Consider the following 69,329-nt stretch of genomic DNA (forward strand, 5'->3'; position numbering starts at 1 on the left):
ACTGATGGGACGTGTGACCACGCGAGCCATCGCGCCCGCACGGCCACGGGGACAGCCTGGGGACAGCACTGGGGCTGTGCTCCCCCACTTTGGCATAAGGGGGGTAAGGGACGTCCCCCGGGAGGACACTGTGCTGGTCCTAAGTGCTGTCGAATTTCCCACCTGGGTTTGGCTGCTCCCAGCCCCTGGCCCTCCTTCTGCCTGCCCCCGGTGTTTGTAATCCCCCACGCGCACCGTGCAAGCTGTTGGCATGTCCCTGTCATTTGTGGGGTGCCACTCTGTCCCTGCAGCTGACACTAGCAGGCTGCACGCTGCCGACTTGTCTCAGCATCCCCCGAATGCCTGGCCCCGATCTGCTGCAGAAATTACAGAACATGGGCTGTCTTTTTGTGCCCTGCCTGGAGGCTCTCCCAGGCACTCCTCTTCAGCTGAATTTCCCCTACCAGCTCGGGTCCAGTGAGGGGCTCAGCACCCCTGGATTATGGGGCTGTGTAACCCCTCCCCAGGTGCTGGGTACCCGCAGAGGGTCCCGTTCCCTGTCCCACCGCCCTGCCCAGCTCGGGTGCCCCCGGGGACCCGCTGCCCACCCGGTTCCCTTCAGCCTGCTGGGAGGTCCCTGAAGTGTCCCATCGGGTCTCACTGCAGCCCCTCCAACCCTCCTCTCGGGGTCTGTGTGCCTCGGGACGGGTTTGCTGCCCCTAACCACATGCTGGGTCCAGAGGGTTTCCTCCTCTTTCCCTGGCACAAATCCCGGGGAGGAAGCAGCAGTGGGAACGTGCACCAGGGTGGGCCTGAAGAGGGGCAGGAGGGGGAGACGCACACCACGAGCTCTCCTGGGACAAGCTCCTTTATTTGTAACAGCAGTGGGGAAGGGAAGGGAGAGGATGAGCAGACTGCAGGTAGCATCATGTGGCAGCCAGTCCTGCAGCCAGGGAGGTCTCAGAGCATGGCCAAGGAGCTGTCCCCGTCCCCAGCAGGACAGTCCTTCCCAGGGTGCGAGCGGATGGCTGTCACCAGAGGTGGCATGGGGATGCGGAGAAGCCCCTCGGTCTGTGCCGGGACCTCACGCTGGAGAAAGGGAGAGAGACAGAGCGAGGGGTTGGGGCTGGCGCTCAGAGCACCTGGGCCACCCCCAGCCCTGAAAGCCACGGCCACCTCCCTGCCCAGAGCCACGGCCACCGCGGCCCCTGGTGCCTCGCAGGTGGCTCTGAGGGGACGGTACCGTGGGACGCGGGGACGTCGGGCGGGCGCGAGAGGCATCTCGTCCCGCAAGGGCCCTGGCAGCACTTCTGGTGGCGGGGGCACTGCCGGCTGCTGTCACACGCATTCGGCGGGTTGGGCCTGGCGCAGGTGATGCGGACGTGCGGGCAGGACCAGGCGGTGCCTGCAAGATGAGGGGGCTGCAGCCCAGAAGGGTCCCCAGAGGGCTTTGTCCCCTCCTGATGCTCAGGCCGGGTGCCACCCCGTCCCCTTGGACACCTTTCCTCCCTCCTAAGGTGTTTATTACCTGCTGGCAGCTCCATCCAGGCAATGAGCATCCCCACGAGGAGGAGGGCAGCCACGGACCTCATGCTACCGCGTTCCCCCGGGAGATGTGTGCGGTCACTGGGGGATGCTGGCACTTAAATTCCTGGGGGGAGGATGGGGGTGGGAAGCAGGCTGGGGGGTGCCGACGTCTGTGCCTTTTTCCCCTGTGTTTTCCGGAAGCCTTTTGCACAAGACATGAATGGGATGGCGCCGTTGCTCAAAAGGCTGGTACTGCCTTGCACAACTGCCCTGTGTGGCTGCACCTGGGGCCGGGGGGCAAAACGAGGGGAACTGGTCCTGGGGGTGTCTGCCTGCTCCTGCACAGGCACAGTGCTCCGGGAGAAGCCTTCATGGGGCCCCTGCCCTGCTCTCTTCTGGCGGTTTGCTGGGGAGAGGCAAAGATCCCCTGCACAAGGAGTTTTCACCCCTGCCCCAGGCAAAGCTGTTTTCTGCGGGTGCTCTTGGGCAACGGGCAGTTGCTCCACTTCCCACCAGCGGGCTAACGTCCCGCTCACCTTGTGCAACGCTTCCCGAAGCCCTTCCTTGGGATCCTTGTTGCAGGCAGAGCCCAGAGCTGTGCTGGAAGCAGGCGCAGGGGATGTCCTGGGGGAAAGGCACCCCCCCCCCCCCCCCCCCAAGCCACACACACAGCAGGGCAAGGACACGGAAAAGCAGAAGCATCACCCCTCTGTGCCCAGTGTGGTCCCTGCCATTGCCCTGTCCCCCAGAGCCCCGGGGCTCTGCAGGCATCTCGCCATGCCCTTCCCCGCTCTGATGTCCCTTATCGCGTCTCCATGTGCCCTGGTAACTGGCCTTTAACTCACCGATAGCTGTTAATTATTGCCCAGCTGCCCTAATGATTCTGTAGCTACATTTAGCTCTTTGTAAAGTAATTTGTTAAACAACTGGGGAAGGATTCAGCCAACCCAAACAGGCTTTCTGGGCTGTGCACCAATAGTTGAACAGTAGCGATGGGAAATAGAAGCACTGGAGCAATTTTGGAGCAATCTTTAGGAGTTCAGCTGCTACTGGGGGAGGGAGAGGACGGTGTGGGGCCGGACAGGGTCTGGCCAAGGCGGTGCTTGGAGCTGCAACTCTGTGAGGAGAAAACACCAAGGAGCAGAGGGGGATCCGGCAGCTGAAAAGCTGGGTGGAAAAAAAAAAAAATCCCTCTGGGGAAGCTGATAGTGCCTTGTCCATAGGGGAAATGTCTAAAAGCTGCTTCTATTGCAGCCCCTATGGAAGGACCCAGAGTGTGGCAGCGTGAACATGGGACAGACGCAGTGTGGCACCCCTTGTCCCACCACCCTGCACCGCAGGGACAGGTCCCACGGAGCCGTCCCCGGCACACCCCCTGACTGCGCCACGTGGAAAGGGCTTGGGCTGAGCGGTGTTCAGGGTGCTGCAGGCTGGTGCTTCCATTTCCCCGCTCCCTGGTTTGTTTTTCCCAGGGACAGCAGGGGGAAGGCCAGTGGCATCCTTCTGCCTCGGCTCAGGGTTTGAGTATGGCCAAGCTCCCTCTTTATCAGGGTGCACAAAGGGACACAGGGACAGCTTGTGCCCTGAGGACCAGCCCTTGTCCCTGTCACACAGCAGCTCGGGGAGATGCAGTGCTTTTTCCCTGGCCCTCCCTCCCTCCATCCATCCTTCCCCAGCTCCCCGCAGAGGACACCCCGCTCGCCTCGGGGTCCCCAGGGGCAGGGTGCCCTAACCCAGAGCACCTTGCTTAGCGCTGGTGTCTGGTGCCACCTAGTGAGAAGCCACCACGGGTGCTCCGCAGGACAGGGCCCTAATGGGGTTTTGCTCTGTCCTGGGATGCGCTCCCAAAAAATCCCAGCTGGGTGAGAGCCGGCTGGTGCCCAGCTCCTGCTGCTCTCCCTCCCACGCTCCCCTCATCCCGTTGTGCCCCTCGCTGCCCCCACAGCCTCCTTGTGCTGGCCACTTCCCATCCCTGAACACTGGCGCAGGACCCCCAGCACTCACAGAGCCCCAAGGTCTCGCCGTGAGCCCTTCTGCAGCCTGCCTTACACACTGCCAACGTGCCAGCAGTCCAACCGAGGCTTAATACAAACTCTCAGTGTGCGCCATTATCTGCTCTAATCAAGCCTGTTATTAAATCCTAGACTAAGTGTTGTGTTTTTTCTTTTCCCTTTTAATTTTCACTGTGTGTTTTTCAGGGAGCTGCACGCTGAGCAGGGAGGTCCCATCACCAGCAGCAGGGCTGCAGCGCCCTGGTGGGATTAGGCTCACGTCTCTGCCTCGATTTGTGAGCCCCGTCCTTGTCCCCACCAGGGACCCACTTGGGGTGCTCAAGAAGCAAGGATTTTCCCAAAGGATTTTCAGAGCCTGAGGGCATGGGGCCTTTGCAAAAGCCAGAGGGCCCCTGCTCGGACACAGACACTTCCACGGCCCCGCAGCCCAGCAAAAAGGAGAGAGCAACGTCCTACAAATCTCCAGGGTGTTTATTGTCAAGATAGAAATTTCCATATATAAAATAAGTGTTTAAAAATAGCACTACCCTGCTCTCAACATGAAATATATATGTACACACACATAGATATTTATAGAAAGAATTATTACCATTTTGCTATGTGATATAAAAAAACAACAAACAAAAACACAAGATAATGACCAATTCCCAAACAACCTTGCCAAAACAGGGATGAGGGGATCCTGATGCCCGCTCTCACATGGGCGCACGCTGGGGCTGTGTCCCCATGGCCAAGGGGCTTATGCCCTGTCTAGCCCTGCGCTGCCGGCAGCTTAGGCTCACCCTGCCGGCAGCAGCTCTCCGGGTGCTGTCACCGCCGCGTTTTTCTCTCACAAAGCCCCTTGGTGAGCACTGGGGCTGGGGCCAGGTGCTGTAGGAGCTGCGCCACGTCTCCTCTTCCAGCGCCCAGCCTACCCAGCTCACCCCAGCTTGGAGGAACGAGGCAACTGCAAAGGCTGAACCCATTCTCTTCGTGGCAGGGCTTGTGCTCAAGTTCTTTTTTTTTTTCCTTTTTTTTTTTTTTTTTTTTAAATATACTCCACGTCCCCTCGGGATTTTGTGATACAAGAACAAACAACGATGCTTTACACATAATCTAGCAATAACAGCTCCACGTAGCTACCGGAGGTCCCCGTGCCCCACCTGAGCACCGCGGCTCTCCGCAAGGATCACTTCTTGCGGGCAATCTGCTTCTCCAAGGCTTCCAGTCTGGCTGTCATCTGAGCAAGTGAGCATGCTAAGGAAACCGTGAGCTGGGCAAAGAGCGAGAAACGTGCCCCAAACGAGCATGGATTGTGCCTTACCTGTGCCTGCTGGCACCCACGGACCCTCCCTTGGGAGACCGTGGATGGGACCAAGCTCCCATGCCATGAGATGTCACAGTGCTGCCTTTTTCTCTTGAAAGGTCGGACAGTTTTCACTGGCCAGCACAGACTGCCCTGGCCGTCGCCACCTCCCATCCCTGCTGCCAGCCCCTGTGCCTCCCCCAGCAGGAGTTTGGATGCAGCCCCCTAGAGCTGCGGGCTGCTCTGCACCCCGGCGCGCCCATGCAGCACCCAAAGGATATTCCTCTCGGTCAGGCTCTGCAGGATGGCCACGGTGTTCGTCTGGAACTGCACCAGCGCCTCGCACTCGCACGGGCTCCGGATCTCCGTCTCCCCTCTGCCCTCCTCTGCGTCAGTGGGATTTGGGAGTGCTCAGAGCACAGTGCCACGGCCGGCTCTGCTCATATCCCCCCCAGTGCAGCACCAGCCCCTCGTCTTTCCAGCCCTTTTTCATTAAACCCCTCGCCCCCAGCTTTTCCTCTTCTGAATAATCCCTCCCTGAGATCCACCCCTCTATTGTCAACAGCAAGAGGAGATCAGGAGAGGGGCACCCTAGGGTTACAGCAGCCCTGGGGCTCAGTTTAGGGGCTCTGCCTGCCCCTGCCAGGCTGCCACAAGCATCACGGGTGATGATGGTGATGATGGGTGAGCCGCGGGGTGGCAGGGGCACGAGTCACCCTGTGGGCTCCTCGGGGAGAGGAGGGCTCGTGGCTGGGCACTCACCTGGGCAGATGTTCAGCTTGAAGTTCTCCACCAGGTGGGTCATGGTGGTGAAGTCTGCCGAGTAGGAGAAGTGCTGCTCCACTGGCTCGGAGGCGATGGCCCGCAGCTCCTCTTCCACCGCCTTGCCGACACCCACGGCGAACATGACGATGCCTGCAGGGTGAGGCCGGACCCTGAGCGACCCACGGCAGGCGATTCCCAAACCCAGAGTGAGTAAAGCTGAGTACTTCCCCACCCTGGGGCTTCCCCCATGCGTGGCATGGATTTGGGAAGGACAGGCAGGAACGGGCAGGGGCACGGCAGCATCAGCACAGTGCATGCTGCGGCATTAATGGTGCTGTTCAGAGCATCCTGACACTGCAGTGAAAGCATGGCTGGGATATGGGAGATGAAGCACAAGCCTGGGTGCTGTGGGCAGGCTAACCCCCACTCATGAGAGCCAACCATCCCAAGGAACCATCGTGGGATGGTTCCCAGCCCCCTGCCCCTCTCACCTGACTCTTTTGCTCTCCTGGCCCACTCAGAGATGTCATCCTGGGAGCGCCCATCCGTGAAGACGAGCCCGATTCTGGGTATGTTGTGGGAGAGGGGCCTGGCCCCTTCCAGCTCGGAGAAGCTGTGCTCTACCATGTGTTTGAGGGCAAGGCCAGTCATGGTGCCTTTCTCCATGTACTCCACCTTCATCACGGCTGCCTTGATCTCGTCCGCACTGTGGTACTTGTTGAGGGGGAACTCGGTGCGGACGCGGCTCGAATACTGCACCAGCCCCACCCGCGTGCCCTGCGGGGACACCTCCAGCAGGTCCACGATGCGGTTCACAAACTGCTTCACCAGCTCGAAGTTCTGTGGCCGGACGCTCTTGGAGCCGTCGATCACCATCACCAGGTCAACGTGCCCAGTCCCGCACCCTGTGGGCACACAGTGGGGTGAGAAGGGACCGGCGGGACACTGCTTGGGCCCCTGGGCTGGGGTGAGGCTGGGAAGTGGGGCAAGAATTCCTGGGGACCTCCATCCAGACTGCTCCACTGCCACCCCAGGGTCCCCTGGACGTCCCTCCTAGGTCTCCCTCTTCCTGAAACTTTCCCCAAATTCTTGTCGCACCCTCTGGGCTCTGTCTCTGCAGATGCAAGCCCTCATCCATCCATGCAGAGCGCCTCGCATCTGCCCACGTGAGTGAAGCCCTCGCTGGGAGCTGGGTGCACTGTAGCCCTGCACTGCATCCCAGAGGGTGAGCTGCACCCCAGTACTCAGTGCTGCACCCCCGTACTCACGGCTGCACCCCTTCCCGTCAGCCTGGAGCTGCTGCCCCTCGGGGCACACGCAGCGGTACGAGCCCTCGCTGGTCACACACTTGAACTCGCAGCCGTGATCCACTCCGTTGCAGAGGTCGGTGGCTGGGGACAAGGCAAGTGCATGGGGTTATCCCCGTGCATGCAGGGGACCCCAGCACCCCTGCTGCATCCCGCAGGACTCACCCCTGCAGGAGCTGCCGTCGGGCTGCAGCGTGAAGCCGCGGTGGCAGCGGCAGCGGTGCCCGCTGGGGATGCTCACGCACTCGTGCTGGCAGCTGTGGTTCCCAAAGCTGCAATAATCGATCACTGGGGAGAGAAGAAAGCAGGGGGAGGTTGGCAGGGGGCTCTGCAGGTCCCAGTGCGGCGTGGGGCAGGACCAGGACCCTGCTTGTGGCAGCAGAGTAAAGCTGGGGAGACGCTGAGCCCTTGTTTCCAACACGAGCAAGGGCAGGGGATGTTAGCAAGGGAAGGGATGACATACTGAGGGACAAGGGGAGGATGAGCAAGAAGCAAACAAAGAAGAAAGGGAAGAAGCAGCAATGGGGGGAGATGGACACGTACTGGTGCAGGTCCTCTTGTCCTGGCTGAGGTAGTAACCCGGGCGGCAGCGGCACGAGTAAGACCCACGACCGCTGACGCACTGGTGCTCGCAGCCGTGCCTCCCGTTGGCACACGCGTCGATGGCTGCAGGGGAAGCAGACACCTGTCACCCTCCTGCCTCGGTGTCCCTGGGGCAGTTCCCCAGGCGCAGCACCACAAGGCAAGAAGGAAAGGTGGTGGCCAGAAGCAGCCAACACTGCTCTGCCCTCTGGTAGGGCAAATACTGGGAGCACCCAGCTGCTGCTGGCTTTGCTGGGCCCTCTGCTGCATTTCAGCTCCCCTCCAAAAGACCTGCACCTGCCAGTCGTTTGTGAGAGTTAGAATAAAGAAAGGTTTTTACGGGAGCAGGTCTTTCCATCTGCGTTGAGCCGGTAGCTAGGGTTGCATTCGCAGTAGAAGGAGCCGGGGGTGCTCACGCAGCTGTGTTGGCAGCCGTGGTCACGCTCCACACACATGTCCACCCCTGGAAGACAGAGAGGGGTCAGAGCAACCCACGGGCTCCTGTACAGCTCTCCTGCATGCTCCCTGTCCCCGCGGGGTGACCCATAGGGCTGATTTCCCGTGCACAGGCACAGGAACACCTTGTGCTGTTTAGGTTTCTGAACGGCTTTGGCGTTTGGGTCTGCCCAAGCACTAAATAGATGCTCAGTATTAATTGATACTGTTGACAGCCAGAGCTCAGCTGTTCTTCATGAAGGAGCCCAGGCAGCTATGTCTGCACGTCCACGTGAGCAGAGATGGCTGGGAAATGGGCACTGGGGCAGGGAGGCAGCAGGCAAAGGCATTGCTAGAAGGGCAGCGCGCCCCAGGGCATATCTCAGCCCCTGCGCAAGGCACAGCTCCTGCTGGCCGAGGCTGCGCGCTGCCACCCCAAACACCCCCTGAGGGCCATCTTCTACCCTGCTCTTGGTACAGGGCGAGGAGCAGGCACTGGGACCCCCATCACCACCCCGCTGCCGCGGCTCTCACCCACCGCACAGCTTGTCCTGGAACTGCTTCCCGAACTGCCGGATGAGCTCGAAGGACTCCACGAGGAAGACGTGCTCCTCCAGCGGCGGCGACGCCATGGCCCGCAGCGAGGTCATGTCTGCCCGCTGGATGCCCACCGCGTATATCTCGATGCCGGCGTCCCGGGCCTGCGTGGCCACCTCGGTGACCCTGTCCTGGGGCCGCCCATCGGTCACCACGATGGCAATGCGGGGGATCTTCTTGTGCGGCGGGCGCGCGCCCTCCTGCACCGTGAAGGCCACGTTCATGGTGTACTGGATGGCCAGCCCCGTCATGGTGCCCTGGGCCAGCGGCACGATGCCGTTGATGGCCTTCTCCATGTCCTCCCGCGTGAAGAAGGTCTTGAGGGAGAAGATGTTCTGCACCTGGCTGGAGTACTGGATCACCCCCACGCGTGTGGCGTTGGGGCCCACGTCCAGGTTGCTGATGATGTCGATCATGAAGCGCCGCATGGTCTCGAACTCGAAGGGGCGCACGCTGCGGGAGCTGTCGATCACAAAGACGATGTCCAGGGGGCCCGTCCTGCACTTGAGGGCTGCAAGAGGGCAAGGAGGTGGTTTAGTCTGCAAGGAGCGGAGGTGTCCCCTTTGGGTGGCTGTAGGGGTGCTCATGGGGGAAGGAGAGGGCAGGTCGGGGCTCACCAGCACCTTCCCACTGCTAAATGAACCTATAGAGGGTGCCTGGTAGGGAGTGGGAACAAGAGGCAGGGGACACACGCCCTGACCATGGGGCTATAGGGAATGGCAGTGTCCTCTCATTCCCAAATCCTCCTGCTGCCCTGTTCCTGCACAAACACCTCTGTCTGTCCAGATCTGCCCTGGCAAGGCTCAGGCACAGTTTTAGGCAGTGGCGTGTTCATCTCTGCCGCAATTCCTCTGTCCCTCCTGCAGCTCCAGCCTCCTGTTTTTTACTGCATTTTTCCAGTTCCTGCCTAAAACCAGAGCTTTCTATTTTATTCTTTCTTTCTTTTTTTTTTGAGAGTAAAAAAAAAAAAGAGACAATGAAAAGCCTTGCTACAGACATGCACATCGAGACAGTCGAGCCAAACAGCCTCTCTTGGATACATGGGTGCAACTTCCAGTGCAAACTGGGCGGGTGTTTAGGAAGTGAAAAGCCAATGAACATATTTTGCTTGGCTTGTGTGCCCCTGAGCCTGGGAGAATTTGGCCGTAATGGTAAGCAAACTCTCCGAGCCCCCTTGGGACGATGCCCAGACTGGGGCTGTCATCCCAGCTGCTCCCAAGTGCCCAGAGGTTTCTGAGACATACTCAGCTCCTTTCTCCATATGGTGTTTTCATGGTTTTTGAAACTGGAACAGATTTGGCCACCTCTGCCTGGGGAGGACAGAGGCTGGTGCCCCTGTATTTGCTTCATCCCCCCACCAGGAGACCCACATGCATGGAGGGGTGCAGGTGGGGACCCTGCATCCTCCTGGGGATGCCCCAAAGCTTCAGATCCCCACCAAGCCTTCCTCCAAGAGCTTTGCTGCCCTCACACACTCACTTCTCTCCCCTCTAGGCAATTCGCAGCAGCCGGGGCTCACCTGCAGGTTTTGGTCTGGCTTCCAGCGTCGTTAGGACAAGCAGGAGGAGAGGAGCGACCCACAGGAGCTTCATCGTTGCTGCGGGCACTGCGGGGAGGAGATGTGCTGTCAGTGCTGACCCCCACGGCTCGCAGCTCCTGCTGGCAAACCCCATGGGCAGGAGGTGCCCCTGGCACTGCCAAATCCCCCAGACAGCAGCAGCAGTTGTGCCAGATCTGTCCCCACACCTCCCCAAAACCCAGGCGGGGACTGTTCCAAGCGAGGACGGGCAGCCTCAGCACCGCTACATTTCATTACAATAGCAACGATTTGCCAAGTGAAAAACGCGGTCTGATTTTCTGCTCTGGGTGGAGCTGGCCACCGGACAAGCCTTATTTTCACTTGCAAACCATGCGGCTGGGATGTTCAGCCAAGTGCTCCCTGCCTGGCGCTACGGCCGCTCGCTGCAGCCAGAAGACGAGGGGAGCTCTGTGCCCGGGGATGTGCGGCCACGGCCCCACCGCTCCCGGCATTGCAGGGCCACCAGCTCCGTGCTGGGAAGAGACACCCCGAAATTAAATGCCAGTCCAGGCAAAACCTGCTCAGAAGCCTCTCAGAGTCACTGGCAAAGACTGCTTTTCCAAGAAGCTCTGTGAATTTATTCTCTGCCTTTTTCCAGGCTGCCCTGGGAGAGCAGAAACCAAAGACGTCCGCATGCACAGGAGGTGATGGTGCCTGTGCAGATGGGTTTGTGAGACCTGAGTGAAGGATTTGGGCATTTGAGGTGGGATAGCTGAGGGAACAGATATTTAGATCAGCTACCCAAAACCTCAGTTTGTTGCTTGTCTCCCTCCCTGCCCATCTCTGTGTTTTCTTGCCTTGGCTTTGGCTGCCCTCGTCTGGCTCCTGTATTTCCATGGATTTATTTGGGGGGGGGGGGGCTATAAGGCAGGGACTGAGCAGGTGCCAGCCCTCCTGCTATGTCTGAGCCTAGTGAAAGAAATGGCAAACCTGGGGGCTGCAACAGCACAGCCTTGGTGCAATGAGAGCAAAGTCAGGAGGTGCCCAGGCACGGCTGGATAACGGTGATCACCAGGAGGGAGCCCAAAGCCCAGGCATCCAGAGCAGCCCCAGCACAGGTTGGAAACCCAGGGGGCAGCAGGGAAATGCCGCAGGCAGCACGGCTTCCCCAGGGAGATGGGGAGCAGGCGCTGGAACAGCACTTGTTGAAAAAGCACACTGGAAATTCGCTTTATCGGTGGTTATCGGCCGATATTTGCTTAGCCCCGTGAGGTCTCGGTTGTAATTCATCACCGGGGTTTCCACTTAATTGCTGAGAGATTGTGTGCAGCCCTGAACCCAATGTATTTGATGCTGATAACAGGTTGCACAGCTGCATCTTAAAATTGCCTCCAGTGTTCACACCTGAAAAACAACACTGGAGAACTCAGAAGGACAGAAAAGGTCTGCAAGAGGAAAGCGGGGTCCCGAATACCAGCCTCACAGCGCGAGACTTGCTGTTCACCTTTAACTTGGCCAAACTTTGATTTGTGCCCACTCACAGAGCCAGCTCCACGAGGAAGGTTTCTGGGAGCAGAAATCCATCAGGAGAGCCCTGGCAGCACCCAGCGGCTGGAAGCTGAAGGCAGAGAGGTGCAGAGGACAGACGAGATGCAGCCCCTCACTGGGGAGCACCATCAGCCCCAGCTGCTGCCCTGGGGCTGCAGCCTCACTGAGCCCCTCCTGCAATACTTTTTAATTTTTATTATTATTTATTTTTATAGGAGAAAGCGCTCACTAACCACCAAATTTTCTGGGGGCAGCCGTGCCACCTATTTCACTTCTGCAGGTCTCTGCTCTCCAAGCCTCCCTGCAGCGGCAGGCTGGCACGGAGCCTGCGTCTCGCAGCATCCAGAGAGCTTCAGAGCCAGCCCAGAGGGAGGAATGAGCTCGAGGGCCAGGAACCAAGGAGGAGAAAACCAGTTCACGACTGATCTATTTTTAACAGCATCCGAGTGTTGGATGAAGCCTTCACGCTCCCCGTGGCTGGAGGGGCTGGACCGGGCATGGCACGGCAGCTCAGCCGCGCATCCAGCTCCAAGAGGGTTGTTTTGGCTGTCCCCGATTTAATCAAGCACCCACCAGCAAGGCTGATGGGGATTGGGAAGCTGAGAAAACCCCCTGAGTATCCCTCCCACTACCCCATGCTGGGCAATTCCCACAGCTACCTGCTTTTCTTGCTCCCCGGGGGGAGTTCCCCCACCCCGAGGGGTGCCACACGCCCGAGCCCCCCACCACCAGGAGCAGGAGGGAGATGGGTGGGAAGCGGGCGGCTGGCAGGCAGGTGCTGCGAGGCAAGGCAAACAGCACCGGGGACCTTGAGATAACACCGAGCTATAAAGGAGAAAAGGGCCGGGGGGGTGAGCGCTGCGCAGGGCTGGCTCTGCCCCACGGGACGCCTCACACCAGTTCCCCACTTTTCAAGGCAACGCAAAGGGGGAAGCCAGCCCGTTGATTTTCCTCACTGAAGAAGATGGCCAACATGTGGGGCAGCAAAGGCATGAGCCACACGTATGGGCAGAAGGGCTGGCAATGAGCCCAGGCTCCTCTTGTGCCCTGGGACAAGGAGGACGCCAGGATGAACCCCCAGAGGCAGCCAGGTAAGGCACCCCCCCGGGGCGCTCGCCTCCCTCCCGTCCTGCTCCCTGCCAAGTGCTGAGCCTCAGGGAAAAAAGAGCCGCTTCAGGTTTCAGCCTGGCCTCCTTGGCAGCGCTCTGCTGGCTGCAGGTTGACAGAAGTGCTCTGAATATTCCCCTTCTGATTCAGCTGCAGGTTGGACCTGGGCGCATCCTCCCCTGGGCAAGCTGAAACAATATGGCTGGGGTGATGCAGCCAGCACGTGTCCTTGTGTAAAAACAGGGACTGGGCTTTATCTGCTGGTGTATAGGAGGAATGGAGAATATGGAGAAATAGGGGGTGAGAGGCTCAGATGGCCATGCATGCACAGACAGGACAAGCGCTGGCTATGGTGTCACGGGGAGAAAAGCAGACCCCTGTGTTTACATGGTCAGAGCCAGGTCTTAGACACAAACATATTTAACATGGGTGATGCGGAAGGGGTGCACGGCCCTGATGCCATGTGTGCTGTCACCCAATAGCACCTATTTCTGTGCTGGAGATCTTGGACAACATTAGAGCAGCTCCAGACAGGGTGTCCCCATGACCCCCATGCCTCTCTGCACACCCAGCTTTGTTCTGCACCCGACCACAGGGCTTTTCTTCGCAGAGACCCCACCAGGCAGTTTTGCAGGCCATAATTCACCTCCTGCCTGAGTATTATTGAATAAAGTGTCAAAGACGACCCAAAATGCACTCAGGAGCCTGGACACAGAGTCCTTGTGCTCAGGACAGCACCACAGAGCTGGCCTCAGGCTGGAAGATGGGGACACCAACGTGTGCCTGTGCCTGACAGGACAGCGAGCCATCCTTTGGGCCCTGCCCAAAAGAAATTCCGCCCAAAAAGTGCAGGTGGGACCAGGGGAGGACAACAGAAATGTGTGCTGCCCCAGGCATGAACAACAAGGAAGCCATGACTGCTGCCTGGAAAGACACAGGCAATCTGCATCAACCTGCAGACCCCTCCCGATGTTGGGTCTTGCTGCGCAACCCCCAGGGATGTTGTCTGGATGTTTGCAAGACTCAGGCAGTGTGAAAGGCTAAGGCTCCTGGAGCTGGAGCCACGCTCCCCTGGAGGGCTGCCCAAAGGGCCGTTTCTCTCTGTCGCTGGACTGAAGCCCAGTTTCAAAGTGGAACTGTTTCCCAGCTCCCCCTTTTTTGTGACACCTGTGCTCTTCTAGAGCTTGTAACCTGCATGACAGCAGGCACTCCAGAGCAGCAGAGCAGGGCCCAGCCCATTTCAATGGATGGTTGGGGCTGATGTGAGAGAGTTGAAGCCCAGCCCTGCCAGCACTTTGCAGAGGGGTGCTCAGAAACACCTAACCTCGGTGCCCACCCCCTGTGCAGAAGGCTTGTGCATCCCTTTCCAGCAGCAGGGCTCCTTCAGGTGGCAAAGAAACGCTGCCGAAACCCCAGCAAGCATAAACTCCCTGAGCTGAAATGAAGGAGGGAAAAGGCAAACCAAAACCAAACTAAAACACAACCAGAGCCTGCTCCAGGTCTCATGCACTCAGCTGCTCATTAGCACAGCAGAGGGGTGCTGATGCATCCCCTGGCACAGCAGCTCCCTTCCCAGCTTTCTGCACCCCAAGCATGAAGCTCCGGTCTCCTCAGACACCCTGGGTGCCTGCTTGTCCCCAGCCATGTGCCCTTGGGAAGGTCGGGGCTCAGTCCCTAACACAGAGCTCGTCCTGAGCAGCATGAGAGCGTGCAACTCAGGCTAACTGTCCTGGGGTGCCCCTGCTGCCCTGAGCCCCACATCCAGCCTGGGGGCCGTTTTGCAGAGCAAGGGAGCATCAGCAAGCACCATCGCGTCAGGACCAGAGAAACAGAATGGATTTCCAGTCCAAAAGCAACAGAGAATAAAAATTCTCCCCCCTTTATAAGGCTGGCATGCCCTCGGTCCCTCCCCGAAGCACGTGTGGGATAACGAGAGCAGCCTCTTCCCAGGACATCGCAGTGCTCTCCGGTTACAGCGCTCAGCAGCTCGTCTGGGCCAAGTGCCACCTGGAAGGACACGGTGTTTAAGAGACAAGGCTGTGCTTCTCAAACAGCACATCGTGCCTTCAGACCCGACGGGAGGGCTGTAACAGGAAAGTCTTGCTGGATGCTGAGGGGACTCCTCTGAAGAAGCCAGTTCCCCATTTTTGGGGCCCATTCCCACGCTCACTGGGGTTAGCATCTTCCCCAAAACACAGAGCAGAGAGATGTTTCTTGCCTGGGTCCATTTTCAGGGTGAGTGACAGATGTCTGTCTCACATCTTATCCTCATGGATTTTAACATCCCACAAGTCCCAACAAACTTGTGCTATGAGGTGGCATTTGCCACAGCCAACATTTCCCTTCTGAGGGGAACCCAACGGGCAGAGCATCCCCTTTTGGATGTTCCCCCTGACAGCAGGTGGGGTCTTTCTCTGATCTAGTCCTAAAACACCTGCCATGCTCAGCAGCTGAGCTAGGAGGAACTCCTCTTGTCCAGCCTGCTCTGCTCTGAAACATGCAGTACCTGGGCTGCTGCAGAAGCTGGCAAGAAATAAAATGCCATATTCACTTGCACATTAACCGTGGCCTTTGAAAGCACGTGTTAAAGGTGTAGCCAAGAGGGAAACATCAGCTGGTCAGACAGTTCCGACTGTTCTGTCAGTCAAGAGATAGCTCCTGTTGCAGGTTCTCTGTTCTTCATTATCCTTACCCTGCACATGCCCCCTGAGCTGCACGCAGCCCTGCTCCCGCCAGGCATTTTCAGCAAAACTGGATGGGCCTTGGAATAATTCTAGATTTTGACAAAGAATAATCACCAGGGGAAATGCTCACCTTCCAGACTCTTTCAAAAGCAAATGCTCATCTGCAAACGAGCCCCTGGAGGACAGCTGACCTGAGCCAGGAGACTTCAATCCTTGGAGGAAGAGAGGCATGGGCCATCCAGAAGCTGAGGCAGCAATCCACAGCCCAAGTCCTTTTTCTGGGAGGAAGGTGTTGGAGTGCATTTTTTCCCCAGAAATATGCATGTTCAACCACAAAGGAAAGAAATGGCCCGGAGCAGTTCCTGGGCTGGTGCAGAGTTCATCAGCTGAGCTTCCGATGCAGCAGAGCCGGTGTCTCTAAACACTGAGACTGACAGCTCCTAGCAGGACCTCTGCCTCCCAGATCTGCTGGGACCAGTATCCCCGGCTGACCTCCAGCAAGCTCACAGGGCACAGACAACCGCAGCGAGCGCCTGCTATTTCAGCCCCACAATCACAGATTTGCTGCCTGACCTCCTTCTCTAAATCTTTATATCATATTTCTTGCCCTGGAGACGTGACTCAGTGTGTTGGCACACGGAAAGACGCCAGGAGAATATTCTCGTGCCTCTCCCCTTTATTCTGCCCGTCCTGCCACGCATTTAATTGAAATAGCAGAAAGCAAGGAGCCTTTGGCTGCCACAGGAAAGCATGCAGAGACTTCTCAACCCTCCTCAAGACAGAAAAGGTTGAAATATTTGTCTAGATACTTTTCATGTTGAGAATCCTGAAGGCAGCATGGGAAACCTCAGAGCAGCATTGGACGCCCCAGCTGATTTCAGCCTTACCCCAGCGTGAGGTTTGCCCTTTTTGGTCAACCCATGAGCAAGTAGCTGAAGTTATCTAATTCTGTTGTGCTTGTTGAGTCCTTGCTGAAGGCACCTACGGGCTCGTTGATCCCTGGAGACACCAGGAACAGCCCAAAGTCACTTTGCTGAGGTCTGGAGGCCTCAAAAGGCTCTCCAAGGCAAGCCCTACAGTGCAGCGTAAGGAACCAGAGGCCAGGAGACTCCAAGCCACTTGCTCAAGACCAGAGCAGGTCTGTGGCAGCACTGGGACCTGGCTTGGCTCCCCTACTGGGACAGTGACACAAGGACACTTCAGAGAGCAAGGGGAACACACGGCCATGTGCTGGGGAAGCTGGTGGGGCTGCAGCGCTACCAGCCCACTGTCAGCCTCAGCAGCTTAACACCAAAGGTTCAGCAGACAACACGGAGAACAAAATTGAGGAGCAGTTGTGAGATTTCTGCCTGGCATTTGAGTGCAGACAGCAATGTTTTGTGTCACTCTCCTCCTGGCTGGTGCTGTTAAAACCAAAGCAAGATGCTGTGAGAAGAGAAGAGCGAGGGGGGTGTTTAATGTGACACTTGGAGGAAGCCGTCCAAGTCCAGCTGCAAGCGTGGGAGCTGTGAGTTTCCAAAGGCAGGGTTTTCCCATCTTTTCCAGCTCATGGACCCCTGGTAATTTTCCAGCCACGACAGACTCTTGCACAGTGGGCTAACTGAGCTGACAACAGATCTGCTCCTACCGATTCCTGCTGTGGACCACCTGCAGACCACAGATCAGGATCCTGCCCTTGTGCAACCAGTGGAGCAGCACGACACAGCCCGACGGGAAGGCTCAGCCTTTGGAGAGGAACCAAGTCACTGCCACCTCTCTGCAAGGGACCCCAGCTGACCCCCATGGGATGCCCTGATGTGCACCAGGGGGACCAGGGTAGGGATGGATTCACCCATGCACTCAAGGGCTTGCAAAGGGAGAAATCAGAAGTTTTGGGGAAAAAAGAGACATAAGCAAAGGCAGAAACGTGCTGGGGAAGAAGGATCCCATGTCCAGTGGAAAATGCTGGGTGGGAGAAGCAGCCTGAGAGCCAGAAAAGCTTCAGATGCAGTATCAGGCCAGGGGCACCCTGCAGGGAAGCACTGCCACGGCTGGGCACTGACACCTCCTCTCCTGAGCATGTGCACTCAGCAGGGCTGGCCTTAAACCCTGCACATTTATCCCAGACGGGAGAGCAAACAGAACCCTCCTAACCACCAAATACCCATCGAAGGGCGATTCTGCCAGCCTGCAGCCAGGTCTCTTCACCTGGATGCTCATCAAAGCCCTTGTGCAAGCAGGACCCAGGGCTGCACGAGCTCCCCTGCAGCCAGCAGAGCCCCCCTCATCAATTTGCTACTGTTTGGCCCCAAAGCGGAGAAAACAATTTCACGAGCTAATGATGAGGTGCAGGAGCTGCTCAGCCTCGTGGCACAGCTGGAAGAAAAGTGCAGGACATCTGGCACAAAAGGGACCCTTTCTGGGGGAGCAGCTGATTTTTTTTTATAAGTCTCTTTATGAGCATCACTCAGTCTTTGTTGTTGTGTTTTTCCTGGGTCCCTTTTGTTCAGTTAGGGAGGGTTTGTCCATAATTTGCATGTGCATGTAGGTATAAGCAGTGTTTGTCTCTGCCTCTCTCCGTGTTCCAGCCTTATTTATCCAGCATTTGGAAGTGGCATTTTACAAGCGCTGAGTTTTTAACAAGGCAGGCCCACTGCTCAGAAAGCGAACAAAGGGGCCCCTATTGGAAACTTTAAAAATGTTTAAACAAAGGCTTCTCTTGAAAACCTTTAACCCCTAGTGCCAACCTCAAGGGAAATACTACGTTATGAGCAAGCGGAGCACAAACATCTTCTGTGACCACCGATTGCCTACAACAGGCTGCCTTGTTGGCCACATCTTTTCTGTTCACTACCATCGCCAACAGGATTAACTCCCAAGCCCATCTTGTACTAATCCCATAAAATTTATTTAATTCTTCAAGGGGAAAAAAAAAAAACAAAGTCAGAACTTCCACAAAAATGAACAGCAGCTTTTTCCAGTTGGATGCAGTAGTCCCCTGCCTGCTTTGATGGAAAGTGCCATTTTACTACAAACACGAAGATCTCTTGCACGCCCTCCAGATGGGAATTTGTATTTCAGACAAGGCCAGATTTAGCCCAGGAGTTAACTCTGCTCTTCGTATTGCCAAGTCCTGGTGGCAAAAATCAGGGCTGAGATGCGAGAGCACACACACGCGCGCACACAATTTTTGCCTGTACTGGATGCCAATCTAATGATATTCCCCAAGCAGATTGCAAGAACCTGCTTGTGAAATACTTTTTCTACTTGCTGCCGAGAGCCTACAGGCTGACTGCCTGTGACTGATCACTCCTGTTCTCAGAAAAATAAAAGATAAGGAAAAGCTTTGTTATTGCCACCAAGAGATGCTACAAACGGTCCCACAGGGAGGACTGTGCAGTAACTGTATGCAGTCTGGCCTCGGTGGAGGCAGAAATCCCGTGGGCTTAAGTAGAAGAGGTAAAACCATGTGAATGAGGTCCTCTCTTGGAGCCCTCTCCCCCCTGCCCCAGTCCGACGAGCAGCAGAGCCCCATTTCCTTGCTCCCCACCGACACCAGGTGGGTGCTCCCAGGACCAGGATGGACTGGGCAGCTCCCTGCTCTGCAGCAACAGCTGTCCTCACACCTTCTAGCCAAACGGGGGGGGGGGAAATCCCCAAGAGGGTACACACCACCGCACCATGTTACCTGCACTGCCCCGCTCGGCTGCGTGTTGGCACAGATCTGATGAGCACAGAGCAGTATGATTTTCCAGACAAGTTTTCCCACGTAATTGCTTGCAGCAAATATGCCCAAAGCTATTTTTTTTTCCCTGTGCAATGCTCAGAGTTATAAGCCAAAGGTGGGTGATTGCTCATACAAACATGTTTATGGGTATGCACAAACAGAGCTATGAGCATGCACGGCCCCAATTTTCCAGTCATGCAGAAGCAGTGCAGAACAAACTTAGGGCACACTTCTCAGCTTATCTTTTGGCAAGATCTAGCTCTCCTATTGCTCGGTGCGCTTCGCCCAGGTGTACAAGACCTTATTATTCTCTGCTAAAAGAGATCCTCACTTGTATAAGCAAGAACCAGCCCCAGAGCTAGGCAAAAGGTGAGCAGAGCACACAGATTGCAAACTGGGCCATCCCTGTGGCAGGGAACGCCTCCATCCTCCCCGCAGGTACTGAGAGCGGAGTGGGGGCTGCTTTCCACAGTGGGGTGCTGTGACCCCAGTACCCACAGCCTGCACCCCAAAAAAACAGCTGGGACAGCAAGCGCTGGCACCACAGAAAGGTAAAAGCATACAGGTGGTGGAGCTCAACAAGTGCACTTTTGGGGGGAAACCCCAAAAATCAGTGATAATCAGGGGATCAGTGACACCCTCCCGAGGGGGCACAGCGCTCCCTAACCCCCCAGCCCAGGGTGAACCCCCCAACCTCCACCCCCCGCAGGGTCGGGGCTCCCCCTCACCCCATCCCCTTTTCCCCTTCCCGCAGGTGCCGTGGAGCCCCTCACTCACCCGTACCAGCCTCGGAGCCGCTCCCCGCCGCGATACTGGCTCAGGTACGGCGGGGGCTGCGCGGGGGCTGCGCGGGGGCTGCGCGGGGGCTGCGCGGGGGCTGCGGTGCTGCGCGGCGGCGCCGGGAGCGGCATTTAACGGGGCGGGGGGAGGCGGGGCGGGCCCGGCCCGGCCCGGGATAGCGCGGGTGGGGCCCCAGCCCCCGGCCAACCCCCCCCCCCCCAAAAAAAAAAAAAAAAAAAAAAAAAAATCCCGGGGCTGGCGGCCGGGGGCGAGCGGGAGCCGCGCAGGTGGGAGCGGTGGCGCCGGGCAAAACGGCGGGGTTTGGGCACAGCCCCTGCCTGCACGGCACCGGAACGGCCAGCGAGAGGCCTCCTCCGTTTGGGTTTTGCGGGGGTTGTTTATTTTTTGTTTTACTTTGGTGTTGTTTTTTTTTTTTTTCTGTATTTTCGGTTGGGTTATTATTATTTGTTTGCTCCTCTGCTGGCAGAGTGCATGAACCATAAAGTCCAAAGGCCCCGGAAAACAGCCCAAAAGCTCCTTGTGTCCTTCCCTACAAACCCCCAGAGACCCGGGAGCTCGGGGAGCTGGGCTGGAAGCAGGGAACTGAACCTGGTCCAGCCCCCCGAGGACAAGTGATGTGCGGGGCTGTAGCCCTGGAGAGCATCGTCATTAAACACCCTGGAACAGAGCTTCCCAGTCTTCCACCGCCTCGCAGCACTCACATCGTCTCCTTGGTGGCAGGAGCCACCGTTAGTGCTTCACAGCACCGAGCTTTAATGCTTTAGCAGCACTTTCCGCCTTCCCCACGCTAACACAAACAACAGCAGGCGGATCAGAGAAAGGAGACCCCAGCAAACCACCCACATTATCTGAGCTTTCTCGCAGTTGAGGCGATGCAGCAGTACCAAACGTGGGCCTTCGGGCGCTGCCGGGGCGGTGGCGGGGCAGGAGCACGCCGTGGGTGACCACCCTGCCTGGCCCCCGGTCCCCCACAGCTGTCCTGCCTCCCGTCCCTGGCTGGTGTTTGCCGTTGGTGTGGTCGAGAAATCCCCCAAGCCCAGAAAAGGCTGAATTTCACTTGTGTGTGCAGCAACGAAAATATAGGATTTATAAATACCCGTGCATATACAAGGGCTTGTGGGTTGGGTTGGTCTGGATTAAAGGAGGTATTGAAAAATGAGGGAAGCCAGAAACTGCAGGCTTCTCATTTCTGTGATTTCTAATGGCTTTTCCTTTTGCATAAACATCACGCTGACTCCATACCCAGGAGCACTGCAGGCTTTTTCTCCCCTGCTCTCTACGAAATATAACCCAGACCTCTAAAATGGATATTCTTTATTAGGACATTTGGTTTTCCCCAGCCACAGGAAAGAACAATTGCACTCTGTGGCACCAAGTCGCCAGCAAGCTGCAGGGCAGCTGTGCTCTGAGCAAGGCAAACGACAGCTCCTTTTGGGGTTGAAAGGCAGAAAATTAAACCTGTGCACCTGGATCAGCGTGCACTCCAGGATAGCATTAATGTGAGTTAAGGTTCTTGTCTACACAGTGACTTGAAGACCTCAAACAAGAGCTGATGGGTGGTACTTAGGTCTCCTGAGTCAGGCACTTTCATTCTCAGCAGGACCCCGAAAACTGGCACCCATCCTCTGCAGGCTGAGCCGGTGAATGTTGGGGAAGAGCACGCACCGCATCGCAGCCAGGGCTGGGGAGCAGTGGCAAGGGGGGGTCTGGTTCTCCCAGTGCCCTCACGTGGGTGTTCTGCTCTTGGGGTCACCCAACGGTGCGAACACGGGGCGGTGCTGGGCTTCTCTGCCCTACCTGCCCTCGCAGAGCAGGAGGCAACGAGGAGACCAGGGGGTGTCCACACCAGAGCTGGTCCAGCCTTGTGTCTCCCACGGAAAGCATGCAGGGCTCTGCTTCTCCTTTCCTGCATCCTGGCCCATGCACAGAAATGCGGTCAAGGCTTGCAAGCATGCACAGAGCCTGGGTGCTGTCACACCCCTCACTTCGGGCAGAGCCACCCCAGAGACACCCCTACAACATCCCCAGGTGTAAGGGACCTGCAGGGATCATCCCATCCAAGCACACCTCAAAGCACACCCGCTCCTGCGGCACATCCAAACCCACCAGGCTTAAAGCAAGAGAAGAGCCCCAGCACTGCACAGCGCCAGGCTGAGCACGGAGAGGGAAAGGCTTACAAAAATCAGCCAAGGAAAGGGGTCGTGGCCCGCAGAGCCGAGGAGGCAGGGCCTCGCTCTGCCTCTGCATAATGCCCAACTTTGTGCAAGAGCGTTTGATTCCCAGCTGGGAATTGCGGCTCTGAAAAGGAGGCTGTTAGCGTGGGCTGTGAGAGCCCGGCCCGCGTGGTGCTGCTAACATGACACTGAACTAACACTGCACTACAATCAAAGCATTTTAATAATTTAATATAATAAATGTCAGAGGGAGTGAATAATTCCCTGTAACCCTGCAGAGGCTGGAGGTGCCAGAAGGAGCCAAGTGGGTACCGAGCAGCATACCGAGCCACTTTAGCAATAGCCCTTTGACTTTCTGAAGGCAAATCTAAACCAGATGATGGATGCTGGGTGGTCGGCTCCTGGTCAGAATGGTGAGCACTGTTCAAAGGGGCGTCACTCAAACAATTTAACCCCCAAATTTGGACAGCAATGGGTGCAGAGAAAGGAGAAATTAAACTCCCCAAGTTTCTGGGTAGCCCTTCCACAGCTAGACATCAAATCTGGAGAACCATGGTCTGCTTACCTGCCATTGGCATGCACGTTCCTGCACTAAGCAGCAAGTAGCACGTGGATAATTATTCCAGAAGTCTCCAACAAGACCTGTGCAGCAGCCCCCGTGCCTCTGGCATTACGCAGGGATGTGATGGTATGGAGCGATGATACCTGCACAAGCCTGGCCCTGCCCTGAGCTGTTGCTGCAGGAAGCTCTGCAAAGCAGGTGTTGCTGCTGGCCACGCTGTCAGCACACGTCTTAATCCACATTTTTTGGCAGTTTGCTGCCAAACACTCCATGCCGATGGCTGAAGCCGAGGGGCTGCCTCCAGCACCAGCCCAGCTGCTCCCAGGCAGCCCTGAGCTCTGCCATGGGCACCCAGTGGGGTGGGGGGCACCCAGTGGGGGACATGGAGCTGACACCCGGCCAGACCCAAAGCTGCACTCCTCATTTGGCACTGAACACTCAGCGATGGGACCCGCAGGGAAAAAAAATAGAAAAAAATAAATCAGGCACAGAGCCCGGTTCGTTCTTATGTTTGCCTGAGCAAGGATACAAACCACTCGGTAGAAAGAAGGGTTGGAGAGAAGGTTTCAGCAAGATGAAAACCTACCCTGGAGAGGTTTCTGGCAGCAAACCAGGGGGTAAAGCTTGACTTGGGGCACTGGGGCACAGGGCAGCAAATTCAGTCTGGACGGCTGAATTCAGCAAATTCAGAGTGGCAGCTGATGCTGTGGATGGCACCGGTGCCAGCCGTAAATCTGCTTTTGGCACAGCCCCATTGATTTATGCTTGCTGATGATGTATTAACGCATGGAGAATCGAGGTTATATTGCCCATCTCATAACCAAACAGGGCAGTGATGGGAAAATCTGCGGACAGCAAAGCGCCGGGTCCCTGCGGGACTATCTGCCAACAGAGGAGGCACTGGGGAAATACTTGTTTGTATGGGAGGCGTGCTCATCTTCACATACAGACAGGAAAGCATCGGCTTCATTCACAGCGTGGGAAAGCTGGAAGTGAAGGGTTGGCGGTGTCAGGCTAATTGTAACGTGGTTCCTCATGTCCCACGGCAGAGGAGGACACCTCAGGCTCGGACCCAGCCAGCCTGTCCCTGCCCGACCGCCTGAGCCAGCAGAGTTAAAGGGCAGGTGCATGGGAACTGCTCCCAGTTACCAGAGCAGAAAGCCTTGATGTGGCCCTAAAAACCCTCCCGGTGCCTCTCGGTGCCCAGCTGTGTGGTGCAGGGAGCTGAGGGCTGGGTTTGGGGCTGGTGCCATTTGCTAGCGAGGTGAGGAGCCCAGTCCGGGTGTTGCAGTGCTGTGGGACCTCTGTCTTGTAGATCCAACCCCTACCAAGCCAACCTGCTCCGAGACGGTGTGCGGAGGTACCTGCAGCTGCCGGCAGACCAGACAGTACTCATACTGCACGCAAAGGTCGCCCAGAAGTCGTATGGCAATGAAAAAAGGTGAGAGTCTTCATGGGCTGAGCAGCACGAGAGGGCACCTTCACCCTGACCCACACCGGTGGGCAATCCTCCCACCGGGTTCCTCCCAGGGACGGGAGGTCAGAGGGATGGGGAAAAAAAAGAAAGAAACTATTCAGGTCTCACCCTCTCAGCATGAAATTGCAAAGAATAAGAAGAGAGGTCAGTGTTTTAAGTGCTCTGGAAATCGTCTTAACATCTGAACGGCCACACTGGGACGTCTCCATCAATGCCCACTGTCTCCCCAAAGCTGCTATTTTGGACAATCCTCCCCCCATCGCAAGAACACCTTGAGGTTCTGGCTCGAATCTCCAAAATTGCTACTCCCGGGCAGCGACGTCAGCATGTGGCACCGGAGTGTAATTAATCCTCCATTAACCCTTGTGATATAAATAATCCTCCCTTATTACCGAGCAGCTTTGAGGTGACAGGCTCTGCCTCGAAGGCTGAGCTGCACCCAGATGAATGGGGCTGGGGCTGTTTTTTCCTTCGTGTTGGGATTCAGGGTCCAGAGCCTGGGGGATTTGTATAAATAAATCCGTAGCCCAGCACTTTAGGCCCCAAAATATCACCCCCTCCTGCACTGCTCGCGTTTTACCCAGTATGAATAGAGGATGAATTTGTGCCATTCACCCAAGTGCAAAGACAGTGGAAACCCAAATAAAACACAGGAAAATAGGTTTCCAAAACCCCGCACATAGATTTATTTGCGTTGGGCTCTGAATCTGGCTGTGAATGCAAACTCTGTTCCTGAGCTGCCGAAACTCTGCATTCCAGGCGGGCAGAGAGAGGGGGCCTGACCCTGGGGGCTCAGCTGGGGGGGCTGCAGCACCCAGCACCTGACACCCAGCACCCACCAGCAGCACCCAGAGGTGCGGCAGCGGCACCATGCTGGCTCTGCAGGGGTGCCAGAAGCCACACCTTGAGCCAAGCACCGTCTCTGGGTGTTTGAGTGCTGTCAGGAGGGGTCTTCTTGTCTCCACAGGTTTTTCTGCCCCCCGCCTTGCGTTTACCTGAGTGGGCCGGGATGGAAGTTAAAGCAGGAGCAGCTAACAGGTACGTGTGTGGTGGCAGCCCCAGACCTCTCCCGGCAAGCCATCCTCCACCTCTGCAAAGGGAAATGCATCCTGGTTATTATTTCTGTGCCCCCCAAGCTCCTCTTTCCCTGGGGCTGGCCCCTCTGCAGTACAGACCTGAGCAGGCAGCAGCCTGGGCCACCCCAGGAGGAGCCCCAGCAGGTGCCAGCGTGGGGCTGGAAGGTTTTTATCCCCGTCTCTTCCAGCCAGGGACTTGGGAGAGGCAGGTTTCCGCGTGTGGGGATACATGGGGCTGGACAGCATGGGCAGCAGCCTGATGGAGACGCAGAAGCTGAGCTTCGAGGAGCAGCCGGACTCAAAGGTAAATTGAGGGCTCGCAGCCTGCTCCGCTGGGGATGCTCTGTGCGGGGTTAGCCCTGCAGTGCCCGCTCCCCGTGGGCAGGATCCATCCTTCTCACCACCTTTCCAGGTCTGTGCAGCCCTGGGGCAGGCTGACTGCCAAAAATCGCACAGCATCCCCAGCCCGTTATGCGCTCCCGCTGAGCGGCAGCGCAGCTTATCGCGAACTGAAAGCCTGCCCTTTCATTTGTGGGTAAACAGCAAAGGAAAACACGGCTCAATCCCAAAGTTCAAGAGCTTGAGAGGAGACCCAGCATCTTTTGATAGGGGAAAAGAGGGGGAAAAAAAGCATTATCTGGGGTCCCTGAAGAGTGCGGGGTCTGTGTTGGGCCAAAAACATCACAAAAAGACCTTTGTTTGCAGCACTTGAGGTGCTGCTAGAGCACGGCATATCAGCCCTGCCAGAGCCAGCACGGCGGGGAAACCGAAAACCCAGGGCGATCCCTCATGTTACGCGGGATAAATCACACGTGAACATTAATTTCCATGAGGAATTCTCTGCCCCCTGTGTAAATAAAGCCTCTGCCGATCCCCGGCTCTTCACCGCACCTGTAATAACATCTCCGGCCGTTTCCCCCTGTAAATGAACCTGGGGCTCTTTGAAAGGGCGCTATTGTCCTGTGGGGACGCCGTGCCCGGGTTGGCGGTGAGGAAGGTGAGGAGGGTGAGGAAGGCTGGAGAGGCTGGGTCCATGCCCACTGCCCCCAGCCCACGCTCGGCTGCTCCTCATGTCCCCCGCAGGGCTTTGGCTGCGCCAAGGCGCTGTACATCTCGGACGCGGACAAGCGCAAACATTTCCGCCTGGTCCTGAAGCTCTTCTTCAGCAATGGGCAGGAGATCGGCACCTTCCACAGCAAGCTGATCAAGGTCATCTCCAAGCCCTCGCAGAAGAAGCAGTCACTGAAGAACACGGACTGTGCGTATGGGAACGGGTTTGCTGGGGGGTGGGATGGGATGGGATGGGATGGAATGGGATGGGATGGGTGCTCACATCTTGCCTCCAAAGCAGTCAGGGCTGATCCAAAGCCCATGGGCACCCTCAAAAAAGAATGCATGTGGGCATTGATGTCCATTTTCCAAAGGGTTGACCCACTGCAATTTGTAGGGCTTTGGTGCCAATGTGCTCCCCACCCCGTGGGCTTCACCTGCACCTCTGGGAGGTGCGGCTGGGCTGCTGCTCACGCAAAGAGAATGGCAGATGGAAGTGCTGCTTGCTGCAGTGCTGCTCACCCCAGTAACCAGGACTCATCCTCCCCGGTACTACCAGAAGCAGCAGGGCTGTAGCTTGAGCCCCAAGCAAGCTGGCCAATGCTAACCCAGCCACCTCCCCCTGCAGTGTGCATCTCCTCGGGCTCCAAGGTGTCCCTCTTCAACCGCCTGCGCTCCCAGACCGTCAGCACCCGCTACCTCTCCGTGGAGGGGGGAACCTTCATCGCCAGTGCCAGGCAGTGGGCGGCCTTCACCCTCCACCTGGGTAAGGAGCCTCATGGGGCTCACACCAGCCATGTTCCTGCGTGGTACCACATCCCAGCCCTGCTGGGTGCTGGCCTCCCAGCCAGGTCTCTCCGAGCAGTGAGCACCTGTGGTGCAGATAAAGCCATAAAAAAGCACTGTGGCTGTGGCCAGACCTGCTCCCTGCTGCTCGCGGCACTGACTCTGCTTCTCTCCTTCCACCGAAGCCGATGAGCACTACAACCGGAGTGAGTTCCCCCTGCGGGAAGGGTACATCCGCTACGGCTCCGTGGTGCAGCTCATCTGTACGGCCACTGGCGTCACCCTGCCTCCCCTGGTAAGCCTCAATTCCCACGGGGCTTGGGTGGTAGGGACCTGAGCAATGGGTACAATCCCCGGGCCCGTGCTGCTCTCCTGCTCCCCTGAGCCCAGGGTCTCGCAAAGGGCAATGTGTGCTTCATCCCTTTGCTTCCTCCTCACGGGGGCACAGCCTCCCTCAGGGCAGGGGACTCACCAGCCCCATGCTGAGCAGGTGCCCCTGCCCTGCAGATCATCCGGAAGGTGAGCAAGCAGTACGCCATGCTGGACGTGGACGAGCCCATCTCCCAGCTCCACAAATGTGCCTTCCAGTTCCAGGGCAGCGACCGCATGTACCTGTGTCTGTCCACAGAGAAAGTCATCCAGTTCCAGGTACGAGGGGCTGAGGACCCCCAGGTGCTCCACATCCAAACTGCTCCACTTGGTTGCTCGCTGGGAGTGGGTCACGGGGAGGGGGAGGTCTGCCACCAACCGGGGTTGCCTCCAAATTAAGCTAAGAATCACTGCAGAACCACCTCCCTCCAGCCTTGGTAGGAAACTCATCACCGAGGTGTTTGCAAAGCATCTCAATCCCCATTTTATAGCAGAGGCACTGGGTCACTCGCTGGCACCAGGCAGAAGCCAGGCGTCCTTGGCCAGCCAGGCAGCCTTGGCCCTGGTCCCTTACTGTCCCCACCATGACATTTTCAGAGCTGTGACCCTCTCCACAGGCGTCTCCGTGCCCGAAAGAAGCCAACCGGGAGCTGCTGAATGACGGCTCCTGCTGGACCATCATCGGCACCGAGGTGGTGGAGTACACCTTCAGCGAGAGCCTGGCCTGCGCCCGCGAGCCCGTCAGCCCCGTGCCGCTCATCGCTGCCCTGCAGGTAGGCAGGGCTCCGGCTGCGGGACGCCTTTTGGGGCATCTCCATCCCCAAAGGGCTCCTCTGCTCGGTTTCTCTTGGCGTGGGGATGCGGCGAGGCCGCTGTCCCGTTCCTCGGGGCTCTGCGCGGGGCCGGGGCGCGGGGCAAAGCAGCCGGTGCCGTAACGCACTGCTGCCGCAGCTCACCGGTGGCGGGGACGTGGCCATGCTGGAGGTGCAGGGCGAACATTTCCACGCACACCTCAAGGTCTGGTTCGGAGATGTGGAGGCGGAGACGATGTACAGGTAAGGGTGGAAAAAGGTGGGGGCGGAGCTGGTGGGGGATCCTCTGGGTCAGGCACAGCGGTGCTTATGGGATGTGCTATGCAGGCCATGTGGGATGTGGCTGCCAGCCTGGGCGAAGGGGGCACTTGAACTGCCCGTGCCGCAGGCCCAAGCTAGAGCGTTGCACTGAACAGTGGGGAGGGCTGTGGGGGGGGTTTGGGTTCGCTGCCTGCCTCGCTGCTGCTCGGCTGGGTGCACGGGTGCTCCTCCTGGTGTGGGAGGGCCATGCTGTAGGGTTGGCTGGAGGACACAGGGACCCCAGGGGCTGAAGACAAGCAAGGAGCCCTGGCAGAGGAACAAAACAGGTGGGAGGAGAGAGGAGAGCGGCTGGAGACTTCCCGCTGAGCCCCAGGTTGGAAGTGATGTGCCTCCCAGGTTATTAAAGCACATTTTCTTCATGCACTGCTCCCAGGAGCCCCAAATCCCTGGTGTGCGTTGTCCCCGACGTCTCCGCCTTTGGCAGTGACTGGAGGTGGCTGCGATACCCCATCACAGTCCCGCTCCTGCTGATCAGGGATGATGGCCTCATCTACTCCAGCTCGTTCACCTTCACCTACACCCCGGAGCAGAGCCTCCTGCCGGGACAGCCGGTCCCCTCGGATGTCCCGCAGGACTCAGACAAACTGCTCGACAGCATCCACCAGGAGTTCACCAGGACCAACTTCCACCTCTTCATGCAGAGCTAGCGAGTGGGGCCGGCAGCGCTCCGCCTGCCACCGGCCCTGGGGACAGGAGCTTCCCTGAGCCACATCTGCAGGCTGGGGTGGCCCTGCCCGAGGGTCCTCCCCATACATCCACTGCCCACCCGTTACCTGACCCGCTGCCTTCTCTCTTCTCATGGCAGGGTCTCGCCCTGGTGAGATCTCACCTGAGAGCACCAATAAATCATGCTTCGAGGACTCTTTACTGATTCTATTGCTTCTTTGTTGGCCTTCAGGATTTACCTCCCATGCTGGCACAGAACATCGCGGCTCCCCTGATGTCCTCGGTCCATATATTCAAAGGCCAGGAGGGACAGGGATGAATGCAAGTGACCTTAAATGTCATTGATCGATACCAGGAGTCCCTGCACCACTTCTGTGCTTTTCAGTAACGAGGAGCTGATTTCCAGCAGCTGAATACCCAGCACCAGATTTTTTTTTTCCATTAGAGGCCCAAATGGGGGAATTTCAAAAGGAAAAGGGAAAGAAAGAGAGAGAAACAGTTCAGTGTGAAACCCAGCCCTTTCCTAGCTGTCATGGCTCTCTGAGCTCCGTTGTTTCACGCGCACATGCGGTGCAAGGCTGGAGCCAGCAGGAAGCTGCTGGTCTAAAGAGGCCATAAAAAGGAACCGGGTTTCTTGGAGCTGGACCCGAGTGCTACGCAGACCGGGCTTACAGCTTTATTTAGCCTTCAGATCTCTGTGGCATCAAAGGAGCTACGGTGTACCTAGAAATCGTGCTGCCCTGGCAATTCTGAGCTGGGGTTAGAAACAAGCTGGGTGCCAAAACCGCAGAGGTTTTGAACCTGTGCTGAACTCAGCAGCACTGAGGGGAACAGGGGCAGCCCTGAAGCAGCGCGGGGCACACAGTGCCTCTGGCTCGGTGCCCAGGCACCCCCTGCCTTTTTTGGGTGGCAGCACCTCCCTAAGGCCCCCAGCAGTCTGGAGATGGAGCTCCTTCTCCCCCCAAACCCACACAGGGTTAGAAGCTGCTGCAGACACCCCTGTGTCTGTGCAAGTGCATCACCGGGGCTGCTGCTGGTGGAGGAAAAAGGCAGGAGAATGTTACAGTCACCCACACATTGCTACGGCCACTCCACCAGCCCCTGCTCCCCTGCAAATCTCCCTCGGCTAATGGAACTGATGATGCACTCCAAGAAAAGCCCTTTAATCGGCCCTATCCAAGACAAAATGCCTGAGCTGAGGATTCCTCCCAGCTCCCCAAAAGCATTTCCTCCCCTGTGTCCGCAGAGAGCTCGGGGGAAGGATGGGGCCAAGCGTTTCAGCCCATGCCTGCATCCCGGCCCCCCCTCCCCGTGTATAATTCCTGTTTTATGAATGGAAAGCACCCTCTGCTATATTTAGTAGCAGCCCAGCCCTGGAGGCAGGAGGACTTGTTGACTTCAAGGGCTCTGAACAAGCCTGCGTTGTTGTGTTTACGGCACGAGGCTTTGCTGGAGAGGCTGAGAAGGCACCAAGCGGCTCATTCCTGAAGCCTGCTGGATTCGGCAAACATCTGCAGTAATTTAAAGCACATGAGGAAAGGGAAGATGGGAGGGCTGGGGGAGCCTTGGGGGAACCGTGGTGGGGCTCTCCTCCATCCCCCCAAAAGCCAGCCATGGGCCGCATCTATCCGGGGCTCTGCATTTCCCAGCAGGTCCCACAAGTGGAAAGGGGCAGCTTTGCAGCTCTGGGAGGAGTCGCTTCCCCGAGCATATGCTTCATGCCTGGGCTGGTAGCATTGTTTATTCGCATGTTTATTTGCATAATCCCCAATTAACACAAACTGTCTCGGATAGGCGCCAGCCACCCGGTTGTGAAGTCTCGCTCACCAGCAAGTCAGCAGCACCCGCCTCTGCTGGATCACTCAGGGACCCCGCACACATGGGGACGCACACGGATTGTCCCCACGGGCCCTGGTGGAGCTGCTCTGGCATCTCTTGTGCTCCTGAGCCACGTTATGGACTATCTGAGTTACACATACAGGCTTTCCCCCATCCCCAAGGTGGCCAGAAATGTGGGTTTAAAAGGAAGAATGAAAAAACTTTCATATCACCCCAGGAGGTGCAAAATTACAAAAAGCATCACATGTTTTTAGGGTCACTCAGAATAACTTACACTGTGGGTGGCCATGGTGTTGTGTGAGCATCCTCGGGTGATGGCAATGCCCAAAGGCAATGGGAAATCACAGCAGCAGCGCCCTGCTCCTGCTTCAGTATGGTGATGGGCGCTTTATATATATACATTTAAATATATATATATATGTATATATAAACAGGTCCTGAAGGTGATAGCACCTTCAAAACCATCAAGAGGAAAACAAAATCTTGGCTTTCTCCCCCCAAAACACCTTTCTAAAGAACATCAAGAGCGGCTGCTGCCACCTAGCGAGCCAGCACACGGCTGCAGCCCGGCTCCGAGGGATTGCTGTTTTTTTTTTTTTAAACATGGACCCGTTGCATTTTGCCCCAAACCACGCAGCAGGTTCGGGGAGTGTTTTTTTTTTTTTTTTTTTTCCAAATAATGCCCCGAGGGGGGGAAGGGAGCACAGCACAGAGCCCGGCTAATGGCAAGCAAGGGTTGCGGCACTGAGCACCCCACGCCCTGCGGCCCCGCATTGCTGCAGGATCCGTCCCCGCACCCCACAAGGACAGTCCTGCCCTGCCTCACATCGCACCCACTGCTCGGGGAGCGAGAGGAGCATTCCCCCAGGAGCATTCATCTCCTGCTCACCCAGCTCGCATCCAGCCCACCGACACCGCTCCCTGAGCTGAGGTGGCCGGAGGGCTGGCTTGATTAGAGGGCAGTCGGAGGTTTTCCAGCCTATAGAAAGGTTGGAAAAATTGGGTTTAAAGAGGATTTTGCATCTCTCTGAGCGTGAGGGGTGGGCAGAGAGGGGAGGCTGGCTAGGGGAGGCTGTAGGAGGACAGCTGGCCGGTGCCAGCAGGGCTCAGTGCAGGTGGGCTTGCTGCCAGCCCTGGTTGTGACCCAGCGAGGTGTTTGCGTTGGCAGGGGTATCCCAGGGAAGGTCCCACTGCTGTCACAGCTCTGTCACCTCCCGCCTTGAGGTCCCAGGGGGTGGCAGCTCCCCCCCAGAGGACAGCAGGACCACGGAGAGCATCCCCTGGGACCCCACATTGGGAAGGGCTGCAGCAGCCAGTGCTGGAGACACGGGGAACGCGGGGCCACCACCACCAGAGCAGCTGCCCCTGCATCCCCAGCCACACTGTTTGGTGTAAATCTCACCCCAGGAGGGTGAGGATGTGGGGATGCAGCTCTGCTCATCAGCAGGGGGAAAGGTGCAGATAAAAGTGCCTTTCTTGGAAGTTCTGTGCTCCTGACACCCAGGGCTGGCGTGGTGAATGAGCAGACCTCAGCCAAAGCTGAACTAAGGGGCTGGTTCCTACACCACTAGCCCAAACCCTGCCTCCATGCCAAGCCCCCACGCTGGTCCCAGCCCCACCGTGCGGACCCCAGCAAGGTCCCCTCACCCCAGCAGCCCCCCAGGGTACCCCCGGCCCCAGGCAGTGGAGCTGCATGTATGGGGCTGTAGGTTTGTGCAGTGCCCAGAAAACCTGTGCTGACTTTATCCTTTATCTGGCAGAATGATAAATAACCCAGCTGGGCAGCAGGATGCAGAACGATGCCAAGGCCAAAATAAGCTGAGCCGGGCTGCTGAGGAATTGCAATTACCTGCTTGAGAGACTCCGAGTGCATCAGGAATGGCCCAGGTGTGTGGCACCACTGGCCAGGCTCAGAAAACCCTAAAGTTGTATTAAGGACAGAGAGGGCTGGGGACACCCATGCATGCCTGTGTCCCCCTCGGTGCCAGGTGGGGGTGTTGTTAACCCCATCCCTAAATGGGCCATTTGGAGACCACCACGCCTCTGTGCCCGCGCTCCAGGCACTCAGCCTTGTCCATGCAGCCAAAAGCCTTGTGGAAAATCAGGGTTTGGGTTGTTTCTTTTTCCCTAAAATGAGAAAAAACAGGTTTTAAACAAGCTGCCTCCTGGCAAGCTCCATACTCCCTGCAGTGCGGGGAAGGACTGAGCCCGGGAGCTGGCAGCATCCCAATGGGATGCAGAACAGGACAGGACAGGGCCTGGTGGCTGTATGGGGGGCTCAGGGCGAGCAGAGCCGCACTGTGGGGCTGGACATGGCTCCCAAAACCAGCCCCATGCCGCAGCACAGCGGGGGGAGCCAGGCTAGCAGGGCAGGATGGAGGGAGCTGGCAATCTGCTTTGATCCCCATCTCAGAAGAACCACCCTGACGGTTTTCTCAGGGTTCACTGGGAAGGGATAGTGGGTTTTTAAACAGTTTATATAAACAACCGGGCTTGAAAAACGCAGGCCTAATTTCCATGCACTGTTGCTGTAGTTATGCGTGCAAACCAGCAGACAATTACAGAGCGGGTAGGCTCAGTGCTGAGAAAGAAATCAGGGGGTGCAGCTCCTGCCTGGGAGCCCGTGAGGACTCGGGGAGGGAGCTGCGGGGTGCCTGGCTGGGACCCCGCCAGGCTGCGGGCACGTGCCCCACACAGACCTGCAGCAGCAAGAACAGGGTGCGGGACTGGGGACCGAAATCTGAAACTGGAGTTGTCTCTGGCCCTGCTTTGTGCTGGGGAGCTGCAGGGGGCACAGCCCCAGGCAGACATCGGTGCCCCTCACCTCTGTGTCAGGGCCAGTCTCGAGAGCCCACCCCAGCTGGTTCCTGCAAAAGGGCCGGGGGTCTGGATGGGTGCTGGGCTCTGCAGGATGGTGCTGGAGGAGAAGCAGCAGCAGCAACTGGAGGGCTTCGACCCGAAGGGATGTGTCCTTGCTCCCTGCAACCAGGACAGGTGCTGGCATGGCAAGGATGGCTGGGCAGCGCCAGGATTTCGGGGTGTGGGCTGAGTGGGAGACATGGACCAAAAAAAAAAAAAAAGAGAATTAATGAGAATTAAACAGAGAATTAAAGACTGGGCCATCCACCCGGTCACCATTCCCTTGCACCCCACTGAGAGCTGGCACATGTGTGTGCGTGCGTGCACGCAGCCCCCCAGGGCTGTGCCGGAGGGAGCGGGCAGGGCTGAAGGGCTCTTTGTTCCCCGGTGTAATTATACCTGAGCGGGTAAGCAAAATGTGCTGAAAACTCCTCACCGGGCGTTTCTGCAGGGAGCCGCGGCGCTCAGCCCAACACTGGCGCCATTGTTCCCTTGGTGTGCTCCGGGCCCACCTCCACTCCCCGCTTCCCTGCCTTTCCTCGAAATAATCAGTCCGTGATTAAAAACCGGGTCTTTTCCCTCGGCAACGTCAACATTGGGCAAAACGCCCTTAAACTCCTTCCTGCTGTGGCTCCCTGCGCTGGGAGGGTGGCAATGGAGGGACAAGGGCACACCCCTGGGTGAGATTTTTGGCACTGGGAGCACCCCGGCTCCCCTGGGGCAGTTTGAGCTCACCGAGGTGGGAACACCCCCAGCACCCCCACCCCTCGTGCCAGCCTGGCTCTGGGGACAGCTGGACTCGTGTCCATCCCTGTCCATGCCAAACCCCACTGAGCTCTGGGGCTGCCCATGCCCTGCCCTCGGGACGCGGGGCAGGATGGAGCTGTGGCTGCGACGCGCTGCTTTCCAGCACCAAACTGGTATTTGGTGGTGCAGCTCTACCCTGTCCCTTTTGAGATACCTCCTCCTAAAGACAGATGGCAAAGCTCTTGTGTGTTTGTGCACTGCTTGTTCCCAAAGCAATGCCCGAGCGCAGAGCTCACCAGCAGCTTACCCCCGGGAGCAGAGGCTGTGGCTGATGGCTGCCTCTGGGTCCTCCATGGGGCAGGGGACAACGCAGCACCCTGCCCCTCACACTGGTCCCTGCAGCTTGTTTCAAAATTAGGCAGCCCCAAGCTCTGCATTTAGGCTGTGCTTCTGCCTTATTACAGCTAATCCCTTCCTGGGACCAACAAGGCTTAAAACTTTCCCCACCCACACTTTTCCCCAGCCATCAATATTTCAGCAGAGCAGAAATCCCTGCCCCTTCTGCTTTCCCTTTCCCTCGCACGAGGCAGCCTGCCCCAAATCCCATCCTACTGCTTGGGACCCACGGTCGGGCAGGGCCATGGCAGCCCCCCCTGCTCTTCTCATGTCTTCTGCAGGTGGATTGACCCTTTCAGAGCCCAGGCCCCATCTCTAACTGTGACCAGGAGCTTTGGCGTGTGACAGCTAAAGCCTCACTGCTGCTTATCCCTCGTCTCCGACTCCTGCCCACGACGCACGCTCACCCGGGCAGCCCAGCTGGGGTCACCCCGATGATGCTCATCCCACCTGGGTGTTCGGGAGCTCATCGCACCCCCAGCTCAGCACCTCTTCCTGCTGAGGGCTCAAAGGCTTCATCTAGGGTCGAGATTCTTGCAAAGCACTGAAGAAAAAGAATAAATAAAATAATAATAGTAATAATCATTATAATAAGAGAAAAAACCTTCTTGCCAGCTGCCCGGATTGCAGAACAGCATCAGCACGACCACAATTAGCTGCCCTGCGCTGGGGGCTGCTGCTTGCCGAGGAATTCCCCAGGCCCTGCCAGGGGTGCAATGAGCACAGACACCCCAAAAGTGCCCGTGCCCGGCTTTGGGGTGCCGGGGGCGGGGAGCGGGGTGCCGGGCGCCGGCCGTGCCAGGAGGTGGCAGCAGGCACACGGCGAGCGGCGGGGAGAGGGTCTGGGGCTGCGGGTTGTCGGGGTGGCACCGACGGATTTCTGATACGCGCAGGGGAAATGCTGGGGGGTTGGTGTCGGGAGAGCAGCTGGGACAGCTGGGCAGCAGTGAGACACAGCTAGGGCTTTGTGTTCCTAACGTGTCCGCTGCAGATATTTAAGATACCGTTTTTACTCTGTATAGGGTGGGTTTGTTGTGTGTTTGTTTGTCTAAAGTGACTTTGTCAGACTCAGAATGCACTTTTGAATACACAGAAATTACAGAACACTTCCTCGTTTAACAGCGGGGTGTAACAGGTCAGTTTCCATGCTCTGAAATCAGAGAAAAGACTAATTTTTTAAAGAGTAGGAGAAGAACCTCACCGATATTTTAGCAAAATTACTTTACAAGTGCAAAGTTTGGAGGTTTCTTACAACTGCTAGGGCTCTGAAAATCTTCCCTAGGTTACACACAAGCCCCAGTAAGAAAGATCCCATGGCTAGAATTAAGTTAGCATTTCTGTATATGAGGCCTAGGCTAGAAAACAGCTCTGTTTTCCCCTAGCTGAATTGTACCCATGTTTCAATGGCCACCTGCAGTTGTGTTTGATGAGGGAATATACGCACATAACTTCAAGCACAGGCATCGGTTCCAGCACAGAGCAATATATGCTGCCCAGTCAGGGCCTGTGAGTACCGAAAAGTCAGAAGAGCATGTGGCTTTGTCAAAAAAGTGCACGTCCCTGGGAAGCCAGTTTGAAGCCAAGATTACAACCCAGTATAAGAAGCATCCAACTGAGGGGCTGAAGTTAATTTGATTTTTTTTTTTCCCTATGAAGTTTTTCCATAAACCTTTAAGTTTTTACATTCCTTTATAGATACTTGACCTAGATAGTTGACTGTAGATACACATTTTACAGTTTAATATTTACAATGTTCCATTCATGTTAATAAAAATGAATTTTGCATAAATCTCTCTCTCATGCATCCTCTAAGCAGCCATCTCTCATCCATTGCCATGGTACAGAATCCTGTCCTGGCAGGACAGTAAAGCCCAGGTTGACTTTACCTGGAGTTCCACATCTGCATGGCTGGGTTTCCTTTGTGGTGCATTCTTCTATCTCACAGCTTGTTTATAACACTGGGCTTGTTTTTGCAGAGTGCTTGTGGCATGATTCTCTAGATGTACGATGACTTTTTACCCCAGCCATCTGAATTGATTTTGACTTTAGTGTAAGATTAGTGTTTGCAGGAAGGAGCTGAATGCTACCCCAAGTACAATTATGTGCTCAACATATATGTATCTATCACTTGGGCAGTGTGGTCATTTGCAGTCTCTGTTTTTGTCTTACCTTTGCTAAGGTAAAGGTTGCTAAAGCCAATGTCGATTAATAACATTCAGTATCACATGTCAAGCACACCATATAAGTTGTCCTCTGTGTTATCATTTTGTTTTCCTCCTTTTGTAGCTGACATTTGGGAAAAATGTTATTGTTCAACCTCAGCAACCCCAATCTTTTTATTTCTTCTGCTTCAGATGCCTTAATTCAAGATCCACTAGTGGTAGGTGCTCTGTAAAATTCATGAGAAGAATGTATTCCAGGTGCCCAGGCTACTGATTAGTTTATGCTTGCCAGTTCAAGATGAATGTAGTGCAATTTTCACATTCGAACTCTGAAAGAGAGTATTTTCCCTGTTAAAAATCATGGTCTATCAGTGAATGGGAACATCAAATAATAAACTAACATCAAACCAACATGGCAAGCACAGATAATGTAACTGAGTGGCAGAAGTGGTTTGTATACAAAATTTTACCTTTCTTTTGGTCCTTGTGATTTCTGCTGCTTTGTTTACTTATTTGGGAAAAAGAGGAGACTACTGATTAGCTCATTTTTTCCTACACTTCCTATAAGATACTCGGGCAGGATGGAATTTTCTTGCAATTCTTTTGTCATAACTTCCGCTTGACCAGTAATAACTGCAACAGATTAGGAAAGTTTGCAACATCTGTGCAGAATGATCTTGTACAAAGGGTTTTAGGAAAACCGTGTTTACAGTATAGCTTTTCAGACTTCCTGTGTTTGAAATGGTCAAGCAGTGCTTCTGGGAGTTAACTTCTGAGAGATAATATTTGATAATATCGGTAATACTTTTTCACATTCTTTCTCAGTCTGAGCCAGATTTCAAAGTCACCAAGGCAGAGATTTTTTTTGTGACAAAATATGTATAGTATTTATTTACAGTCAGGCTTCTAGATGCTATTCTTAGTAATATTATTCAAATCACTAATGCAACCTTAACTGAGTTCTTTCCATCAGAACTAGCACATTGAGTTAGCACCATTGATGCTCAGAGTTGACTGGGAAGCCACTGAAGTTAAGGGTCTGTGTGGCAGAGTTGTGTAAATCACTTCCATGTTTGAATCTTTCATGTTGTGTTAATAAAAAAAAAAAATCATAGAATCATAGAATGGTTTGTGTTGGAAGGGACCTTAAAGATCAATTAATTCCATGCCTCCCTGCCAAAATCCTACAATATCATTAAAATATTGCAATTCCACTAGGCTTTTGAACAGGAGCCTATAAATGGATATTGCTCTCCGAAACCTCAAAGCCTTAGGCTCCCTCAGCTTGGGGGCTGGGACTGGCCCACATAACAGAAGCACTGGACACCCAGGTTGTTCTGTTATCTGAGAGATGAGAGCCCCTTTCCTGAAACAGACCCTGCATTCATTCATTCCCATGTTCCATTCTTAACCAGCAGGTCCCCGTTGGCCTCACAGATGGCAAACTTACTTTTTTTCCAAGATTACCTAACTTACTGAAGGTGGCACAGCAAGTCACTGTCAGAGATAGAAACTGAACTGGGTTTCTCAGTTCCTTGACAAGTGTTTAATGATTTAGGATTTGTGATTTTCTGGATTTTTGTATGAAAATGCTAGCCAAGCACACAAAAATCCAGACAATCACATAAATATAAAGGATTTAGGTGGGCCTCTAGGTCTATCTCCTGCTCAAACCAGGACTAACTAAGGTTGCACAGAGGGCCTTGTCTAGTTGAGTTAAAATCGTTTTCAAGGTTGGAGATCCCACAGCCTCTTCACACCCCTGGCTGAGCATTTGACACCTTGCCTAGTGATTTTTTTTTCTTATATGTAACCAGAATTTCACTTACTGGAACTCTTGCCTCTTGCCCTTCATACTGTCCCTGTGTACCTCCGCAAAAGAGTATGGCTCCATCTAGTTCACTCATTCTCTTCTAGCTCTTTGCTTCAGTTCATGCCTGCACTGGCTGTACAGGCAGGATGTTCTCAAGTAATTAATTTCTATCACTCTTGAAACAAAAACATAGCCTCCTTTTAACCCTTGGGCTACCAATACTCCTCCCAAATGGAATGAGCTTGGTCATGCATATCTCTCGTTTAAGTGTTGGTAGTGCTTATCCACAGGGAAGTCGAATTGAAGGCTCTTTCTGCCCTCTGTTGGGCAGTTAATGATGGAAAGTGGTAGCATAAACACAGTCAAAACCTGGTAAAGTGCAGCAAGTCTTTACTAAGGAGAGGGGAGGAGAAAGTTAACTGTGGTGAATGTGGAATGTGTTGAATTTAACATCGCTGGGACAAACGTTATTGTTGTTAGCATGCTAATGCTAGTTATAGTAATATAAATGTAGCTGTGGATTGAGATAGTACAACTCAAAGCTGGACTGGATCCCCAGTGCTGTTATTCAGTACTGCTGCACAAGGTGGTGGTGTGAAACCTCATGGTAAAGGGCTTTGTGTGAATACACGAGGCAATACATGAGTTCATGCTTGAGGCAGGTTGGCAGAGTTCACTTGCAGCATGAGCTGTAACACACTTGCGAGTACTATAAATGTATATCTATGATACCCATAACAACACCATATTAAAAGCCAATTTTAGGCATGAACAAGAGCTCTAGACCACATGCGCCCCCCACTAAGGTGAATTACCAGTGTGAGTCACAGCATGCATATAAAAGAGCTGCTGCAACCTTCAGCTGCTGGCTGGGTCCTTCACAGCCCTCCTGTGGGCTCTGGCTGAGAACATTAAGTCTACAGAGCAGTCTTTTACTTAGAAGATGGCAGCGATAGCAGCACTGTTATAACCTTCTTTAGGCACCTTGTGATATTTACCATGATACAACCTAAATGGATAATCAAACACTCTCCCGGCCTCACTGAACAGAACACCTTGTGCTAGCTGAAATAGTAGTTATCCAGCCCCTCCTTCATCTGCAGTGTTCTGGGTAGGGATTCTTCTTCTGTCCTTCTTACCCCCATGCAGGGTAAAACATTAGTCTCCTAACTCAAGGAGCTCTTGAATGCTGCCACCACAATATCGTTGCACTTCACAGACAGAAATTAATTTATTTTTACAGTGTTTGTGTGAGTTTGTGGGAAAGTAAAATCATTGTCTGCCTTTCGTGGGTAAGGGTGAACTGCCTGCCTGTGGGTACCACTTTCAGACATGCAGTATTTGATTTGTCAGAGTATTTGGCATTGTGACACATTTTCTAAGGTCCATGAGGTACTCTGGACTTCAGTCCACATTGCCTGGGAAAACATTGATCGGGGGACACAAAAGAGCATAGCCTGTTGTCATGGGCTCCAGGACAGCTGCAGCTTGGGTGCAGTGCACCCCCCAGCCTGAAGGACAGCCTGACATTCAGCATCCCATATTTCCCCTCTGCTTTTGTGGCATGCAGCAGTGAGGGACAGTGTGACTTGCTAGCAGACACTGACATCCTGCAGAAGAGTGATGGGCTACCTGGCAGCTGCTCTGGGTTAGATGTGTGGGCTGACCTGTAGGTACCACTAAGTGGGAGCCAAGCTTTCTTCCCTTGCTGTCCTCCCAAGCTTACATAAAGCCTGTGAAGATTGGAATTAGTAACAGCTTAGGCCTGTATGCAAAATAAAATGTGGTGTCAGATATTTTGTTTGTTTGTTTGTTTTGATGCTGGTGCCTAGAAAATGAGGACTATGCAATTAACAATCACTTGTGCAAAGCCTGTCCTAGGGGACTGAGGCAGCACAAGGCTGTGCTTGTGGTAGGGTAGAACCCAGATCCCCATGCTCCCACTGCTCTAGATTAATTGTCAAACCATTCATGCTGCTGATACCCACCTTCTAACTTCTGTGACAAATGAGGTAAGGCCCCACAGGTAACAACCTCATTTTCTGTACACTTCTAATTCACACTCAGTACAGATCCTCTCAGTGCGCTGTTAAGAGAGAATCCTGTTGAACAAATTATGGGCATTCTTTTTATGAAAGAGCCTGTCAGATTACATAAAATATTTCTTATAATGTATATAATACATACATCACCCTAGTCAAGCAACTAACTGGCTTAGTATGGAGTATCTGTGTGAAGAATCTCCTGTATTATACAGATGTTTAGACAGATGTTTTCTCCTAGTCTTGAACTCTACAGTATTTTATAACCAAGCCAGTAAGGCCCCCCCCCCCCTTTTTTTTTTTTGACATTGTTCTTCAAAATTCATACTCTAATTAAAAAAAAAAGTGCTTTTTTTTGCTTTTTTTTTTTTTCCCCTGAGTTTTACACCTTGTCAGTGACTCGGAGACCCAGAACTTCCCCACTTGAAAATACTATGGTAAATGATACAGTAGCAGGATATATAACATGAATAACTTCCTGTTACTGTTATTGTACTCTACTACTGGAGTGTTTTTTTTTAACTCTTCTGTTCTTTTCCCTGTTCTCTGCTTCGTTCCACCCTATTCCCTATGATTTAGCACCTATCCTGTGCCATCTGGCGTCCCAAGCCCCGCAGTGACAGCAACACTGAAAGGACCAGAGAGTACACGAGTAGTCAAGGCACTGACTACTAAATTGATATAGTATAACACAGTGCTATGAGGTCTCAATCTCTGAAATCAGAGGGTTGGGGCAAACTAGGACATTTGCTTGACTTGTCTTTAAGTGCTCTTTATGCAGTTACAAACAGTTGATACTATTTTCCCAAGCACTGGAGCACCTTCACACTAGGTGGAGCTGACCTGTCCACATTCAACACCACTAGCTCATGCCACCCACTGTAGGCTTAGCTGTAATCAGGTGCTGTGCCCAGCATTCACAGGGAGGTATGTTTTGAGCTGAAATTAGTGGGAATTATATGAACTGATGTCTATGTTTTGGCCTTGCTGATTAATTATGGAAGGACGTTTTGTGCATAGGGGTTGCTGTGTGTTAGTGCAGGTTACAGTGTTCATTATAACTTACAGACTATCAGGTTTGCTGAGGAGCTGGCACCAAACAGAAAGCTTACATGAGGTGTTTTGTTGCCCTTAGGCCACATTATGTAATGTAGGGCTGTTGGCAAGACCCTCGCCTGTACATCAGCAGAGGCAGGCATGCAGGAACACAGAAACTGTGGTCAGCCAGCAATGCAATGCTTGGATGCAGTGTCAGGGGAGCAGATGGAAACTGCTAGAGTGTGAACTGCTGTCCTGCTGATGTGAGCTGGTGTGTTTGAGCTGTGGTGAAAAGGTTGTAGTGATGTAAACCCACAAAAGCATGACCAAGATGAACCTGTCCTAGAGCTATGGATACGTCAGTCTTTTGGGCACCTTTTGACTTACAGAACTGCTTGGAGTGCTGTCAGATGTGTTGGTGCAACCTGCAGCACTCCAAATATCAAACACAGATATTACCACTTCATGTGTAGTAGCTGTAGGACTACAGATTTTCTACTAGGACTGCTCTATTTCTATGTGGACTTTTCACTGTAGGACTGAGGATCAACTGCTGCTCAGATAACAAATACTGAACCTCATTTACAGGGAGTACTCTGAGTGGAGTGGAGGTGAACTCTGCACTGATCTACTTGGACAGTACTTCCAAACTTTGCAAAATAATTCAACAAGAATTTGTGGGTAAGTGTGAGGAAATCCTCACCTTTAAATATTTCATAGATAAAAGATGTGTAACAAACTGGTTGCATAGTTTGCCCCAGTTCATGACTGAGGCTTATGAAAAACCTTTCACGTTACAACAGGAGTAAGAACAAAGTGTATGCTTGACCTGCAGGCAAGGCTGAGGCAGGGCTCTGCCTCCTGTCCGTGCAGCAGGCATTGGCTGTGGCCAGGGGCAGGAGCCGGCAGGCCTGCCTGCACTGAGCAACCCCCCCCCCCCCCCCCCCAGGCACTTGGCAAACTGTTTGGAAGCTGGAAAAAAGATCAGGCCACAGCCAAGTCCAAGGGTCAGGCAGATAGCGCGGCTCACGGGCTGTGCTGCATGCCACTTGATCAGCACAGCGCCCTGCAGGATAACAAAAAAATGTTTTTATAAATATATTAATGGCAAGAGGAGGGCCAAAGAGAATCTCTGTCCTTTACTGGACACAGTGGGGAACATCACCACTGAGGATAAGGAAAAGGCTGAGGTTCTTAATGCCTTCTTTGCATCTGTCTTTACCAGCCAGACCACTTATCCTCGGGGTACTCATCCTACCGACCTGCAAGTCTGGGACGGGGAAGCAGAAGAACCTCCCCACAGTTCAGGTGGAAACAGTTGAGACCTGCTGCTCCACCTGGACTGTCACAAGTCCATGAGGCCAGATGGGATCCACCCGAGGGTGCTGAGGGAGTTTGCTGAGGGATGTGATTGCTGGGCCGCTCTCCATCATCTATCAGTGGTCATGGCGGAGGCTTGCTAACGTGACACCTGTCTGTAAGAAGGGCCATAAGGAGGACCCAGGGAACTACAGGCCTGTCAGCCTGACCTCAGTGCCAGGAAGGGTGATGGAACAGGTCATCTTAAATGCAGTCATGCAACCTATGCAGAACCACCAGGGAATCAGGCCCAGTCAGCATGGGTTCATGAAAGGCAAGTCCTGCCTGACCAACCTCATCTCTTTCCATGACCAGGTGACCCGCCTGGTGGATGAGGGAAAGGCTGTTGATGTAGTCTGCCTAGACTTCAGCAAGGCCTTTGACACACTCTCCCATAGTATTCTTCTGGAGAAGCTGGCAGCCCATGGCTTGGACAGGTACACTCTGTGCTGGGTTAAAAACTGGCTGGATGGCCGGGCCCAGAGAGTGGTGGTGAATGGAGTGACATCTAGCTGGTCACCAGTGGTGTTCCCCAGGGGTTGGTGTTGGGGCCCATCCTCTTTATTATCTTTATTGATGACTTGGGATGAGGGAATTGAGCGCACCCTCACTAAGTTTGCAGATGATACCAAGCTGGGGGAAGTGTTGACCTGCCAGAGGGTAGGAAGGCCCTGCAGAGGGACACAGACACGATGGGCAGAGGCCAATGGGATGAGGTTCAACATGGCTCAGTGCCAGGTCCTGCACTTGGGGCACAACAACCCCATGTAGTGCTACAGGCTGGGGCAGAGTGGCTCAAAAGCTGTGCAGAGGTAAAGTATGTGGGGGTGCTGGTTGATGCTCGCCTCAACATGAGCCAGCAGTGTGCCCAGGTGGCCAGGAGGGCCAGCAACATCCTGGCTTGTATCAGGAATAGCGCAGGCAGCAGGACCAGGGAGGTGACTGTGTGGCGAACGCCCCAGGCCAGCAGGCCGGGGAGCACAGCCCGCTCTGCGCCCACAGCGGCTCCGCGGCCAGCTCTGCTTTGGGGCCTGGGGCCTGCTCCGGGCCGCGGGCGCTCCAAGGCCGGTCCCGGCGATGGCTGGTGGCCGGGCCGGGCCGCTCCAGCCACCGGCGGGCATCGGGTCCGGGGCTCGCCGCTGCCCCGGGGGCACGCAGAGCCCCCGCGGGGCCGTTTCCCCGGCGCACACGAGCCGGTGCGGCCCCGCCCCGCGCACACACACGGCGGCGCCGCCTCTGCTTAAAGCGGGCCCGCGGCCGGCACCGCCTCCTCTTCCGGCGGCCGCGGTGCCCGGCAGCATGTCGGACAAGCTGCCCTACAAAGTGGGTGAGTGCGCGCCGCGGGCTCGGCACCGCCACGCTCCGGGAGGCGGCCGCGCCGGGGCTCCGCCGGCCCGGGGCTGCGGCTGGCTGCGGCCGCCGGGGGAAGATGGCAGCTGCCGGGGGGCGCGGGCAGGGAGCGCTCGGCGGAATCGGAGCCTGGGAAGCCCCTGGGAGCTGCGGCAGGGGGCTGCGCGGCCAAAGGGCAGCGAGGAGGAGCGGGGGAGCCCTCGGGCGGGCTGAGCGGGCTTCCCGAACCGCCGGGGCTTGGTGCGGGGAAGCACGAGCGCGGTTTCCGCCTGTGCTCGTGCTGCTCGCCTGCACCGGGGCCCCCGCAGCCCTGCGCCAGCTTTGCCTCCCCTCCAGGAGCCCTTCACCGGGCACTGCGAAGGGGAGAGTGCCCTTAAATCTGGGGCCTATCTGACTCACCCCCCAACGATTTTAGTGGGTAGGTTTGTAATCTTGAACCTTCATGTAAATGACAACAACGATAACCAATGCAAACAAACAAAAAAAAAACCACTCATTTTTCTAAAGAGTTTTGTGGTCTTTGAAGATTAAATTAAGACAAAGAACATTAGTCCATAAGGTTCTAGTTCATAAAAACAACTTGCCTTGGAGGAAAGAATGTGAGAGCTACAAACCTAAAATACTCCAGGAGATTCCTTTAGCACCCCCTGGTAAGACTGCTGAGCTTTTAAGATGGGTGAGATTAAAGAAAGTCCCTGCGCACCCCTGTCATCATCATTTCAATGCCCATCCATTTCCTAGGCTTTTTCAGACCTGGTTGCTGTAATGGCCAGGCCCTGGAGCTTCAGTGGGCCCTGGGCTTCATTCTGGAATAAAATGCAATTAGCTCGTCAGTATGAACCTGGGCACTCTGGCTTGGTGTTCCTGAATGCTCTCTAGGGCCCATTTTTGCTAGGTAGCTGAATGAAATATGGCTGACCATGTTTGTAATGAAACAGTAAGCTCCTGAAATCTCTGGAAGAGATTTAAAAAAAAAAAAGTGTCAGGGCCTTTTGGCACTGAATGATGCAGCGGGATAGAGCACCCAGGTGTTAGCCGTTTGGCCCTTGATCTTGTAGGTGAGGCTGTAGTCTGTATACTGTGTATACTGTCTGTATACCTGTATGCAGGTGCAGTATTTTCAACCCCGCACTAGACCGTTGGAAACCTTTTGTACAGACCTGTGACTAATGATGCTTCAATAATTATCTCTGTGGAGCCAAGGTGGGAGCCCTGCAGCTTCGTCCTTAATGGGGGGAGCTGGGTGGGGCTCAGCCCCTGGAGCGCTTGGCAGGGAGCACAGTACTCTGTGTCTGTTCTTACGTGCAGAAGCTGTTACTGTACAGGCAGCCCCTACACGTGTGCAAGTCTTAATACTGTGAAAGTAAATCTCTGGAAAGTGACAGACCCTTGGACAGTATCTGCAGGAATGGGTGCTTAAAGATGGAGTGTAATGAATGAATGGGCCCCAGGACTCCTGAGCAATAGATCGCAGTTGGTTAATGTGCCTGTACAGGAGCTTTGCTATTTTAGGACTGTTTGATCTAAACTTGTTTGAAAGCCTGTGTACCATAGTGCAAAAGCAGGGAGTAACTGCGATAGGGCCTGTTTTTCCCTCAGCTCTATCTCCATGCTGTTGCTTGGTGTTCAGTTCAGCTGTTGCAGCTGTTTCCTACCCATAAGTGTATGAAGGGATACCAAGGCCTCAGCTATTTCAGCTCTGACACCTGTCCTTCTCTTGCAGCTGACATCAGCCTTGCAGACTGGGGTCGCAAGGCCATTGAGATTGCAGAGAATGAGATGCCAGGGCTGATGAAGATGCGGGAGATGTATGCTGCATCAAAGCCGCTGAAAGGTGCACGTATCGCTGGTTGCCTTCATATGACCGTGCAGACAGCAGTTCTCATAGAGACCCTTATAAAGCTGGGAGCTGAGGTAAAGTGTCTGAGTTTCTCCATCAGTATGCTCTTAGGTAACACTCTGCCTGGGGCACTGCTTCAATTTATATATCTACTGTAGGGGATCCTCGCAAATTTCTGTCCTTTTTGGGAAGAGACTGTGCTGCAGCCTAAAGAAGGGTGGATTATCTCTTCTTTCCTTAAGCAAAAACCCCTGGGGTGTGATGTGTATCTTCCCTCTGGACAGGCGGCATCTTCACAAGTGTCTGTTTTGGGCTGGGTCACTGGCTTCAGCAGCTCCCTCAGCGGTGTGCACGGCACCCTGAGGAGTGGTGCCAAAAGCTGCTCCCATGTGGTTGTGTTGTGTTCAGGCATGCAGTGCTGTTGCTGGTATGCTGGTAATGCTGAATCTCCAGTGACTGCCTCCAGCGCAGATTAGCCTGCGTTATGAACGACCCTGTGCCCTCAAAGTCAGCAAAAACTAATGAAGCTGTCTGAGAGCTCCTGATAGCCCTTGAGCTGTGCAGAAAACACCAGAGAGGTAGCATGGTTCAGTGATGGAGGGTGGAGACTCTACTGACTTGAAATTCACTGCGTGACTGAACCAGTTACCCTGGTCTGTATTAAAGACTCAGATACCTATAGGCCCTTTGCCGCATCATGCCCTGTGCCTGTCCTGCAGAATGGAGTCCAAAATTGGCACAATCCAGATAGCTTGTGAGCTGATCAGGGAACTGGCTGGAGCTTGATGATGAATTATGTAAAGCACAGGATGTGATCTGAAATTCCTTCTTCCTGAATTTTAGCTGCCTGCACCCTGGCTGCCCAGAGATGCCCTGTATGGGATCCCTTCCTGGGAGTACATGCCTGGAAATGGTTACAGGAAACGAGCGTTGTCATGCTGACCAAAAAGCACTGGTAGAAGGGGAAGTTCTTTATAACAGCTAAGGCATTTCCTCAAAAAGTCGGGGGGATAGATCTAGATAGAGTGCCAGGACTGCACGTGCTGTTGTGTGTGGAGGTTGTCTTCTGTCTGGTCAGAGTTGTTGCAAATAGTGCAGCCCTGAAGGAGAGCTTTGAGTTACAGTCCTGGTTACAGTTTATTTCAACTCCTATGAAACTTTTGTCCCTTTTCAGGATTTAAAAGCAAGTGGTAGCAGCTGAACTTTATGAAGCTCCTTGCTGCTCCTGTTTGTTGCTGTATCCCAGTATGGCTGGCCTAGGCAGCAGCAGTGTGCTTGCTTAAATATTGCTAAACTGCTTTAGTCTGAGTGCAGCTCAAAATCAGTGTCATATGGCATTCATCCAAGTCATTCAGAGAGGTACCTACAAAGATTTGGTTCCTCTAAGCGTAAATTAGGGTTGTGCCTCGAAGGTGTGTGCTGTTATATTAGCTTGGTGCTTGATTGTGTTAATTGTGAGCTCCTTTCTTGTCTTGATGCCTGCGTGTAAGTTTAGACTTCGCCTTGAATTTGGTTTCAGCCCTGGTTTATCTGTTCTACTGGAGTTTCAGTGCTTGGGAGGGAAGAGAGAAACTACAATGAAACTATATCCTACACAGTGAGGATGTAGCTGCAGTGTAGTGATCTTGGTATCCCTTTTTGTGGTTAGGCTTACAAAGAGTAAATACTTTTTGCCTTCAGTGTACATAAGTTTTAATATTATGTAATAGCAATACATGCTCTTCATAACCAGTGCGATGTAAATATTAGGTTCTGAGCCCATCAAGTACTCCAGTAATTCTTGGGTCTATGCCATTACCACAAACTGGCATTACAGATCTGAGGATGCAGAGTTGAAAAGTGGCTTGTATCAAGTGCTCCAAGTGTAAATGGTATATAGGTATTCAGTATGCTTTGAATTTCATGACACCTTCTGATGTCATCTATGCTGATATGGAGGGAGATCAGAAAAACACAGGTGAGGAGGTATAGTGCTTAACTTTGAATTCAGCTATTCTGTGCTCTTTCTGGATCAATTTTCCCTAGATTGAGAGCGTTGTTGCCAACACTTAAGTGTTGGTTTTATAGGCTCAGATGGAAGAAGATGGGGTATGCTACTGCAACCCTTAGTTTGAAGTGTTGATTCTTGATGCAATGGGATGAATATCTGAAATCAGGTTTAAGGATTGTACCTGATTTTCCTCTCTCCTTAAAGCCTGCTGTAAATAAGCATGCAGATATCTACCTGCTGGTCAGCCCGGTAGGGAGCAGAGCAAGAGCTCCAATGTGTGTCTGTCAGGTCACACTGGGGACCTGGGAGCCACCACTGGGGAGCTGCAGTAGGTGTGCAGGTTCTTTTCAATGCAACTCAGCAACATGCTGTTGCTCTTCTAGGTGCCTGAGCTTAGTTAAGAAATCTGTGGAAAATGCTTAGCTCACTGGGAAAGCTTCCATGACTGCGGCACAGAGTGGGAGTCGGGTGAGCATAATCTCAGAGAATGCCTGCTGATGGACTGTGGTGTTTCAGCTGTGTTTCTGACTTTCCTGAGTGCCAGCAGGTGTGCTGCTGTGCAGCTATCCCTTGCTGGACACTTGTTATGAGGCTGTTCTGAAAATTTGAACTTACTGACCCAGACTTTCTAAACCCACCATACTGTGCACTTCCTGAAGATCTATAGCTAAATGTGTGCTTTGGCTGTCTGGCACAAGTGCTCATAAGTAGATGTCTGAATATGTGGCACAGCTAAAGCTCCATTATGTTATCCACCCAAGTATCATTATTCTCCCTGTCCTAGTCAAATACTTAGTTTTCATCTCAACTTTTGCAGAGCTACTTAGGCAGGAATTTGTACTAATATGCTTTTCTGCTTTTGTTCTCTTTTGTGTCTGGATATAGAGTTCCTGATATCTCAGAACTTTGTTCAGCAAATAAAACTTGAGTTGTTTTCCAGGTACAATGGTCAAGCTGCAACATTTTCTCTACTCAGGACCATGCTGCAGCTGCTATTGCAAAAGCTGGTATCCCTGGTAAGTTTTCATGTCCTAATTTGGCTCTGATGAATTGGGGTATACAGTCTGTTCTAGCTAAATCGAACTATGTACAGATCAAGCTTCTCTGAATAAGCTTCAGGATAGAAACAGCCTATCAAAGCCAGTGATTGTTACAGAATGGGACATTTGATTCTAGCTGAATTGCATCAGACAGTCTAGCACTCCTGACAATGGCTGATGTGGTGGTAGACTGCAAAAGAGCTGGGCTGTCTGTTAACCAGCTTTAAGCCTGGTCAGTAAGATGATTAAATGGGCTGGACAATAGACACTGGTGTGTAGGTGTGATCGACAGGTGTTTGGTTTCCAGCAAGCTTGGTTCTAACAGGGGTTGGGGAAGGGATATTTACTGCCATGTGCCCTATAACAGTAGCAAGGTCAATATTCAAGATATTTTAAGGCTAAAGCCAGGCCAGTTGTACTGCAGCCTAATATCCCTGCAGCGTTCTATCAAAATGCAGTTTTATTACGGTCATCTTCCAGTTGTTAGCAATTCCTTGCAGATCAGTATAAATACATTAAGCTGTTTGACACGTAGTTAACATGCTGAAGGACATCCAGTCCTCATGGCTGCTGAGAGAACATGGTCTGAGCCTGGGTGTTGGCAGAGGCTAAATCTGTTTTCTGGCAGCCTGGTTCTCTGCTTTGGGAGGTGTCCTTCATTACTGTTATAATTAGCTGTTGCCACAAGTCTTTCCTCAGCTGTGGTCCATTTTCAGGCAACAGAAGAAAGCAATTCTTTCATCAGCTTCTGTGGCATTACTAGCTGCAGGCATCAGCTCCTGCTTGTTGCTGGTGTGTGATGTCAAAGGATGAGTGAAGACTTTCCAGATATGATGTTAAGATATTGCCTCCCTCACTGCTTTCAACACTCAAAACTTCAGCTGAAGAGCAGTTTTATAGGTGGAGTGTTTGTTTAAGCTTTTGACCTATGCCCTTGGTATTCTTGCTTGGTGGAACTTGCTCTTTTTTGTTAATATTACACTTCACATACTGAATTTATGAGACCTTGGAGGAATGCCGAACCTTTGTATACAATGAGAGATACTAATGCACATTTCTGCAGAAGGATTAGTTGTAGGATTGGCTTCTTGTGGCTCAGAGCTGAAGTTTTCAGTATAAACAGTGGAAAACATGGCAATTTAGCAGGTGTCCAATGTTGGGGTATATAAATCATATGCCTAATAAGTTTGAGTAGCTTGTTTTCACTGGGGCTTGAGTATAACATGAAGCAGGTACAAATGCCTGAAAGGCAAAGGTACTGCTAGATATAATGTGTTAGTTGTTGAAACCTGGTGGTAGATGTACTGATCTAGAAATACACCTTTATAAGAATGACGGAATCACGGCAGCTTGGATTTTAGCACTGTGCTAGAGACTAGAATTTAAACTCAAATTTGCTGGAGAGTTTGTGGTCTTTGTTCTGGTGCTTTGTTCATGCTAAAGTCTCGTGCCTCTTTTCTGCTGTGCTATAGAATGCTGTAGTTGTGTTTTTATTTGTATCATGGAATTGTTAAGGTTGGAAAAGACCTTCAAGGTCATCTGGTCCAACCATTGCCTTGCTACCAATGTCACCCACTAAGCCATGTCCCTAAGCACCACGTCCAACCTTCCCTTGAACACCCCCAGGGGCGGTGACTCCACCACCTCCCTCTGCAACCTGTCCCAATGCCTGACTGCTCTTTCTGAGAAGACATGTCTTCTCATTTCCAACCTGAACCTCCCCTGACACAACTTGAGGCCATTCCCTCTAGTCCTATCACTAGTTACCCGTGAGAAGAGGCCGACCCCCAGCTTCCCACATCTTCCTTTCAGGTAGTTGCAGGGGGCAATAAGGTCTCCCCTGAGCCTCCTCTTCTCCAGACCAAACAACCCCAGTTCCCTCAGCCGCTCCTTACAGGACTTGTGTCCCAGGCCCTTCACCAGCTTCGTAGCCCTTCTCTGGACACGCTCCAGAGCCTCGATGTCCTTCTTGTAGTGAGGGGCCCGGAACTGAACACAGCACTCGAGGTGCGGCCTCACCAGAGCAGAGCACAGGGGGACGATCACCTCCCTGCTCCTGTTGGCTGCACTATTCCTGACACAAGCCAGGGTGCTGTTGGCTTTCTTGGCCACCTGCGCACATTGCCGGCTCATGTGAGCACCAATCAGCACCCCCAAATCATTTTCCTCTGAACGGCTTTCGAGCCACTCTGCCCCAAGCCTGTAGCACTACATGGGGTTGTTGTGGCCAAAGTGCAGGACCTGGCATCAATATATCCACTGGCTGTTTTGAATTCCTGGTAACATAGTGAATTAAGGGAGAAAGTGGGGGCGTTGTGGGTACAAGTCTGCTTTAGTTTGCTTTGTTTTTTCCCTCTTAATGCAGAAGAATGAGGAGAACAGTGCAGTCTGTTTTGATAAAGTTTGTGGCCTGGAACAGAAGGCAAAGTGATTTTACTTCTCCATTCTGAGATCTTTTTTTTCCAATGCAAATGTCTCTTCTGGCCTGCAGGCACGGATAATAATGTCTGTTGGCTCTGCTACTGAGTGCTGCTGATGAAATCTTTATTTACCTGCTTTATTACACACTCAGTAAGAAACTGTCTAATTGTGTGTTTGTTCCTTTGTAGTTTTTGCTTGGAAAGGGGAGACCGATGAGGAGTATTTGTGGTGCATTGAACAGACTCTCTATTTCAAGGATGGGCAGCCCCTCAACATGATTTTGGATGATGGTGGAGATCTTACTAACCTCGTTCATGCTAAATACCCACAGCTCTTGAAAGGTAACTTGCAGTTTTTGTCAGGCACTGTTCTATTTGGGAGGCCATTTAGGCGTTTTTTCTGTGGGAATTCCCTGCCTGTGTAAAAGGGGTGGAGTGATGATGCAAATGCATGTGCCAGCAGGCTATGGATGTGTCCATGAAAATTGCGTACAGTCAAAAACCAGAATCTCTTACCTGCAGGAACTGTTGTTTCCATCTCTGCTTTGTAGTATTTATACTACATTAACCTATCCTTCTGGCCATCATTCACTGTATCCATTACCTGAGTGACCAGTGCTGCTGCTGACTGGTCAAAAGCTTCCTGGAAATGGGCTGTGTTTTAGAATTGCTTAATGTCAGCTAGCAATTAATACATATTTTTTGTCATTAATGTTCTTCTGTTCCCTATCCTCTTACTGCATCTCTAGATGAACTTGTGACAACATGTAGTTTTTTCCTGGAAAGGGAGCAGTTTTCTACAGTGTATAAACTATAAGGCATTAACTCATCCAATTTATGTCAGCAAAGATGATGGCATAGTCAGGTTTGGGACTCTTGTTGATTTATTACCTTTGGTATAAGATAGTAAAACTGAAAACCACAGTGTAGTGTGGCTAGCATGTGTTGTTGTAAAATGATGTATCTGAAGGGAATTTGACATGACTTTTAGTAGCAGGCTCATCTGTGCTGGGCAAGTATGACAGCTTTTTTGCTCTGCCAGTGTCCATCATATGTGCTGCTGCAAACCACAGAGGCCTATTATTGCCAAAGGATGTGTTTGACCTAGAATGTGTGGAGATAATTGGATGGGCATACGAAGCAGAAACTAAGCTGACACCTTTGGGTTTGCTGCTGTTCATTCTTGGTCCTTGGAGGTGGGGTTGCTGTAAAGTTTGCTGGATCAACTTTATTGAGCCTTGTGCTGCCTGAACAGGGAAAAATTAGGAGTCAGGACATAGGGCTGTGTGAAGGAAGGAGACTGGGTCTACTTGCCATCTGTGCCCTTGTGTAGGTAGGGGTACAAGGAAGAGAGGAAGCTGCATCTGAGAGACAGGCCTTGCTTTCTCCTTGACCCTGAACCTCATGTTAGTAATTCTCCAGCAGCAAACATCTTGGTGTTTTTTGAACTAATGCAAGATTTTCACTGGTGTTTGCTCAGCCGTCCTGGGATCCCTTTTGTTCCATCAAAGGTCTCTTTTGCTTTCTAGGTTGCCTGTGCCTGAAATTCATGACAATTTGCTTTTCTGCTGTTTAATGCCAAAGAATACCACAACTAGTCATGTCTCTCTGGCATTGTGACAGGCCCAAAATGCATTTTCATACTCTGATTCTGTTTAGCAGGGTTGTTCCCCTGCCACATACCTGCAACAAACACCTCAATTTGTGTCTCTCTTCCTAAGGGTGTTTACACTGAGCTCCTTTCACACCACCAGCCTTTCTGATATCTGTCCCTTTGTGCCCTCACTTGTCTTGTGTTCCTGTTGTGCAAGGGACCAGTGTGATATGTTGTAGCAGGGCAGCAGCTGTCTTCTCTCTCCGCAACCATCTGTGGTCTGCCATTCATAAAACATCCCTACTGTCTGGGGTTGCTTCCCAACTCCAGAGTGGCTCTTCAGCTGGGTTTTTAAAGGGTCTAGACAGAATGTCATACCTGTCAGTGTTTCCCTCGCTAAAATGCATGTACTATCTGCACTGATTGTAGCTGAGAAGCCTCCTTGCAGCAGTTCAGTAAGTTAAGATTCATCTCTGTGGAAGGGAACAGAACATGGTGTGTTTTACCACCCAGTTCAATGCTCCTCAGAAGCAGCAAAACTTTGAGAATGGGACCCACTGAGTACAGAGCCTTGGTTGCATTTAAGATCTGTGCTTAGCCCTTTGTTGCAAAAATTGCTTAAAAAAAGCTGTGCAGCATCTATTTTTTTCATGCCTTGAGGATAACAGAGGCTAATAAACGCTAAAGGCTTGTTGTGATTTTTGAAGGCCATTGAAAATGGATTGACGTCACATTTCAACGGTCTCATTGGGGTGGAGGTAGAATGACAGTCACGTTAGAGCATGCACAGTAGTTGGCAGGGCTGGATTGTGAGCGCAGTAGATGTTGCAGCCCCTGTTGTTCTCCCCTGGAGACATGGGGAAAGCTGAGAATTGAGCAGAACAGCTTGTGGAGCTGAGCTATGCGCACAGCAATGATGAGCTGAGTGCATCATTTGCTATTTGAAGGCTGGACAAGTTTCCTGACTTAATTTTAGAGGAACTGTCTGTCTTCTGTGCTTCAGGCTTGTCTAATTTATACAGGAGTTAGTTCAGTCCTGGTGTGCAATGAGCAGTTGAAAATAGGGGTCTATGATTCATTCAAGTCTACTTCAGCTAGCAGCTGTGTTGAACAGCTGCGTGGGAAAGCTTGCAGAGCATTTCCTTGCCCCTATTCACAGCTGCAATTAGAGGGCAGAATGGCCTTTGTACTACTTTCTTGTTCCACTAAGATAAATGCTCTTAAAACCAAGATAGGTAAAGGTAGGAGGGGGTAAAACTTCAGAACCAAAGAAGAAGGTCATCTGAACTTGTGCAGAGGTCGTCTTTGGCATCTCTGCAAGAGGCTGCTGTTCAGAAAAGACTGAGAAGATGGGATGACTTGTGATCTGTTAGAGCTCATAGATCAGGTAGGAAATACGGGAGAACAAAGCAGGCCTGAATGTTCAGCAAGGCTTCTTTATTTTACTTCAACATTTTCCTTGCTGTAGACCCTTCTCTGTTCTGAAGTCACTCAGGCATTAAAACTAAGTGTTTCATTTGGCAGAGTTTGAGGGCAGCTTAGACCAGCTGTATGTGTCTCCTGGGGACAGCAGGCAGGTAGCCTTCAGGGAAGGGAAGCTGCTGAGATGCTTAACATGAGGTTCACTTAGCACAGTTTTAAAGGCAGTCTGCTAAGCCTCTCTTTAGGAGATAGGCCAGAAGAAAGGGCAGGTTTGAACTCGAGGTTTCTGCCATCAACTCCCAAAGATTTCCTTCAGAAGGGGGAGATTATCCTTGATCTAGTCAGTTGCACTGGGAAATTGTTACTTTGGGGAAAATGCTGCTTTAGAGAGACTTGCTATAGATGCTGTATGTCACTGTGCACCAGACAACATTCTTCAGGTTGTCCTGTCCCCTCCCTGCCCTCATTGTGCTAAAACCTGAACTTATTCTCTCTGCAGATAACCAAGTGAAATGTGGTAATCGATGGCTGTCTGAGGTCTGTGATGGTATACCAGTTGGGACAACTGACCTAATGGAGCTATAGTTCCTTCTAGAGGTGCTGGTCTCCCATTTCTCTTTGTGACAGCACCATTATTAATAACTGGTGGCTGGGAAGTGACAGGGAGGCCTGGAGGCTGTCTTTTAGACTCTTATCAAGACGTGTTGCTCTGTAAAAATCCCAGTTTGAAAACAGCTTTGAATCACACTGAGACCTGAACCAAAGTTGCTGGGGTTCTTGGTTTGCATGGCTCATCTGGGCTTAGGTCATATCGCAGCGGGTTTTGAGGATGATTTTGAACAGAAATCAGCATCTATGTGCTCTGTCTAAGGGAGTAAAGATGTTGGAAGATAAATCAAACATTTTCCACTAACGACTTGCCACAGGAGTGACAATGGGGGATGGCATCCCCAGGGCCTGGCTTGGCAGGGGGGCGCTAGGGGGCGGCGTTGGTCTGCAGCAGGTGGTCAGGGCTGGTGGGGCCCAGCTTCCCTGGGTGCTGCGTGAGGTGGCAATGGCCTGGGCTGGGGCATACAGCGAGCCACGCTTCCCGAGGGGGAGGCTGTGAAACTTTGGAGATGACTTCAAGGGATTTTGTGTTTGTCACTTAACTCAGCTCTGGTACTAATTTGGGGTTCTCCCTTCTTCCCTTGCAGCCCCATTGGCACAGGTGGCCTTGGGCTGATGGCCAGAGGGGAGACCAGCCTCTCCAGGGGCTCTCGTTTCACCTAGGCAGATGAAACCAGAGGGTTGTTGCCGAGCACCTACATCCTGTTCCACAGGAGCCCATTCACATAGCCTGTGGGGGAGCTGTGCCTTGAGCAAGCAGGGCCCTGAAACATGCGCTTGAGCTGGAGCCAAAGGCAGCGGTTCCTGCCCTCGGCACTGGTTGGGTGCCCTTGCAGAGCACATAAGGCCATGGTCATTCTTGCAGCCACGAGAAACCTCCCTGGAGCCTGCAGGCCCCTCGTGTGTGCTGCTGGGCTTGGCCAGGCCTGGATGCTTTGATCCCCAAAATTAATAGGCTGCATAAACACTTCTGGATTTTGCTTGGGATTGTTGGTGGTTCGCACTCACCCTTCCAGGTGTCCACCTGGATCTCTTTCAAGGGATATGGCTCATGTTGGTGGTTTCAGCCTGATTTAACAGTTCCTCTATTTTCACCTAATACCTAATTTTCCCCTAATTTCATACAGTTACAGAATAATTAACTTATAGTATCCTTCCAGACCTTAAAGAACATAGCTACCATATTCTCTACTACTGATATTCTGCTAGGCTGCATAGGTTTGTTTCAGATTTGTTCTGATTGTCACAAATTGAGTAGCTTTTTGTGTGGATAGGCTTTGTAAGTAATTGGGGGCTTGCCCAATGTAGCATACAGAGAATTTACATGCAATGAGATATTCCTGTTACAGCAGGGAGGAGAAATATCTGGAATTAGTACCATATGTGGTTATGCCAGTTCAGGACAAAACTCAAGGCTGACAAAAGGTCTGAAGAGTCAGGGCCCTTAAAGCAGGGAGCACACTTACAGCTTTGGCTTTTGGATAATTTGGTAATTTGGAGCAAACTGACTGAATGACAGCTCCTGTCATATCAAGATCTTGTTCTGTTGTATGATGTTTGTGTTTCTAGACAGTCCTTTGTCTCTGGCCTCCACCTCCTGGACTATTTTTAAACAAGGATATATTTGAAACAGTGCTTTTTTGACTGTGGTAGTAATACCTATGAAACTGAATTTTCACGTAGCTAGTGTCTAGATCTGGGGTGTTTAATCAGAGCTGGAGTTGATTACCAACAGGAGGACTGGGAATGGTGAACTGAGAAATTGAATTTTTCTTGTTCCAAGTGCTTTAGATTTAAATGCGGTTATCTACGTATCACCTCCTTTGAAGCCATCTTGCAAGACTGGGCTAGGCTTTAGAAACATCACTGAAGTGAACATCTTGCTCTTTGCAGAAGAATTCTTTGCTCAGATTGTGGGAAAATAGAACTGTCTCTTTCCTGACTCTCTGATCTAGAATCGATCCCTTCTATTTTTCAAAAAAATATTTTGTCTTGCTGTTTTAAGTCCCATGGGGAAGAAACTTGTTTGAAGCTTCATACTGCTATTGGAGGATCCAAATGAGGGTTCTGATCTCTTCCCTGCTTCCTGCAAAGGATTTTATAACCTAGGCCTGTGAAAATTGCTTCTGTCACTTGAATGTATTGGTTTGCAGTGGCATTAACTCCAACTAAGATGAATCATTTTACTCTCCCCATAGGAATTAGAGGTATTTCAGAAGAGACAACCACTGGAGTTCACAACTTGTACAAGATGAAGGCCAATGGGACCCTGAAGGTTCCAGCTATCAATGTTAACGACTCTGTCACCAAGGTAATGCAGTTAGAACACTTCTACTATGTTGTAATGGCTGGTTTGGTGCTGGGATGTTGTAATTCCCATACAAGTATTCTTTCTCTTGCTGACTTACATCTGCTTGATGTGGTACTGAGCAGATTTTCAGCATATATCCTTTTCTAGCATATAGAGCCTGTGTTGCCTCTAATCACAGAATCCATTCGATTGGAAGGAACCTTAAAGACCATCTAATTCCACCCCCCCCTGTCATAGGCAGGGACACTTTCTGCCAGACCAGGTTGCTCAAAGCCCCATCCAGCCTGGCCTTGAGCACTTCCAGGGATGGGGCATACACAGCTTCTCTGGGCAACCTGTACCTGTGCCTCACCACGCTCAAATGTGACATTCCATTGTAAATATCCCATTTTTAGAACATCCAGGGCTTGTTTGTTTGCAAGGACATGCATTCTTTTTTTTGCATTTCAATAATATGAAAACAACCCTGGAAATTATGCCTCTGTTGGGCTACAGTTAGATTCTGTGTCAAGGAACTTGTCGACACCGAGTTAAAGTCCACAGGTAGGCGGCAGGTAACAGCTGGAAAAGAAAGTGAATGACCTAGATGAGCTTGTGACTGGTAAAGGTTGGTTTGTCTGACGTATTTCTGCAAGCAACAGTTCCTAAGGATGGAGCAGGAGGTATATATCCCTTGCTTAGCTGTATTTCTGCTTTCTAAGATAAATGCTGGTCCATTGAGGGTTATGTAGGAATGGTATTTAGAGGGTGCTGATGCTTTGGGATGCATGTGAATTATAGTGGGATTTTCAGGTGCGCATGAGGTTTGTGTCCAGATGTCTTTAAATCTAGTCAGTAAATCTCTTCTGAGTTAGCATGCTCTATTCAGTTCCAGACAGTTCTTTTGTTCTGAAACTACTCCCATTTCTTCCTCAGAGCAAGTTTGATAACCTTTATGGTTGCCGTGAGTCCCTCATTGATGGTATCAAACGTGCTACAGATGTTATGATTGCTGGAAAAGTAGCAGTGGTGGCAGGATATGGTGATGTGGGCAAAGGCTGCGCTCAGGCCTTGCGGAGCTTTGGAGCAAGAGTCATCATCACTGAGATTGATCCCATCAACGCGCTGCAGGCAGCCATGGAAGGTGAGAACTGAAGATGTAGAAATTACTACTGGTTCTGTCTCTGTTAATGTAGAGCAATAAATGATACCCGGTCAAGGAAGTTTCAGTAGATTTCAGCCCTGTCTATATTGTAGATGTAGATGTGACTCCCCCTTTAATTTAAGGACATGAGGAACTTTTCCTTTGTACCTTACGAAGGAGTTCATTAGTATAGGCCTTGAAGATGCATTTGTAGTCCAAGATAAAAAGACCATTGTGGGGTAAGCCCTTAATTTCATAATGCTCTGTCTATTTTTGAATAACTTGATTATCTTCAACTTGGGCAACTACCTCCACTGTGGGTTAAGACTTTGCTAGAATATTTCCATACCAAAACACCAGATCTTATCTTCATTAGATGTTTTTGTAGACCAGTGCTATGCTTTCTGCCTTTCCAACGTGAGGCTGTGCTCTAGCTATTCTGTAGGTGTTTAATGTAGCTGTTCTTAGTACCAGTTTATCCCATTTCCATTCATAACGGATTAGAACCAGCAGGTATGTGGGTGCATTTCCTTGGCAAGCATGAGCCCCTGAATCCAGTCTGAGAGCTGTGGCAGACACTACACCGATGGACACAGGATGCTGAATGTATAGATCTACATACTGGAAATACTGAGAGAGAGATTTTTGTGCTACCTTGGTATTTAGTAAGAGAAGTACACCCGCTATCATGCACCCTCCGTAGGCCAGGCACAGACTTCTTTTATTCATAGTTCTTTATACTTTTCTGCTGATAACATTGTAGCCCATTTTTGAACAACATCTGGTGGTTGGGCAGGGGGATAATAATCTTTCTTCTTTTTTCAGGTTATGAAGTTACTACTATGGAGGAGGCCTGTAAAGAAGGAAATATCTTTGTTACCACCACTGGATGCACTGACATTGTTCAGGGCAGGTATGATTTAGCCACTTGCTTTAGTGAAAACATCCTGGTACAGTTAGACAGTCATAACTTGCCAGCAATATGGTCTTAACATTAATTTAATGAGAGGTTGGGACTTCAATCTTTCAGTTCTGTTGGATGTTGACAAGTTGCACTTGTCTTACAGCACCTAATGCTGGAGAAACAAAAGGCATAGATGGAAAGATAGACTTTGGAAAACAAAAGGGCAGGTCTGAGTTTTCTGTTAGATAAATGTGAACAAAAGGGGAGGTAGGTAAAGATCAAAAGTGATTCCATCTGTTAGTGTGCACAACAGACTTGAAACTAATGTGTTCTCAGTAAAATACCCTGCTGGTTTTTATCACTTCTCAGATCTCAATTTACAGTCCCTACAGTCTTCACAAACCTATTCCTGTCTTTGCCATTAGGTTTCTGTGTGTTGTAGTGCAAGGTCAGATTAAATGGGAGGAGATAAAGCCATTAGTCTCCAGAGATGTGAAACTGCTGGTAACTTTAAAGTCATGGAGAAAGATTTATTCTGTGTAGGAAAGAACAGAATAACTACAGGTATTTTAGTATTGACCAATTAAAAAAAAAAAATGTTTTACTTTCTATACTGGGACAATACTTTCTTTCCAATAACCTCTTACATTCTAGGGAAGGGCCCTTTTTTAGGGGCTTGAAGTTTTTTTTTTCCAGCAGATTTCACATCTAAAAGATTACGAGACCCATGTATCTCATGTTTGTGAGAATCAACTACAGTGATCCAGGGACTCTTCACTTCTTGAGTAAAGCTATGGACCAGAGCATCTTCTGATTTTGGAGAAACATTTTTTTGTTAACTTTTAATGGAACACTTTTTTTTGCAGACACTTCGAGCAGATGAAGGATGATGCCATAGTGTGTAATATTGGTCATTTTGATGTGGAAGTTGATGCAAAGTGGCTGAATGAAAATGCAGTAGAGGTGGTGAATGTTAAACCTCAGGTGAGACAGACCTTGCAGAAGATACCCCATTGCAAGTGAGCGTCTGCTTCCAGAAAGGGGGACGCTTCCTTTCAGTTGCTTCTCTTTGCATTTCTAGCTTTTATTTTTGGAAGCAGTGTTGTTCTGGGCTGATCAGAATGCGAATTCTAATCTGCTCTTGCCTGTATAACTTGGGACAAGTTGCGCGTAATATTTTTGCATTGGTATTAAAGCAACTGATTCCAGCCATTGTCTTGGAGTAAAGCATGGTATCTGGCAAGAGGTGCCTGGTATGGATGCATTTTTGTTCACGTGTTCTTACTACCAGGACAAACAGGAGCCTATGCCTTAATGTTGGTCATGTAGACAATTGCATCAAGTTTGTTCCTTATTGGAGGTCAGCATTGATGTGTGGGGTATTGAGAGAGGTATAGAAATGTGCTTTTTTGATAGCCACCAGCTGAAAACAAAGCCATAACTCAGTTTTAAAAAACAAGCTAGGTGATGAATACAGAACAGAAACAAGCTAGATGACGAATACAAAACAGACCATTAAGAGAATGTATAGAATTTATTAGGAACAGAGCTTATGAATTGCCTAGTGGCTGATCTGAATTTCCTCAAAGGAAGCTGTTTATTGATGTAGCTGCCCTGCACCAGAACAGTCTAAGCCCTGATGCCAGGGTGCTGATATTAGAATAAATCTCAAGGGAATGTCTTCTGGGGATTCTGTCAAGGTTTGAAAAAATCACACCTCTTGCTTTTCAAAGCATTTTTTGTTTGGAAATTGAAGCCTCAGGAAAGCCTATGTGGAGCTCTGCCAAATTCAGACTTCTCTTCCAGGCTCAGTGGCTTCGTTTTAGAAACCTGTGGAGACCAGAAGTCTGAGCGTGGGTAGAAAAGGCAGGATATTTTATCCTTCCTCAGCTTTCATTCTCAGTATGTATTTACTTCAGATTGTGGTAGTAGACACACAGGGAAGTAGGCATCTAAAAAAAAATTTCAGCTTTTCAGCTGTGTCCTGGAATAGAGAAACAAAACTAAATTATATCAAAATTATTTTGTAACAACAATGTTGAGGGAGAACATCACAAGGCAAACCAGGTTCTGTCCAAATTGGCATACCTTTTGAAAAGGAAATTGTTGCTGATAGCAGGATTCTGGGACAGGTTTTTAACTTTTTTAACCACATCCAAGTGTATGTCTTAGATCTCAATCTGCTCTTCCAATTTTCATAACTTCCCTGTGGCTTATTGGGCACCCACATCAAACTCTTAATAAGCAGCTGCAAGTCTTTTCAGTATCATATTTGCTGTTGGGATACTAAACATGGGCTGAACTAGGTATGAAGTTATACTCTCAAGTTCTTACTATATTCAGGTCTGTTCTTGCCCATGGCCTTGGTGTAGAGCTGGCTTACTCTAGGTTTTGTCCTAAAGGAGCTTGTAGCAGGCTGCTTGCTTTCAGGTAGCTCAGGTTTTAAAAGGTTTTAAAACTGGAGCTGTTCGTAAGCATTGTGAAAGGCTGAAATGGATGTTAATGTGATAATGTACAAACTACCCGCACAGGCCCATTCAGTGTGGCTCTTTGAATCCACACGGAAATCTGAGTGTCAGTTTGGAGGAAGCAGTAGTTCATTTCCTTTATATATTCCATACAGCAGGAGCTAGTCCTGTTACAAATGTATTGGGTACACTGAGCAATGAGATGCAGTGTAGTTCAAGGAACGAAAAACATTAAAAGCATCTGGTTAAAGACAAATGTTTTATTTTTAAAAGGCTGGAGTTATGGTCAAGGTAGTCCATATGGTTTAATACCGAAGATATACCTCCTACCCTGAACGTCTCTGTTCTGTAAGCCATCGCTGTTGCAAGCAAGAGTTTCAGAATGACCCAAAGGAGGCACCTGCTCACACAGAAGCCACTGCCTGGGATGCTGTAGGGACATGAACATCTACATTTAAAAGTAGCTAAAGTAATTACCTGAAGTTAGTTGTGTTCTTCCTTACCCATCTACTGCTTACTGCTGGAGACAGGCTGTACTTACGGGTTTAGAAACAAACTCTAAGGAAGGTGGCAACTTCATTCTCTCACCACCTGTGTGGGAACTCATCTGCATGCATTAGGACCTTTTTCAGAGCAACAGTGCTGAGTCACTGTAAGAAATCGATAGAATCGCTCCTATGCTGGAGACTGGGAGGGAAATCACTGGTCTGCCAGTTAGGCCATTGCTGGCTTCTCAGTTTTGCTCAGATTCATTAAAGGGGCACTTTGGTCATCTTGTCCCTAGTCGTCTTCAGAGCTTCAAGCAGAGGTCAGTCCTGTGTTAAAGGTGTGCTTATCCTTAGAATTGCATTTTTTTCCACATCAGGTGAGGGTACCCGTATGTTTTTATAATACCAACTCTCTGCATATGTGAATTTTTAATAAGACCTAGCAACTTTTTTCTATGTCCTGTAGCAAGGAGGGGAATATAGTACAAGACCAAAAATCTCTATCCATGATCAAAACCCTCCTATGAAGACATCTGTCTCTTGTTCTTGAGAATTAATACCAGAGCTGAGTACATGGTTGCTAGACATCAACTGGAGGTAAAGGGTGATTATGGAAGCATCCAACCTTGTAGTTTTCAGTAACATGTGGTCCCCATTTACAAGTTGTGAGCTGGCATAAGAAACCTTTAACACTTGGGATAGGAAAATGTCTTAATGTGCCATTATAAGACTCATCTGTTGCCTTCAAAGTACAACTGAGGAGGAAATAGGCTTATTCTTAAAAAGCTGGCAGGTTGTTCTGAATATGTGCTTGCACTGGGTGCAGTACCCCTCAACTGCATTGTGGTATTACGCTGATATGTAGCACAAATGTTGCTCTTGAGGGGAAGGAAAGCTCAAGGAATGATGAGCTTTTGCTTTGAAAATAAGTCATTTATGTATATATTATGGTATGGAGGGAAGTGCAAAGCAGCCAGAAAGTCCAGAGTAAGCTAAATGCAGACAGGGGAAAGGAGGATGCGTTTAACTATGGAGGTGAACTTAGCACTTGGATAACCTGAGTTGTACTTCTCTAGCAGCTTCTTGACCTTATAAGTGAGCTGGTGTATCTGCCCATGGGTGAGACTTGTTTTCACAGTACTGACTTAGACCTCTGCTGGTACAACCACTATTCTGCATTTCCTTCTGTACAAAAACTTTAATTTGCATTTTTCTCCATTACCCTGTGCATTGAATCAGTCATGTCAGCAGATTGCCAAAGGTATGTGATACCACATACAAGCCGGCAGCTGTATAGGTGTATGTTGGGTTGATATCTGGATGCAACATCTTGACGCGCAAACCACCAGATTCAAACCTCAAAACTTAATTGTAGCCATTTAATCTGTAAACAGCATTTACTGTCAGCAATGCTGTAGTTCTCATGTTTTTTTAGCATGCTGCTTTGCTGCTTTCTTTGTTTCATTATTCCTTCCCACAGTCTTCTGGTGGTACATGTTGTATTTTTTATGGGTGAACTGAGTGCTGCCTCTTGCGGTCCACACTGGAGAATCAACATCCATAAAAAATACAACTGCTCAGTCAAAAAAAACCAAAAAACTTACTAACTTTACCTTGCTGTATTGCTCTTGGGCAGGAGAAATTAAGAATTTTATTTAGGGCTTCTGTTTGCGATAGTCACTGTCTATGTACATGCTAAAACCAGTAATCTGGTTTTAGGTTGTCCCCAGCACAGCCTGGAAATCAGCCTGAACAAAGGTCTGTGCTTTTCTCTGAGAGCAAAGTGGGGAGGTTGTACTAGAAATCTAGGATAGCCATTTATTATACGAGCTCTTCACAGCTACAGGTTCAATGTGACTTGCTCTCTTGATAAGTGGGAAGATCCTCTTGTGTCATGTCTTTGGACCTGTCTTGCTCTCAGATGGGCCTGGCGTCATCACAGGAGATGAGCTGTCAAACCACAAGGGACTTCAAGGAGCAGTCTCTCCTAGAATCTGGTGCCAAAGAGTTTGTAGATACCTACAGCAGCCTGTACCTAGGAAACGAACTGTGCATGTCTCAATTGTCAATCGATTGCCTTACTGAAGTGGGAAGATTTACTGGGGAGTAATTTCAGCAGGTTGAGCAAACTGGCTCTTACCCTGGTGTTAGATGCAAATCCTCTGAACTGTTGGATGCAGAGGTGTACCCTCTCCAGGCTCTCCATACTGTTGTATAATTGTGTACATGAATTACATGTTACTGCTGGCAGCATGTTCCCTACCACAGATACTTGAGATGATATGCGTGTGAAAGAATCAGAAAAAATGGGATAACTGGTTAGGCATGAAACGGATGCCAAGATTCATGTTGTGTGAAGCCCAGGGTAGTTACAGGCTTTGTTGAATGCTGGCTGGGAATTGTGAGGGGTGTCTCAATTTTAATAAAAGTCCACGTTCCAAGCCCATTGCTAAATTGTTGATGTGGGAAGGTAGCCCACCAAGTTTTGCATTGGTTAAAATGCTGTCTGTGCCTTTGCCTCTAACAACTGCTTTTGCTTTTTCCCACCCAGGTGGATCGCTATACATTGAGGAATGGCCGTCACATTATACTGCTAGCAGAAGGCAGACTGGTCAACTTGGGCTGTGCCATGGGTCACCCTAGCTTTGTTATGAGCAACTCCTTCACCAACCAAGTGCTGGCACAGATTGAGCTGTGGACGAATAGTGACAAATACTCTGTTGGAGTCCATTTTCTGCCAAAGAAGGTGAGGTAGAATAGTAGAAAGATACAAGCTCATAAGGAAGCCAACTTCAGATGTGATAGTAGAGATTTTTGTTTGTGCTTGAGTTCATTTTCCTATTGAATGTTACAAAGAGCTTCTGTCTCTTAGTAAGTGCTCACCTTTGGTCACACTGAGCCTGTTGAGTCTGAAGTGGGCTGCTTTTTGTGCCTAGGAGGTTGTGAAGAACAGATGAAGCCTTGTGCTGCCTCAGGATAGTCAGGAAGCTCTTCCCAGCTAACATGTTCCTTCTGCTGAGTGTCAGCATTCACAGCAAGCTGTCACATGCCTATTCAACAGCAAAGTCTAGTGGGGCAGGGTTAAAGCTGGAGTGAAATTAGAAGTTTCTTTTACTGTGGTTGAGAGCAAGCCTGGGTCCTATTTGCACCTGAGCAGAGCTTACCGCAATCTGATCCTAATAGTTTCACAAAATATTCATGACACAAATTCCCTTGTGCTTCCCTTTAAACTTATCTGTGGGTTCTTTGTTCTTGGAGAAATCTGGGTCATGTCATAACTTGCAAATTCCTTTGTAAGACTAATCTGGTTTTAATTTTCCAAAACAAGCCTGAGAATTTGAGATGGTCATTGAAAAGATACTACAGTTAAATCCCACTGCCTTTGAAATGCAGCTGGGTGTGAGACTAAATGTGAAAACACTTTTCATCTGGGAAGTGTAAATTGTATGTTCGGGCTTATTTATGAAGTGTTTGCTCAGGTTCTTAAGCTTCCAAAAATGTCCGTTAATGATCAAAGTGTACCAGAAATATGAGTTGGTCAGCAAGCTCTCACACACACAATCATCTTCAGAGGAAAAGGTTTGTTGACAACTCCCTCAAAAAGAGAGAGTGCAATGTTGCTAATAAAATGTGCCTTTGTATTCTTCCTGAATAACAGTTTTTAGTAATCGTACTTGAACTGAAAAGGAGAAGTAACACCCAGATCAGTTGCTAACAAATAGAGTTGCATGTTTATGCAGCGTATAGCAATGATGTGTTCAGGTTCATGTACTATGACAAAATGATCATCTTTGCCAACTGTGCTCTGCAGATAATTTGAATGAGTAAGGCTGTCTTCTTGTCAGAACCAACAAAGATGGGTAGAAGAGTTTTCTTTAACTTTTTTTGGCTAGTATCTTTCCTTGTTCTGTGTAGTAACTTTGAGTTCCAAATGTAAATCTAAGAACTGCTAAATAATGTTGCGTTTTCTTTGACTGCAAACTGTTGCTTTGATTAGCTGTTAGGAACCTGCATGTATTTCTGCAATGTATTTTCCTGGAAATCTAGGCAAGCTGTTGCATCCATATTCTTGGTGCCAAACCTGCCCTCTTTTATGCTCAGCTTCCTGATTTTAAGTGTGCAGTAGGTAAGAATATCAGCCTATCTTTAAATCTTGAAGTCCACAAGCTGAAGCAGCTGTGAAACAGCTCGTCTCTGCTGCAGTCTGAGAACCTGCCTGATCTGGGAAATGTCAGCAACTCAGTAACAGCTCCTTTTTCAAGTAGGTGTAATCTGTCATAACAGTGCTGGCAGTGCACCTGTCAGATCTCGTTATGTCATTTCAGTTCAACCAGATATGTATTTGATTTTTAACCCTCCTGTTTTTCTAACCGGCAGGGTCTACAAAGCTTAAATACTTGTTTCCCATTCTAAATACAGTCCTTCCAGTTAGGAATATCAAGAAAGAAAGAAAACCTGACTCTTATGTAGCGTTCTGCAACTTTCACAGTTAACTTCCACATTCTTTAAATATTTCACTTATTGTTTTTGTTTGTCTTGTACATCTTTGGCTACGCTGGTTCTCAGTAGGTTTTAACAGCTCCATGTTACTACGAACAAGTTGAGCTGCACTGAATTACTCTGTTCAAATGTAGCTTTTTGTCATATTACCTGATTATTGAAGTGGGATTACTTTACAGTAGTGGTTTGTTAGCACTCTTGTTTAGGATGTGCTTGTTCACACAAGCTAAAGATCTGTCCCTTGATTGTTGATGTTATTGACAAAATGTATTGTGACTTTTCACATCCATTTGATTAGCATGGAGGTAATATTATCAGTCTTTTCTCTGCTGCTCGAATTTAGATTTATCTTGTTTGTGTTTCTTTAGCAATGATTACTTGTACATTGCAGGAGTTAAGAATGATGTTAAGACTTGTCCTTCTATCATATGTAACTCAGCAGCACTGATTCATCCCTCCTTAATGCTGTTCTGTCTCTTTGAATATCTTTTATGGATCTGCCTTCCCATTTAACATAGTAGCAAGCTTTCTATGTTACTGTTTGTATTCTGACTCTTCCCTTGTGGTACTTAACTATCTTCCAACTTTCTGCTCATGGTTTTTCAATTGCATGTCTGTCTGACACCTCTGGCATAAAGAAAAGCTCAAAGTTGGGTATAAAATATGATATACTTGCCCACTTTGGCTTTATTGTTCATGAAGACCATGACAATAGATAATAGTGTTATTGCTGAATTAATGATTCTTGAATGAATATCCTTAACACACATACCCCAAAGATGGTATATCTAGAAAGGAAATGCATTCTCTTTTGCCAGTATTAGAATGTTTCTAAAATATTAAGATGATAGTCTAGAATGTACAGATGTATTTATAGTGGAAACATGACTGGGGCTTTTCCATTCTACCGAACTGGACATTCTTGTCTCTGAATAGTTTTACCTCAGTTCTTTACCTGTTGGTGGATATGAATGTGTAAGTGGGATTGAAATGGGCTTTAATACATAGTTGTCTGTCTCACTTATGCTTTTGAGGGAGTCAAATAAAGCTTGGAGCTTTTACATCTGAAAATGGTTCTGTGCTCAAGATTAGACGCCTCTGCACTCAAGCAGTTGAATGTTGGCAGGAAAAGAGCTCAATGACTGTTCATCTATGTCAGTCTGTTAAATCTTCCTTGGGACTGCTATTGGTTTCAGGCATTCATTCCTCATTGTTGGCCATGACTTCCTGAACTGAAGCTAATGTTCTTTTCTTGATGCTTTTTTTCCAGCTGGATGAAGCTGTGGCGGCTGCTCATCTGGATAAACTGTGCGTGAAGCTGACAAAGCTGAGTGAGAAGCAGGCCAAATACCTAGGCTTGTCAAAGGATGGGCCATTCAAGCCAGACCACTACAGATACTGAGCAGGTGGCAGTACCCAAAGACCAAAGTTCAGGGATACAACCTTCCAAAGCTCTGGTGTGTGCTGGGATTCTAAGAACAAGCCCTTCACCATCCTCCTCTCAGTGCTGCAGAACTCATTCCCCTACCCAGGGAGCTTCAGGGCTTGTTTTCTTAGTGAAAGAGGATCACTATGACTCTTGGAATTAGAATTGGTTACTTTGCTAATGTCACAGTGAAAAGGATCCTATGCTCCTTTTATTGGCTTCTAATGTCCCAATAAGAGGAGCAGGACAGAAGAGAATGCTAGATGAAAATGCCTACTCTTCTCAAACATGAGGCCAGCTGCCTATTTGAATAGACTAATCAATAAGACGGGGAACAGTTTCTACAGAGATGCTTTCTGCCACGCCCTGTTCAAACTAGATAAATCCTGTTATGAGGCTAGCTGTGTCAGGCTTCTCTCCACAAAGGTGCCATAGCTGAAAT

At 51.2% G+C, this 69,329-nt stretch overlaps 3 protein-coding genes across 3 annotated transcripts in view; 2 read left to right on the top strand and 1 right to left on the bottom strand.

Annotated features, from left to right (window-relative positions):
* Positions 1 to 4,686: 4,686 nt before the first annotated feature.
* MATN4 (matrilin 4) lies at positions 4,687 to 10,081 on the bottom strand. The gene is made up of 10 exons (XM_035548340.2): positions 10,009 to 10,081; positions 8,431 to 9,000; positions 7,798 to 7,920; positions 7,419 to 7,541; positions 7,041 to 7,163; positions 6,837 to 6,959; positions 6,060 to 6,473; positions 5,566 to 5,718; positions 5,085 to 5,189; positions 4,687 to 4,745 (listed from the first exon to the last, which is right to left on the bottom strand). Exons 1-10 carry the CDS (start codon positions 10,079 to 10,081, stop codon positions 4,687 to 4,689), a joined length of 1,866 nt encoding a protein of 621 aa, XP_035404233.2.
* A 2,544-nt stretch (positions 10,082 to 12,625) lies between these two features.
* On the top strand, positions 12,626 to 29,128 carry RBPJL (recombination signal binding protein for immunoglobulin kappa J region like). The gene is made up of 12 exons (XM_035548470.1): positions 12,626 to 12,647; positions 19,808 to 19,874; positions 23,906 to 24,031; positions 25,035 to 25,105; positions 25,332 to 25,447; positions 26,227 to 26,401; positions 26,822 to 26,959; positions 27,165 to 27,274; positions 27,487 to 27,627; positions 27,966 to 28,121; positions 28,300 to 28,403; positions 28,855 to 29,128. The coding sequence occupies exons 1-12, from the start codon at positions 12,626 to 12,628 to the stop codon at positions 29,126 to 29,128; spliced, it is 1,500 nt and encodes a 499-aa protein (XP_035404363.1).
* A 15,495-nt stretch (positions 29,129 to 44,623) lies between these two features.
* Positions 44,624 to 69,329, top strand: part of AHCY (adenosylhomocysteinase) — a 25,108-nt gene continuing 402 nt past the window's right edge. The window contains exons 1-10 of the mRNA XM_035548591.1: positions 44,624 to 44,729; positions 46,476 to 46,666; positions 49,523 to 49,598; positions 52,232 to 52,384; positions 57,866 to 57,978; positions 58,894 to 59,101; positions 59,927 to 60,014; positions 60,872 to 60,989; positions 65,513 to 65,707; positions 68,732 to 69,329. The exon at positions 68,732 to 69,329 is cut by the window's right edge and continues 402 nt beyond it. Of these exons, the coding sequence (XP_035404484.1) occupies positions 44,702 to 44,729; positions 46,476 to 46,666; positions 49,523 to 49,598; positions 52,232 to 52,384; positions 57,866 to 57,978; positions 58,894 to 59,101; positions 59,927 to 60,014; positions 60,872 to 60,989; positions 65,513 to 65,707; positions 68,732 to 68,863 (1,302 nt within the window). The 5' untranslated portion in view covers positions 44,624 to 44,701 and the 3' untranslated portion in view covers positions 68,864 to 69,329. The remainder of the gene's footprint in view (positions 44,730 to 46,475; positions 46,667 to 49,522; positions 49,599 to 52,231; positions 52,385 to 57,865; positions 57,979 to 58,893; positions 59,102 to 59,926; positions 60,015 to 60,871; positions 60,990 to 65,512; positions 65,708 to 68,731) is intronic.

Source organism: Cygnus atratus, chromosome 16 (assembly GCF_013377495.2).
Source record: "Cygnus atratus isolate AKBS03 ecotype Queensland, Australia chromosome 16, CAtr_DNAZoo_HiC_assembly, whole genome shotgun sequence".
NCBI classification, from domain to species: Eukaryota; Metazoa; Chordata; class Aves; order Anseriformes; family Anatidae; genus Cygnus; species Cygnus atratus.

Excerpts from the sequence above, each read along its gene's own strand:
- RBPJL (XM_035548470.1), top strand. The coding sequence starts at position 12,626 with ATGAACCCCCAGAGGCAGCCAG. Across the intron at positions 25,106-25,331 it reads AAAGCAGGAGCAGCTAACAG|CCAGGGACTTGGGAGAGGCA; the intron begins GTACGTGTGTGG and ends CGTCTCTTCCAG. Across the intron at positions 27,628-27,965 it reads AGAAAGTCATCCAGTTCCAG|GCGTCTCCGTGCCCGAAAGA; the intron begins GTACGAGGGGCT and ends CCCTCTCCACAG.
- MATN4 (XM_035548340.2), bottom strand. The coding sequence starts at position 10,081 with ATGAAGCTCCTGTGGGTCGCTCCTCTCCTCCTGCTTGTCCTAACGACG. Across the intron at positions 9,001-10,008 it reads AGCCAGACCAAAACCTGCAG|CCCTCAAGTGCAGGACGGGC; the intron begins GTGAGCCCCGGC and ends GCCCTCTTGCAG. Across the intron at positions 7,921-8,430 it reads GTTCCAGGACAAGCTGTGCG|GGGTGGACATGTGTGTGGAG; the intron begins GTGGGTGAGAGC and ends TCTGTCTTCCAG.